The sequence below is a fragment of the Rhipicephalus microplus genome, chromosome 3 (genome assembly GCF_043290135.1).
Source record: "Rhipicephalus microplus isolate Deutch F79 chromosome 3, USDA_Rmic, whole genome shotgun sequence".
Classification (NCBI taxonomy): Eukaryota; Metazoa; Arthropoda; class Arachnida; order Ixodida; family Ixodidae; genus Rhipicephalus; species Rhipicephalus microplus.
Window position 1 is genome coordinate 129,071,641 of NC_134702.1, and position 72,089 is coordinate 129,143,729.

Sequence of the window (72,089 nt, forward strand, 5' to 3'; positions counted from 1 at the left end):
CTCATATTACTCGTTGACGTCCTTGTTGTTTATGTTTACCAGATAAATGGGTGCGCTACATGACGACGTACACCAACAACACTTACGGGAGACAGAGTGTGATTTTCATCCAACAAAACGTGTTCAACCTATTAAAGCAACTGTTCAAGGCAAAACCAGTGGGTGAAGAAGGGCTTCGATACCTGGTTGCCTGGGGTGTGTTCAAGACACTGTTGAAATACACGTTGCCACGTCTGATACTTAGCAGTCACCACCCAGGTGAAGTTTGCTACAAGCACGTGGAAAAAGCGATGCCATTCGCTATAAAGAGCGTGTACTTTCAGACAGGTGCGTTCATCAGTTCTTTGTTTTTTTTTGTAAACTGCAGTGTCACTGTGAAGAAAATTGTCACTGTGCTAAACTCCATAAAATATTCTTCAGTTTAACTCCCTTCATGCTGTTGGCTAGTCGGTTCATGGTTCGCACTAAAAACGTGTCTCTGAGTCTAAGTGATTCTAGTATACAACCTTTCGGTGTCTGGAAATTGAGTAAGCCCTAAACACAAAACGCTCTTGAGGGGAGCCTGAATGAACTCCACCCTGTTTGCCGAACTCTGCCCCTATCCAATCAGCTTCGATATAATAACTACCTTAGGTTAGTTCACGTTTATATACCCATTTCCTCACAGATATTTTGATACGCTAGCATCAATCTTCACTTCGATAATTATTCATCAGAGGCTGAAATTAGGTTTATACGGAGGCCCCTGAGAATACCTTAACACAACGCAGTCTTGGTGAAATACCTTAACATCCGCCGCGGCTGTGGGAGGCAGAGACTTGTGGCCGCGAGGCACCTACTGATTAATCATGTTCAATCACGCTTCCGGCCTTGTGCTTAGCGAAACGAAGTTCATAGTTGTGTGGGAGGGCACCTACCCTGTGGAAAACAGATGGCATGGGACCGCCAGCCCCACAATTCGGGCCATACTGTTCTCTTTTATGAAGGAAAACGGGTGGGGGAGTTGCCTTGATTGCTTTTCCAAAACTTGTCACGAGAAGTTCTATATCAAAATGTCTCGTGTCAGAAATCGTTTGCAAAAATATTGTCCCTATTGAATTCGAAACAATGGCAACTTGTACTGGAAGATACAAGATCAACAGGTGTCAAGTAGAGCAGCGACACTGCCAGATATTGGTGTTAACGAGCATTGACACTTTGATATGAAAAGCTAGTTATATAGAAAGGACTTCTGAGTCCACTCATTGATACTCACTCAAATCTTGCCATGAGCCTGAGTCTGAGTGAGTTCGAGTGAGCACAATTTCGCGAGCCCGAGGGAGTTTCGCTGAGAAAAATTTCATTGGGCTCAAGTGCAAGTCAGGATAATTGAGAAAAATATTTGGAGGTCCTGGGGTCTACTCAGTCTCAAGAACAAAGCGCATTTGATAGGTCCCTCTGAGTGGTCTGCACATTTTTGGCTAACTTTTTAGAAAGAGCACGAGTGACATTGCCAAAATGACGTCTATTTGTAGCTTTTGTGTCATGTTATATTTATTTAGAAAATTCAATATTACCGATTTTACTGCAGTGGGATTTTACGTGACGCTTGACAGTATTCTGATTACAGCTTTTTCTTTCTAGTTCTCATTTTGTGATGCCTAATGTTTAGGGCAGCAACAGCCTTCGTCAGGCTTTTTGATCAGCATTCCAGCGTGGTGTCAGTCGTTAATATGAACCTAAATTTATGTAGTGGTATAAAGAGCACCAATGGTAAAGCGTTCTTCCAATCATTCTGTACTAAGACATCGCTCTACCGCGGACTTGATATGGCCAGCATAAAATGGTGTCATCTCTTGCTAATCCCTATTTACGAAATACAAGCCCTGCCTACTAATAATCTTTTATCTTTGTCATTCTTTCCTAAAAACCTATGAATAATCACTAATTGGCTACTAATTCAAAATGATTACTTTCGTTCCAGAGAAAATGGGCTAAAATATTTTTAGTCATTCCACTGACACTGCCTTTATTCTTTTAATATTTGACATCCTACAGGGACAATAATATTAACAGCACATTCTATAAAAGAGAACCTAAAGTGCAAGGATAAATTAGTTTTGTGGCTAAAACTTTCATCTGATTAGTTTCATTAGCAAGGTTTATTGATACAGGAGCGAAGTTGTACTTAAAAGCTCCTGAATTAAAACAGGAGCTTTCAAACATCCCACTGAGACTTCCGATTGCGACTTGACGGTTATTCAGAACTTTTTACATATCTGGCCACACTGTGTGAAGAAAATTTTCTGCAACTTCATGTATTGGTTTATGGCTTCCTTAAAAAATATTGCACTTGGTTTGCCACTTTGGAACTGCGCAGACCCCAGTAGATGCCGTCAAGATTTCAGGCGTCATGGTGACTGGGGTGAGAACTTCAAGGTGGCATCATCACCCACAATCTATTTTGTGCTTTCGCACTCCCCATTATTCTTACCGTTGCAAGCGTGGTGCTTTTGCTGGCGTGGACGAGCAATTCACCGATACAAAAGAAATATGTTTTATTTACTTGGTGTGGCTAAGTCATTGGCAATTACTAAAGAAAATTGTGATATAGGGTGCTGCCTCCGTGTATATTTCCTGATTTCAATACCTAAAAAGAGCAAAGTAAGCCATTTAGAACACAACTAAATAAGAAAAGCAAATTCTTTGCGTGTGAAACATTTGTAGCTGCAAATTTGTATTAAAAGGCGCCCTGATTTCGCTATTGCATGATTTTGTTATTTGCAGTGGTTCGACCGTTTGAGGTGGAAGCGGCGCAGAAAATTGTGTCTAATGTCCGCAAGGCCTTACGAGAGACATTCAGGTCATCAAGTTGGGTCACCGGAAGAGATAGACAAATTTCTGTTCGAAAGCTGGACAAGCTGACGGCTGTAGTAGGAATGCCAGGGCGTTATCTTGACGTCGACTTTTTGGAAGCCCTTTACAGTGAGTACCTATTATTTATTTACAATTTAAATCGAGCAATTCTAGAGCAATAACGTTTGTAAAAAAATGCGCGTGACATGGACAGAAAGACAAAGAAGAAGGCTAGTGGATCGTAGGCTTGACGATGAATTTCAGGCTGTTCTACTGTACACCTTGTTTAGACAATATCACGCAGCGCGCCAAGAAATGCTGCAGAGAGATTTCTCACAACGTTACTCGAAGGAGGGGTTTGTTAATGTTGCAATTTTCGGTAGTACTCATTCATACAATCAGTAGCTCTAACTCGGCAAACACGTTTTATGGATAGAAATTGAGTGTAGCCATGCCAACCTATCTGTCAAGTCCGTATATTTCTTTCCCTATGTTGCTTAAAGGGGCCCTGAAACACTTATTTAGGTAACCATGACATTATTTCACTGGAAAAGCGCATTTCCTCACAAATTTAATGACGCCAAAAGTTTAGGAATCCGTCCAGTACTAGCGGAGTCGCAGAGACTTGTCACACGCTGCAATCTCTTTCTCTCTTCTCTCATCCCGACGAAAACGCTGAAAGCTAAACAGGGAGCGATGGGAGGGGCCAAACAAAAACCTCAAGCGCGCCTCATGACCTTGAGCACCTTTTCCTTTTTTTTCTTCGAATACGCGGCTTTTTAAATGCATTGCGCGCACACGCGTGAAGAAATGGCGGCCTCTCGCGGTGATCTTTATAACGACTGAGCGCGTCATGCTCAACCCAGCCAATGGCCGATAGATAAGCATTCTAAGTGCGATTTTCGAGCATCTTCCGTCATTTGTTGAGGAAAGAGAAAGCAATTTTCAGCTGACTTTTATAATTTAGTTTAAACTTCAGGACACTTGCTGCGCTATAAAATTTGGCTCGCGTGTTTTCGGTAGCCTCTACTATCGATCAGCAGCCTTTCCTGACCACGCACAAGAAGTGTTGCAGGGCCCCTTTAAGTGTGCATACGTCTAGTGATCTAGTGTCCGGAGGTATGCAATACGAAACTTCTTTAACTCTTTCAAGCGCAGAAGTACACTTTTCTTCAAATATTGAACTTCAATGCCAAATTAATTGCTAAAGCTCTGAAACGACACATTACGCACACGAAAAAAACTTACGCCTTTAAGGTGCACTCCGGCGTTCTTTTTATATTCGTCAATTTCAATAAAACTTTAAACAAGTGTTTTTGTCGGTGCCTTGGTGATATGTACCAAAACATACAACCGTAAGTCATTTACATATTTTTAAAAAACAAGTTTTAAAAGTTGTAGCTGACTTCGGAATCACACTTGTAAACGCGAGCCACCCTGTGTATATGTCGTCAGGGCCTACACTTTTTCATAAATCCATCCTTTCCCAGCGGACGCATGCAGTGCGCGCTTTCTTCTACGTGGCGATTACAACGCGAGCACAGTTCAGTTTTGTAAGCTGCGTAAAGCGCGTTAGTCGTCGTTGACGTCGGGTCTTATAATTTTGATCAACGAGGAAATTGATTCGAGGCGTGTCAGATTCTTCACGCACAGGTGAATCGGAATAAAAAAGTGGTGCATCCGCGCTCATATAGCAGCTGCAATAATCGTTAAACTTGTCACTAAAAAAGCTCAGACGAGCTATCACAGCTTCATTCCGGGTCGGATGACATCGCCAACTTGCTTTCCGCGCTATGTTTACACTCTAGCCAGCCATGGTGGGGGGCAGCAGATCTCATGACGTCATTGGCGATGAATCTCGTGACGTCACTCGTTACCCACCATGGACGATGGAGCAGCTCCCGATTTCAGTTTTCGTTTTGATTCACCATTTATCGCCTCATTAAAACTTATGACGAGTGCCTGGGCGAAATTAACCATCCTAGCTTTTACAGGACTTTCAATACTATTTTGAACCAGTGTGATCTCAATATGGTCGAAAATGCACCGGACTTCCCCTTTAACCAAGTTCCCAGAAGGTGGTAACCACTGATGAACCCCGTGCCGGAAGTGTCTATGCAGCACACATATGTGACTGGTCGTTCCCAAAGTTGCAGCGTACTTTGTGCTTTGCACAGAGAGAATCGCTGGCTTTAGAATTCTGAACAACAGTTTTTTTCTTTCCGAAGGCAAAGTGAGATATCGCATGTTTGACATATTGTAACGATTCAAAATGGGTTTGTCTCTGTGCCGTAGTTTGTGCACCCCTTCTTTTAACACTTCGATGGCTCATGCTCTGATGCTGTTGTACGCAACACGAAGGCCACAAAGGCTTTGAAAATGTTTGGTTTGGCCCCTGCACAACACAAGGCTTGCGTTTCCCTCCAGTGTCTCTTTGAGCTTTGCTTCTCTTCGACTAAACTTCTGAAGTTTTTTTATGGTCATCCTTTTTGAACCAGCATGCTCTCGAAAATTGCTGCATGCGTTCACAACGCCGCAGTCAAAAAAGTAAAGCAAATAACTCTTTTTCTTTCTTCTCATGCAAACCAACACCCTCCTCATGTAGCCCTTTTTTGCACAGTGGTCAGAGTAGGCAAACACCCTCAATAGGTCACTGTACAGAATGAAGGTGATCGGCCGCGCATTTTTACTAGAACTGTCAATACGAAATGCTTTTATGTTTCATGTTGCGCCATCAAAATTTCCGTACAAGCTGGAATGTGTTTGCGCCCGAACAATTTTTCAGGGTTAAGTGCGGGAAAGGGCATGCATGGTACAAACGTTTTGCTTGGCTGGAACAGTTTTGAATAACTAGCGCCATATTGCAGTAGTTGTAAATAGTAAAAGGGAAAAGCAAACACCTGTTTGATCGCTCGACCTCTAGTTGTCACTGCTGGAAAATTTTGCAGTTGTTGACGCTAATGGTGATCACTATGGCGAAAAGAGTTAGGAACAGTAGTCTTTATTTGGATATTTCAACGCCAAAAGTCTGGTCTTTCTGTCTGTATCTTTTGGTTTGTTTGTTCAACGATTCAGGCAAAGGCCTTAGTTCAAGCCCTTGCTCAACGCCAATCCATTTTGACCTTGTGGCTGCGTTCATAGCTATCAACATTGCCGAATAATAAGCAAATATTATGCATACTTAGGTGCTATGTCAGTACATAGGTATCAGGTGGTCAGTTCAATTATTCAGAAAATGCATGGATACGTATTTCTACATACAGCACTGTTCATTCCACTGCGCTGACAATGTGACACTATTAAAGAAAAAAAATGGTATTTCCTGCGCTTTACTAAAGCGATACAGTAGTGCCAACTGCTAGTGTTTCTGCAATCTAAAACTTTTAATTCATCACATCACTGCCAGACGGCGCCATGTCCCACAGAGCTCATTGATGCAGTGTAAAAAAGAACACAGGCCCCTGCGGCTGTCATTTTTGGATATCAAGAAAATTTACGATAGTGTGATTCAAGAAGACTTGTGGGGAATACTGGGCACATAAGATGTAGAAGATGGAAAAACTAATCTTTTAAAGGATATCCCTAAAAGTAACAAGGTAGTTATCAAATGAAAAAAAAAACAGGTATTTGAACCTATAAATATACAACGCGGGCACCGAGAGGGATGTCCCTTTTTTACCTTTGCTATTTAGGCTTTATTTACAGGGAGTTGAAGCCAAATTAGAGGGAAGTTTACTAGGCTTCAGCCTCTCCTTTGCCAAGCAAGGAAAGCACTTTTTGTAGTCATTACCTGCATTTATGTATGCAGATGATTTAGTAACAATAGCCGACAACAAGTAGGATCTGAAGGAATTTATAGACATCTGTGGCAATAAGGGAGGTATTTTAAGTTTGAAGTTGAGCGAGAACAAACAGGGAATAATGATTTTTAATGATAGCAAAGGCAGTGAGCATAGAATACAGAAAGTCAAGCTAAAGTTAGTGAAAAAATACAAATACTTGGGCGTGTGTATAAATAACGGAGATAAGTATCTAAGCGAGCACAAAAGATACGTAATCACTAAGTGCACAAGGAATACAGGTGTAATAAATAATAGGGCACATGAAACTACAATAGGCGTGACGTTGTGAGAGGGATTTGGAAAGGTGTCATGGTTCCGGGTTTGACGTTCGGCGATGTGGTCTTGTACATTAAATCAGAAGTTCAAGCAAAATTCAAAAATAAACAACGTGGCAAAAGTAAACTTGCTTTGGAAGCACACGGGAATACCGCAAATCAGGGGGTACAGTGTGACGTGACATGGACATCGTTTGAGCGCAGCGAAGCTAGCAGCAAGATAGAATTTGAAGAGCGATTGAGAAAAATGGAAGAGGAGCGTTGGGCTGCAAAAGTTTTGAGGTACATGTACATGAAGAATGTTGATACTAAAAGGGGAAATCGAACTGGAAAGTTGTCAAGCAGAATACGAAGTCAAAGAAACCATCGGCTAAGAAGAAGGTGATGGAAACAGAGAGAAACATGTGGAAGATGAGAATGCTTACAAAATCTTCACTGGAGACCTACCGAACCTTTAAGCAGTAAACAACAAGGGGAAACATCTACGATGATTCTCGGGGTAGTTCTCTGCTCTTCGAGGCTAGAATGAGAGTATTGTGGACGAAGACATACCGAGCCAAATACGAAGGCACAGACATAGTATGTAGTGCGTGTGGAGAGGAGAAGGAAACGGCTTGAGATTTGATAATGTTCTGTGAAAAGCTCCGCCTTATAGTTGAAGATATTGACGCCGAATTTTTCAATGCATTGGGGATGAGGAATAGTGAAGGCAAAATAGTTTTCAAACGAGTAGGAATAACGAGGAGGAGGCTGATTGGTGGGTACGAACGAGGCGCGAGTGAAATTCAGTCCTTAAACACAGAGTTAGCTGTCTGCTTTTCTCTGTGGCAGCTGTGTTATCACGATGTCGTAATTTGCTGCCTACTATAGTCTAATTACTCGTCTACAATGCCTTGTTTCATGCCCAATCCAATTATTGCACTTCATAGCGTAACTACTATAGCTAACATACGTACAGTTCTGATGCTACAGAAGAAGAATATTCGCTATATTGGCAACACAGACTTTTATACCAGCACTGCAGAAGCGTTTCCTAAATATTATGTTATTTAAATCGACGACATTCAACCTTTCTGTTTATTACATACTGCGCGTTATCCCTCTGAATATCTCAAGAATTACATAAAACATTTGGCCTCTTTAGCACAGCGTACAATGAAAATGAAGGCTGGGAACCCTGAAACACAATTGCTTCGCTATTTCAGGACGCCCTATAAACACCAGTCATTGGCATATACTCTGCAATTTATTTTAATATATATGAAGAAATTCACATGATTAATAAAAAAGACGTGTTTATATTTCGTTCGCATGTAATGTCACAAAATTTGACATTCTGCTCAATTGAATAGTGTGTAAATGATGTCATTTTGAAACGATGGTATTATGCTTACATGAATTTCTTGTGGCGTTATGCGTTATTTGCCCAATGTTTATGTTGTGTTCTAAGCTGGTAATGCTATTGTATATGTTAATATTTTGTATTGTTACAATTTTTGTTTATTGCTTATGGCTATATAATATTTTATTGTAACATTTTTTTTTCACTTCTTACGCTCCTGTATGTATTTCATTTTGCTTTTTGTGCAGTTGTCGTAGTAAAATTATGTTTACCCTATGTATAGGTAATTATGATATTCTATTAAAAATGTTCGACTTATTGGTTTGCTCGCCAATGCATGAAACTGCTTGTCATTACTGCCCTGTATAACTTCGTTTAGTCTGGTGGTGGTTGGGTATCGTCAAGCTACTTATGTAGCTTTTAACCAAGCGGAATCATACAGCATGTATAAACCGGAAAAAATAGAAAAAAAATTGAATTCACTTGAAAAGTGATATTACATAACCTTATGACTAGGTGGCGTGAGCCAACGCCATATCCAAAGAGCGCAGTCAGATCCATCCATCCATCCATCCATCCATCCATCCATCCATCTACCATCTATCCATCCATCCATCCATATCCATTCATCCATCCATCCATCCATCCATACATACATTCATCCACCCACCCACCCACCCACCCACCCACTTACCCATCCATCCATCCATCCATCCATCCATCCATCCATCCATCCATCCATCCATCCATCCATCCATCCATCCATCCATCCATCCATCCATCCATCCATCCATCCATCCATCTATCCATCCGTTCGTCCGTCCGTCCATCCATCCATCCATCCATCCATCCATCCATCCATCCATTCATCCATCCATCCATCCATTCATCCATCCATCCATCTATTCATCCATCCATTCAGCCATCCATCCATCCAACCATCCATCTGTCTATACGTCCGTCCATCATTCCATCCGTCCAACCATCCGCCCATCCATGCGTTCATTCGGCCGTCCAAACACCCATCCACCTCAGGAGAGAAGATTATCGTCTATTGACGTCCTTTGCCGTGATGAATGCAGATACATGACTAATGTTACCACAGCGTTGTTGGGCTTTCCAAAATTTTTTAACACTGCAGTTGTTTATGCCAGCCGCTGTCTAAAGTTCGCGAACAAAAACTATTTTTAGTCTCACAGAGCACGCATCATATCCGTTATCTTGTCCCTTTTTAGTTACCTAATCTGCTGCTTTGCTCTCAGCTCACATACGCAGAGTTGTACTTCATCCGACAAAAATTCGCACCACATCCACGGAATGAACGATTATAAGTGGGCGACGCTCAGGAGACGTACATCAGAAATAAATCGTAATTCTCTCGTAAAATGGTAGCCTATTACATCACTAGAAAGGCGTAAGACTGTGCATATAATATACAAATCAACGTTTTTTTTTTCTTGTTCATTTCTCGTTTTGTTTCTTCGTTCGTTCTTTCGATTTGTTCGTTGTCATCACGACTGGATTGTGATGTCCCTTATGCCCAGTCTGTGAAATGAAGCGAGAGAGGTTCATGAACTGGCTGCAGTGGAAAATTCGAAAACACCAAGTGTATGCACGTCCTTCTGTTCGTAGTAGGTTGCATATAGATACATCTGAGTGCGTATGTCGAAAGCATGTGCTGCACGATGCAGTCATTGGCAATGAAGTCCACGCGTTCATGCCTACGTGCGCCTGCCTATCTGTCTGTCTGTCTGTCTGTCTGTCTGTCTGTCTGTCTGTCTGTCTGTCTGTCTGTCTGTCTGTCTGTCTGTCTGTCTGTCTGTCTGTCTGTCTGTCTGTCTGCCACACTAGCTATATACCTACCGGTTGAGGTTACAAACCAGTCTCAAAAACATGCATAGACACACCTAATGTTTGAGGAGCTTCACCTCTAAAATATATCTGATGGGTGAGAGAACGACTAGAAAGACAGAAAAAATGGAAGAGGTATAAAAAACAATACGAAAGAAATTGTTGGTGAAGGCTTTTTATGGCGATGTGGGATTCAATTGTGCGCACCCATCAATATAGAGTGATTATCGTAATCACTTGGCTTTTAGAGCACGATTCCACAGCATGACATGCATAGCCTTGCGAGATTAGGCATAGAGAAATGAAGTTAAGGGGGTGAGATGTAAGCAGAGAGAGCGAATGAAGGAGGAGGCTAGGCAGGTAAACATTGCATGAAAAGACAGAATCATCTAGAAATAGAGACACAAAGCAATAAAAAGACACAAGGATAGATACAGCGAGAAATGAGAAAAAACATGTCTGATCCCTCTTTCATTGGAATGACTAAGGCGGGAAAGTTCACAGTGCCTTCAGAGATATGGTTCAAGATTCATTGTTTATTGTTTCGCGACAGACGCGCAGTGACTAATGCTACGGCAAAAAATTAAAGTTTCACAATGGCAAGCAGCTTGAATATTTTAGTGTGGTCTGCAAGTCGGAAGTACGCGAGAAAGGATCATACACCGGACGAACGCGAGCGAACAGCTGCGAAGGCTCGTCATTTGAGGCATGCTGCTCAATCGAAAATCGTACGAATTGAACGCCGAAGTATACACAAGATGAGCAGTAACTAAGAAGGTTACACGTCCTGGAACCACGTTATGATTAGGACAGATGCAGCAGAGGAGGGCTTCGTAAATTCACACCAACTGAGTTTTGTACCATGCTCGTGAATCTGAGTGCAACGCGGGCGCCGACTGCCACAGTTGTTACTTCATCGCGTTTGAGCTGCGCACTTCTTTCGCAAACGCGGCTGCTGCAGTGAGCCAAGTGATAAGGCTGCTGGATACAAAAACAAGGTGGCCTTCGTGCCCTGTGCTAGTTGATAAGAGGTGAAAGTACAAGACGTGCAAGCCACTGCTACCACAAATTAAGCACGCGTGCCCGAGAAAACGCGTCCTATCGAGGCGTGCGCGCGCTTTGCAATACATGGGTAACGAACTATTTCTGCCGAGCATGTTATCTTGCCATCCCGCTAGTGATGACAAAAACACTCTGAAGTTACTGAGCTCCTAACATCACCAACCGTAAATGGTGTACACAAGTAGCCTGCCGTTAGCACGCTGCAGAATGTCCGGTGTGTGCGTGGTTTCGCACAGCGCGATGAGAAGTGAGAGGTTGTATATTCGAATCCTAGAGACAGAATGTTTTCTTTCTTGTTCCTCAGTTGGTTGGAGTATGTTTTACAATATCATAATGATGGCGCAAGTTCGTCAGTGGAGCTGTGGCGGACTGCAGCATAACGCACTTCCGTGGCGGATAATATCGCTGTTTTGCAAAATACGGTGGCCTTATTACAACGCAGCTAGAAAAGAACGCTGTTCTCTCAAATACAGAAAAAGTGGACTCTGCCAAAAGAGGCGCTTCTTCTTCTTTTGTTTTTCGTGATGCGCCTCTGTTGCGGATCAGTCGTCGTCGTCATCGACACCAGCGCATAGTTGGGCACAAAGAAGGACGCGGCATTACTCTCCCTTCTGAAAAAGCATCGCCTTGATGCTCACAAAGTAGCTGCTGATGTGCACTTAGCTGGTATATATCCACATCAGACTGAAAGATACGGCCTCATGTGCACCGCGTGTACAGTCTCAGGCGAACGCCGACGGCGTCTTAAGCAAAATGAATCATTAGCAACAACCTCGTATAGGACGGCGCTGAGATGACGCAGTACATAATACGGTCTGAAGTATCGGCGTAGAAGTTCCTCCTACAGGCCTCGCCGTTGCATACATGACGAAACCCAGACTCTTTCCCTCGATGTATCAGCTACCAATCAATGGCTGAGATTGCAACGATGGGCGTCCTGTTTTTGTATGGTGGATATTCTTACCCGGACAACCTTCCTCGTTTTTTATGCGCGATCAGTTAATTCTGTGGTATCTTTCTCCGAATCATTGGAACCATGGGACAGCATACCATCTAGCACTGTAGTCACTTCTTGGTCATACATAGGTCCCAACCGAATCATTCTCGTTGTTTCCTGGCAGCCCGTATTATTCGACAAAGGTACCAGTGGCAAACGTTTGTCTCAATTTTTGTGCTCCACATCGATGTACCTTCAAAGCACATCTGGTAAAATCTTTTTAGGCGTTCAGTGAGCCCATTTATTTGTGGGTTATAAGCTGTCGCTTTGCTATGCGCTGTACCACTGAGATGAGAGTAAGCACCGAGTGCAGAGGCACAGCAGTGAGCGCAATTCCTTTGTTATGACGACTGCGGGAGAGCAGTGTCTCAGGACAATGTTCCCGATAAAAAATTATGCTACTTCAGGTGCAGTGTTGCTCGGAATCACCTTGGTTTCAGCATATCTGGTGAGGAAGTCAGTCGCGACCATGATCTCCTTGTTCTCATTATCCGATTTCAGGAAGGGGCCTAAGGAGTTCATGGCAATCTGTGCAAACGCAGCAGGTTTATCTGATGGAAACTTCTTTGTCGGACAGTCAATACAAGTTCTAACGTAATGCTTCACCTACAGTGGATCTATTGGTCAGTAGTAGCTTTCTCTTTCTTGTGGCAATGTTCGCGTATAACCGAGGTGACCAGAGGTGGCTTAACCAGGGCAGGTTTGCAAGATTTCCTTGCGGAGATTTTCGGGAACTACCAGTGTATAATTCTTTTCTGTTGAAGAGAAATTCTTTTTGCAGTGTATTCAGTTGCGCAAGCAGACTGACCGCAAATATTTCGAAAACACTCTTGGTGCATTTGTGGCTTGTCCTTTCAACACCTCGATAAATGAGTTGAGCCCCCATCACCTTGCTGTTGCCGAGATAGGACACTCACATCAACAATTCCTAAACACCCAACGCCTTCTTCGTCTTGTGTGATCGCATACCACTTGAAAAGCGTGGCCGTATAACTAATGGAGAGACTTTGTGAATGCAAAAATGACCCCCAGATATTCCCTTTTTTTGGTTGAGTAATTGACTCAGCTCGTGAAGTGTCTTGGCTAGCGTAGGCTCACTCGGCACTTGCACGGTACCGTCTTTTCTCTGGACCAAAACAGCATCTAGGCGCACACTGCTGGCTAACACGTACGTACATAACACCACCACGTTACAAATAGTCAAACCCAACACACCACCTACACGCTCGCTTTGCATTATTACCTATAGGGATTTTGAAGACCTGCTTTGGCTGTGCACTACCCACAGCGCAGCACAACTAAACACCCACGAGGCTTCGAAAGAAGTCTTCTAGAGCAACAACTACAGGCATTACCTACAGGTGGTCGACAGGGCCGGGACATCTCTACAAGCCTTCGGCTGCTAGCGCCATCCAGGGTGAAGCTTCCAGGCTGACTTCAGGGTCGAAATAGCCTCTACTTAGCCTCATCAGATTATTTTCAATAATGTCAATCTCACTCACTCTTGTTGGCGTCCGTGTTTGTGGCTGTTGGTACATACTGAACGAAGAGAGCGAGCACCTGCAGAGTCCTTAGACGCTGCCGTAACTCGCTAAATGACGCCTCCTGCTCCTCGGCAATATAAACAGAACATCTTCCAGTTGACGTGCGCAGTCTGCTATTAATCGCTGATAGTAGGAACAGATACGCAGAAAACGTCTGACTCTCTTCCTATGTGTGTGCTTTTAAACTTTGCCACCGCAGCAGTTTTTTCCGGGTCAGGTCTTACACCTTTGAAACTGACTACATGTCCCAAGAACTGCAGCTCCAGAAATCTAAAGTGGCATTTTCAGGTTTTGATGTGAGTCCTGCCGACCATATGGCTTGAAGAACCGATCGCCGCCGTTTTAGGTGTTCTTCAAACGTGGCAGAAAAAAACCAGTCACGTCGTCGATGCATACAAGACACGTTTACCAGTTGAAACCGTGCAGAACAGTATCCACAGGTTTTTATACGTGCCTCGGGCGGAGTATAAACCGAAATCGAGGACTTCGAATTCTCGAAGCCCATCAGGCGTCATGAAAGTGGTCTTCTCACTGTCACGTTCATAAACATCTATTTGCCAGTATTTACTTTTAAGATCTGTAGCTGAATAGTTAGGAGGATGCTGTAGCATGTCTAGAAAGTCATCGATTCCTCGCAATGCATTAACAACTTTTTTAGTAACATGGTTGAGCATACAATAATCGATGCAGAAACGCAAGCTACTTTTTTTGTTGGCAAGCACCACAGGTGACACCCAAGGGCTCTTTGATTGGTGCGTTCTATCATTCTCCAGCATCTTCTTAACCTGCTTCTGTATTACCCCACGTGCTTACTGAGAAACGCGGTATGGGTTCTTTAGATGGGTCTAGCTGTTTTTCCCGTGATCATGTAAAGTTTGGACAGCGTCTCCTGACGAACTCTTGAAGTGGAAGAGAAGCAGTCCCTAAGCATGTCAAGCAGCTTCATAAGATGACATATCTCAGTCGGTGTTAAACATTGTCCGATGTCAACAGTAGGTCCATGCGGTGGTGTAGATATTGTTGCGTCTCCTTGCATAGCAAGACAGTCATAACGGTTGTCGAGATCCCACAGGCGTGCCACAGCAGCACCTTTACGAATGTGTCGGCATTCTTTCGTGAAGTTTGTCAGTAGCATTTTTGCATGCGCACCGACTAAGGTGACGATACTACGAGCGAAGGCGACGCCTTGACGGAAAAGAAACACGATTGAACGCTCGGCTAGTGTTTCTTTCTAATAATGCGCACCGCAGCTGCCTTAAACATGACTCAATTATCGCTGCGGTATAGAGACGTCCTCGTCAACCACACGTAAGACCTTGCTTCCTTGTTGTCCGTCGAGATTGGTGTCTCTACCACCTGAAAATGTTATTACGCTTTCTCATAAGTTGACAACGGCACCGTACTTTCTTTAGAAGTCTATTCCAACTATTAGAGATTCGCTGCACTTTGGTAGAATCCTGAGTGCGGCAACAAAAGCCATGTTAGCGATGGCAAGTTTTTCAGTGCATTTGCCTATAGGGCTCATCAGCCGGTCTCCAGTATCCCAATATAAGGGTCCGTTCATTTCATCCTGACTTTCTTCAGTTTGTTTGCCAGTAGTTCAATCATAATAGAAAAGTCATGGCAAGTGTCAACCAAGGCCGTCACTTTTTGCAAATCAACCGTCACAGGGAGGTCGGCTGTCACAATGTTCTTCGAATAATTTTCAAATGTGAGAAAATTCTTAGCAAACTTCAGCGACATTGAGCGTATTCACTGTTTGGCCGCTTACGTTTGGGCGTTCCTCGTGGTTATCTCCTTGACTTGTCGGGAATTGAAATTAGCATGTGATGGTAAGATGATTTGACAAACACGACGCACTGGTCAAGCCATGAATAATGTCAACTTCCCGTCGCAGCCGTCATAAAACACTTCCCGCCAGCCAGTAGCACAAAACCACGAGTGGGTATGGGCCGCCGGTATGCGGGTATGTGCCACAGGAGATTGACACTTAGTATCTACCCAGGAATGACGAGAACACGCATGGGTGATTTTAACGTTTGAGTGTTAAGAAATACCCAACATCGGAAGTGTCGACATGACGATTGCAAAGAATAAATTCTATGGTTCTAGCCAGAATCAAATGCAAGCATACTTCGTGGCAATGAAACGTGCTACCTCAGCCAGGTCTCGGAACTAATTTTCAAATAGATGCTAATCTTCCTAAACGTCAATTGGCCTTCCAATTTTATAAATATTACATATATACTCCTTTGATACAGCCATCACGTTCGGGTTAACGTCAATTGTGGTTAGTTGCAATGCACTGTGGTTGATTTATGCAGAGATGTACAAGGCCAGCATCCGCACGAGCAGCAGCACTTCATATCAGCTTCTGGTGTTGCTAATACGCATGTTCCAGTTACCATAGTTGCGCAAGTGCAAACAACTGGTTATATAAACACCTGCAACTCTATAACATATGTATGTGCGCGTAACATTTGTACATATATTTCGCCTCATTTCATGATGTGTCGCTCAATAAAAAGAAATTGCAACATGGTAGCCTTCCCTCCACTTCCTTCGCATCACGTAACACCAAAGTTGCTTTATGTGAAGCTAGCGAAACGGCCTAGACGGCGCTATGAGCGTAGCAGGTAGAGATGTTTTATATTACACGCATATCATGATGATCATGTTCATTGTATCGTTTACATTTGCCATCTATTCACATCACGTTATACCAAATTTGGTATACCTGAAGCTAGCGAAACAACCGAGTTCACATCATGACCTTGGTACATAGTCATGTTCTTACATGGTACGCATGTGATGATTATATAGTTTGCACCAGTCATATATCTTCGCCATCAATTCACCTCACGTAACGCCAGATTTGGTATATGTGAACCTAGCGAAACGACCGCGAGCGCCCAATGAGCGTAAGGTGTCGTCATGACTTACATGACTTGAATGTCGTGATTTCCACGTTAGGGCCTGTCAGTTGTGTATGACATCCAGTCTCGCCATGCTAGTTTTGAAATAAGGCATAAACGCTCAACTACCTCCGAAAAAACATGTTTCACCTTCGTGCGATAACCATTCTGATACGGGGGTATCACACACTTTATTATGTTGGCATCATCGTCAGAAAACGGGGACTTGTGACGATATTGTCTAACAACAAGTCTATGCAAGTGCCGATTCAGAAATTATGAGACCTACGCCACCGTCAATATACCTCATTTATTAACAAAAAAACACTTCCTAGAAGCATTTCTCAGCACAACAGTAAAGTGTCTACGCATCACACTTTGTTGCATAAACCTGTCATCGATCATAGAATACACGTAATTTTGCCGAGAACATTCACTAGTGTGCCGTCATTTTCTTCATGCAGTCGCTCTCCTACCAGATTTGAATAGCGTATTCAGAAGTGCGGTACTGTAAACGCTTGCTTCTAGGCTCACTGCCTGTAGTCATGCGTGCTAACTGCATGTAATTTTTCAGTCGAGAGCGCCCGGGCCGCATTATCTGGGTTTGGGCACATCATTGCATGAACACCTATCAAAGCTTCGCTACCACGCATTTATTTACATCGACCAGTGCGCCCGTATTCACCTCAAGTTCTCCCGCTATGATAGCCTTACCATTGGATTGAATAAGGTAAAATAAACATCCACGCATCATTATGAAGTAGGTAATGACTAGTGGATAAAGCAAGGCTTTAGGGTTCACAATGTATAAGTTGAAGTGACCGTATGTAGTATGAAGCACAAACAGGTAGACGGACGTATGGTTGAACAGATGAAAGGACGCACCGACAGAAGGACAGACGGACGGATGGATAGATCCGCAGAGGGATGCATCAACGAATGGACAGCGACTGACGGCGCATGAACTCACGGACGAGCAGACATGTGGCGCATGTGATCATGAGTTGCACGAATGGACAAACAGATGTACGGCGCAGGCGATCATGCATTGGACTGTCATATACATGATTAATGTAGGCATAAAGTGGGTTGCTTGCACAAATGTTTTCTACTGTATTGTGCTGGTGTTCAGTCTCGGTTTCGGTTTTATGAAATGTGTCGGAAGTGGACAACAACACCACGTCGCCTCTAATAGTATTCTGAAGTTCTTATGAGAACATTGAATAGTGTGTTCTCTCCTGCCTTTTAAATTTTACCTTAGCACAGCCCTGCGACAACCACACTCATTGAGGCTTCTAGTTACTCGTCCAACTGTGTCCTTTTATAAAGATGACAACCATACCTTAAGTGTGGCCGGCCATTTTCTAGATCCGGAGAAGTAGTTTATGCTTCGCCACCAGCGCATTCCTCTCTCTGTTTTTGCTTTTCTTCTCCTTCTCCCACTACAGTTATAGGTGTGGCACTGAGTGATTTGCGTTGCAATACTCGCAATGCCTTCAGCCTATAGGTGGCGTGCCGCCACATTGAAGATGGCTGCGGAAGGATGATCAACCCGTGAACTCGCATAAGAAAATATAGGATGCACAGACGTACTCTCCGCGCTGCTTTCACCGGACGACCTTTTGATCTACCAATGATTGTATATCGAACCAAAGTACTTTCGCAAGCGATAGGAGCTGCTGAACGTTTGCTACCTCATTTCTTGCTGGATTGCAAAAGGTGGTGATGTCAGCTAATCAATTGTGTATCAACGATGCCTTGCCTAATCCTGTGCATGATACAGCAAACTGCATGAACTATGAAATTCGCGTATAAACTGAACAGCACAGACCATTGCCGAGGCTGTCTGGTGAATTTGCCGCAGTGGTAGGCCACTAGCGAGTAGCACGCCGTCGCGGCTGCACAGGACCGAATGTTTATGTAGCGATGGTTTGGAAATTTAGTTCACCGTCGTGAATAGTTGCGCTGTAAGTATCACGCAGCTGCTTCTTCAACGAAACACCAGCATTTACCTTTTCAATAAGTATTGCTTGTGTCACGGCCATGATCAGTTAGTTCCTAACATTGTGCTATTCCCTGCACTCAGATGTTGCAGGTTTCATCAGCACGACCAAGACACGAATATAGAAAGACTACATTCGTATGCTTTTCACAACGTCCAAAATGAGTGACGACGATCACTCATCGTCGTCGTCACTCTCAGCGCGTTGACAACCATCTACGTCCATTAACAAATCTTTGACGCCAAGACTGTTTCTTTGGGCATCACTGCTGAAAGTAATCTGGGGAATTCTCTCCGCCAAACGACTTCGACGGCATCAACAACGCGTCATTTACCACGGAACACACCCACACGGCGTCATTCGCCACATTAATCTGAGGATGCGGAGATCATTTCGCTTCGATACCCGGCAACCTTCCTTCCTCCGTGCCCGACAAAAAAGAAATCGCTTTCAGTGTGCTGCGATCTATCAACGAACGTAGAAATTAAGCAGCACAACCTAGGCCAAGGCTTAGAAACGCAAATCGCGGGCCTGTGCTACTTTCCCCGTACAATGAATATTAAGGTAGACATGCACTACAAAAGCACTCACGAATGCTATACGCATGTAAAACAAGGCCAGTATGAACTGGAATGGTCAGACGATAACATTTACCTATCCAAAGAGGTGGCATAGAAACTCGCGAAGCTGATATGTGTACTCTATGGGCTGCAATCTTAAGTGCGAGTTGCCACGTATTTTCACAAAAACTTCGCGTTTTGCAGGAACGAATCAGATTTATCATGTCACGGGCGATCTGTATGTTCAGTAATGCACAAACGTGCAAAGTGGTTCAGGTTCATTTCTTTCGAACACGATAACACTCCGGCTAGCACCGCCGAACAAGGGAGCATTGGGAACGTCTGCCTACTGATCCCCTTTCAGAGGACGCTCCTGAATTGTGGCGCGACAGTCTATGAACAATGCGAATATAACCGGTGACCGTCCAAACAACGCATTTCATCAAAAGAAAACACAGGTCATAGGATTCATAGGATGCATAGGAGTCATAGGATTCATAGGATTCAGGAGTACTTTATTCATAGGATGCCGCGCTTTGAGTGTCGATCATAGATCGACACTCAAAGCGCGGCATCCTATGAATAAAGTACTCCTGAATTCTTTTTTCTCCGTAATGAATTTCGGCTTTTTTAAAATTCGAAGCATTTCTTAGAGAACTTTGGTGACTTTGAGTGCATCTATCTATCTATCTATCTATCTATCTATCTATCTTATCTATCTATCTATCTATCTATTTATCTATCTATCTATCTAGCCCCTACGCCTGACCATTTTGATAACGGTAGCCATACCAAACCTTGTAAGGTATCACATGACTGTAATACGAGGAGAAGTGACTGGTCATCATATAAAAATCATGACAATTCAAGTATTGCATGAGTGTAATGATTTACATTTCATAGTATTGCTGCCCTTGTGGTGGTTTCGTTCACCTGACATATTGTAAAACTGGTATGGTGTGTCGTAACTGCATGGCGAACACAATCAAGAAACCGTAACGTGGAAATAATGACAAGCATGTATGCAACTAATGAGTCATGACTACACGTCACGCTCATGGTGCGCTTGAGGTCGTTTCACTAGCACGTCCAACGAATTTCGTATTACGCGGTGTTAGTGAATGACGAAAGTATGCAACTGGTGCAAAAATGATAATCACGAGATTCTTGTCATCCAGGAGCAAGAATACGTGCCACGCTCATGATACACTCGCTAGCTTCACAAATACCAAATTTGATATTACCTGATGCCAACAGACAACGAAGGTAAATGACACGTCAAAACATGATGATCATGACAGGCATGTGATGGAAAAGATCACTACACGGTATGTCCTGAATGTGCTCGTGTTCATTTCGCTAGCTTCACATGCACTAAATTTGGCGTTACGTGGCGTGAATGGATTACGAAGGTATATGACTAGTGCAAACATAATAGTCATGACATGCGTGCCATGCAAGAACATGACTACATGCCGCGCTCACGATGAGTTCACGGCCGTTTCGTAGGCTTCACATATACCAAATTTATGTAGTACGTGACGTGAATAAACGACGAAGGTAAAATGCGCTTTCAAGCATGATAGTCATGACCTTCGTGTCATGTAGAACATGACTACAATTTACGCTCATAGCGCGCTCTTGGCAGTTTTGCTGGCTTTATATATACAAAATTTGGTATCACGTGACGTTATTCAACGACGAAAGTGAATGACAAGTCCAAACGTGAAAAGCATGATATCCGTGATATGTAAAACTTGACACTCTACGCTAGTAGCTCGCTTGCTGCCAGGCCGTTTCGCTCACTTAACATATACCAAATATGGTTTCATGGAACGTGAATAGACGACAAAGGTAAATGACACGTCGAAACATGATAGTGATAACATTGGCGTTATGTAGAACATGATTACATGCTATTCTCATAGCGGTCTCGCGGCTGTGTTACTAGCTCTACATATACCGAATTTGGTATCACGTGGCGTGGATATACGGATGCAAATGACATGTTCAAACATGATAAATATTATATGAAGGTCATGTACGGCATAATTTACGTCTCCCTCGTAACGATGTGCTGATTCTATGCTAAAGTGACATATCAGCCTTCCTCATTCGTGCTTCGCATATCATCGATTACCACTGTACGTTGGATCTGCCAATTTTTTCGCTCAAGTACCCGTGTCATACGCTTCGTGCCAGAATTACCACAACTTGAATTGTGAGCTCTGTTTGAGTGTCTGGTGTATCCTAACCTTATTAGTAATCTTTTGAGGCAGTGGCTACTCAATGAATGTCTCACGATTTTTTTTGAGCAGTACGAAACTATATTCGAGGCAATGATGGTCTACAGAGTGTAAATTTTGTATTTACTATTTCTGTGAGTTTGCCTGGTATCAATTTGTATTTCTGTTTTATTCGACAGGACCACTTCCTGATGTATCTCACTACCGTCTTTTTACATCATGGATCAAAGCCTTATCAATTTCTACTCATCAAAAATGGGCTGACCAGACAACGCACATCTATGATGAAAGGAACTCGACCGCCTTTTACTTTCCTGACATGAATGCAATGGTGATACCAACCGCTACTATTCAACGCCCTTTTTATTATCATGATGCTCCGGAAGCCCTCAATTATGGCACCTTCGGATCGGTAAGTGTTCTGGTAATATATCACAAGGTTCTTCAGAAGCGTTACCTAAATGATAACGAAAACAGAACTGTTAAATAACCTAGGATACTCGGAATATGAAGTTCTTTCGACTAAAGAGTGTTCCACGCTGTCCCTTTGCCAGCTATATTTTGTGCAATCGTTGCGGTATCTCCTTAATACAGCTGCATAAACTGAAAGATGTATGAATAATCTGATTCTTAGATACTGTTCAGGTGCTATGAGTCACAATTCAATATTTATTAGGGTTTTATAGAGCAGTTTTTCAAGCGAACCTTGTTATGACCGACCGATTGCGGTAGCAGCGTCGTAGGCGAAAGCACGGGGGAGGCTAGAGTGCAGATATGCCACCATAAAAGCTTCGCTGGTCATACGCGCACTTGCATGCGCCGTTTTCCAATAACTCGAATCATGACCTAGAAGCGGCTAGGGTGCTCGGCTGCTCACCTGAAGGTCCGGAGTTCATTTCGGGCTGTATATCGATGGAGGCGAAAGGGCAGAAGCACGTGTACTGTGCGATGTGAATAGACGTTAAAGAACAGCAGATGGTTAAAATTTTAGAGCCCTCCCCTACGGCGCTTCTTATAATCATTTCCAGGTTTGGGACCGTAAACCCCACGTAATATTAGTAATAACTGACGATACCTCAATTTTAGCATTATAAGGTATCAACTGTTTCTCATTGAAGTAACAGCGTAAATAACTGGGCAATTTGGTTCAACATTATGGTTCAAAACAGAGCGCAAAATGTTGATACACAAGAAGGAGAAGACTTGAAAAGTGCTGAACTAGTAATTGATGTCGTCTAAACACAAAGAGCGGAAATGACTGTATTTGAGTAAGATGGAAAACTGAGCGAATCGTTGAGACTTTAGCTAACACCCTGATGAAAACAATAATGTACTTTTATAAGCAGACTAATTTCGTTCGACATCACAATCATTAAATTGTCTAATGTCGGTCTAATGCGCTTTTTAATGCGTACCTAATGCGAGTCTTGTAGTAATTGGCCATCGCTAGTCTATAGAATCGTGACGTTAGAGTTTCTGATGACCTTTGTCTAGCGTAAGTCTATAGAGGCCCGACATGTGAGTTTCTGATGACCAATGCCTAGCGTTAGTCTATAGAGTCCTGACGTATGAGTTTCCGATGGCCGTTGTCTAGTGAAGTGCAATCAAGTGCATGCGTTAAGTTGACATCGAACGTCATATTGTAGATATAGGCCCGATGTCAGTTACAGCACATTTACTGCACGCAGATCAATAAATTACTTCATTATTAATATGAAAGCATGCACACATTACAGTATTCTAAAGCAAATACCAGCAGACCATTTGGACCGATGAACAGATTAAGAATTTTTACATGTTAGCATCTTGCAAGGCCAGTAAATAATGCTGGAAGTATATAATGCCTACATTTGGAAACAGGCATTACATTTCATGTGCCTTGTCGCAAAGGAGCACAGATAATGTCGACTAAAGATGTGGGTTTTCGGAATGCCAACATGCGCATTCACACCCTCCTCAGATTGATGTAGCACATAAAATAATAGACAAGACTTGGTAGCATCCTTGAAAATCAGAGGCTGTTTAACCAATGTGCTTGGTTTATTCTATGCATGGTAACGTTGCGTTTGAAATTCTGGTACACTCACTTTGACCATCGACAAAACTTCTACGCTTGCAGACGGCGGGCCATGAATTCATGCATGCATTTGACGTCAATGGCTTAAAGATAGACGACAGGAAAAGAGCCCGTGCATGGCCATCACGGTCGTACATTCGTGAATATACGAAGAGGACACTCTGTCTACGGGCCTCCCATCGAGATGCCGTAAGTATACGCACCTTCAAAATATTTTTAGCATCGGTGGCTACAGAAACTGAAGCTCAATTTACGCCCCCTGACAATGGCACGGAGATCGGGCCATTAGCGCTACGTGCGAAGGTATTTTCTCTCAGGGTACGCAATATTGAAAAGGTGAAAATTACTGATGGAGAGTTGGTTACGATCATAAAGAGCTCTCCCGGGAAGCCCCGGCAAGATTGCAGCGCGAATTCATTGAACATCGCTTCTCGTATTAGTGCAGCGTGTGTGATACTAAACGGTTCACACTAAATTTTCCAACTCTTTCGGCATGCGTCAATCACTGCAGCATGTGTGTGCGGTGATTCCGACTACACCGACCGACCGACCGACCGACCGACCGCTGTCGCGCTTGTCATTGGCGATGTAGTCGGAAAGTGCAAAGCATTGACCAAGTAATCAGGATGTTAGGTTCAAAAACTGTTTATTGATCAAGCTGATGCCTGCCGACGTATGTTTCTTCCATGACAAACGTATCAAACAGGAGCACCAGGGCCTTCGGGTGAATTTTCTTCTCGCATTTTTTCACTGGAGGACACGCCCGCCAGTTGTAGCGCCACATGCGGTGGTTGCAGGCGTCATCATCTGGAAACACCTAGTTGTTTGAGAGCACAATGACGGGTGTCCTGTAGATGCCTGCACTCGGAGGGGAGATGCCTGCACTCTGAGGGGTGTACTGGAGTTTCTGCCTGCACTCGGCGGGGACACGAATTCCATGCAATTTTGGGGGGGACCGCCTTCTCAACCAGGCTGTACAAGTTGTTTACAAAGGCCGATACTTCCTCGTGGACGGCGTGAAACTGAAAGTTTAAAAGTGCCATCATGGCATCAAACGACGCGGGTACATCCAAGTAATAGGCAGCGAGGTCGCCCTGTGGGGCGTCAAAGAGTGGCTGCGTGTTCTTGAACATTTCAATGAAGTCGAGGGTGGACTACGAACACATCTCATCATTAAACACTTGGATGGCTCGTTGAAGGCGCTTGTCGTTCAGGCGAATAAACCGAAAGACCGGGTCCGCCAGCCACTTGGGGGTGCGCACAATGTTGCTCCACGGCGATGCGGGGTTTTTACGTAGCCAGTCGTAGATGGATTCTTCCGACCCTCCATTTGCACGTTTTCGGCACTTTGTACCCTTTCTAGCGCATACTTTGTCAGCGTCTCCACCGCTCGTCTGACCTCCATGGGCGTACTCACATGCAACTGAATGCGGAAGTTTCGGGTGCAGTATTTCCCAAAACTCGGCCAGGCTCGTGTCCAAGACCTTGGAATTGTCCCAAAATTTGATTTCTAATGTCGCGACTCCAATCGCTTCCTCCCACTTTAAGGTATTCCAATAGTCGGGGCTGACTATTGAGATACTGGACGAGATTGTAGAGGTCCCATGTGCTGGCGTTTGTAGACCAAATTGACGAGCGATTTGGTCGTCTGACGAAGCCAGCGAAAATAACGCATCGGCATGTGCCGTTGCTCCAGCTGCAGTCGTGTAGGACGTGGACGTGTGGTAGAGTGGTTCCTCCTGTGTGGAGTGCGACGGCTGCGATTCCGTACTGGGTGGGTCCTTGTTCGAATCCTCTGACAATGTCATTACAAATTGTCTGAGCTCCTCCGTCGTCTCGAGCGGGAAACACATCGTGCACAAGCTTTCTTCGTTTTAGAACTGAGTGTAACTGCAATGCCCAGCGTGGAGGGGATTGCAAACTTTTTCCATCTCCTCTAGACCCTGGTTCGGGCACGTTTGAATTTGGTACTTCTTCCACGCCTCGATCAGGTTCCGCAAGTGTCGCCAGGGTTTCATTATTGTCATAGGCACAGTTCTCGTGGCTCGAACCAATAAACTCTGTAGTTTGTCCCTGCGAATATAGACGGCGTCACCAAAAAGCACTTCCAATTGGTTATGTAGCAATACCTAGTCTTCTTGTTCATCATGCTGATGTTTACGTGGTTCGGCCATGGTCTCTATTCAAAGAGCAAAAAAGCAACAATTCAGAGTATAGTGTAATTAAGTAAAAAAAGGGGTCTTACCGAAGGCGTACGTCTTTAGTGTCCACTTGAGGTCCTCCCGAGTGGACAGCCGGTTGGCGACTGCGATTTTTGAGCTACTAGATCCCCTTTATATACCTCTCGTGGTGGCCTTGGAAACCACCGCGCTTGCAGGAAAGTCTTGCGCAACTACTAGTTAATATGCAATGCCCTTGCGAGACGATTATGCAAAGCAGCAAGGCGTTGGTTTAATTAATATTCCGCGAGTCCTTGCAGCCCTATGCAAAGCAGGTGCTCAGTACATATTTTTTCTTGTATGTCGTCGTCGTTGTAGCTCCACTCAGAGAAAGTATATATATATATATATATATATATATATATATATATATATATATATATATATATATATATATATATATATATATATATATATATATATATATATATATATGTGTGTGTGTGTGTGTGTGTGTGTGTGTGTGCGTGTGTGTGTATATATCATCATCATCATCATCATCATCAGCCTTACTACGTCCACTGCAGGACACAGGCCTCTCCCATGTTCCGCTAGTTAACCTGGTCCTGTGCTTGCTGCTGCCAATTTATACCCGCAAACTCCTTAATCTCCTCTGCCCACCTAACCTTCTGTCTCCCCCTAACCCGCTTCCCTTCTCTGGGAATAAAGTCAGTTACCCTTAATGACCAGCGGTTATCCTGTCTACGCGCTACATGCCCTGCCCATGTCCATTTCTTCTTCTTGATTTCAGCTATGATATCCTTAACCCCCGTTTGTTCCCTAATCTACTCTGCTCTCTTCTTGTCTCTTAAGGTTACACCTACCATTTTTCTTTCCATTGCTCGCTGCGTCGTCCTCAGTTTAATCTGAACCCTCTTTGTAAGTCTCCAGGTTTCTGCTCCGTAGCTAAGTACCGGCAAGATACAGCTGTTATATACCTTCCTCTCGAGGGATAGTGGCAATCTACCCGTCATCATTTGAGAGTGCTTGCCGAATGTGCTCCACCCCATTCTTATTCTTTAGTTACTTCAATCTTGTGGTTCGGCTCTGCGGTTATTACCTGCCCTAAGTAGGCATTGTCTTTTACAACTTCAATTGCACTATTACCTATCTTGAAGCGCTGCTCCTTGCCGAGGTTGTTGTACATTACTTTCGTTTTCTGCAGATTAATTTTAAGACCCACCTTTCTGCTCTCCTTGTCTAACTCCGTAATCATGAGTTGCAATTCGTCCCCCGAGTTACTCAGCAATGCAATGTCATCGGCGAAGCGCAGGTTACTAAGGTATTCTCCATTGACTCTTATCCCTAACTGTTCCCATTCTAGGCTTCTGAAAACCTCCTGTAAGCACGCGGTAAATAGCATTGGGGAAATTGTGTCCCCCTGCCTTCCACCCTTCTTGATTGGTATTCTGTTGCTTTCTTTATGAAGCACTATGGTAGCAGTTGATCCCCTGTAGATTTCTTCCAGAATGTTTATATATACTTCATCTACGCCCTGATTCCGCAGTGTTTGCATGACGGCTCTTATTTCTACTGAATCAAACGCCTTCTCGTAAGCTATGAAGGCTATGTATAGTGGTTGGTTATACTCTGAGCATTTCTCTATTACCTGATTGATAGTATGAATGTGGTCAATTGTTGAGTAGGCTGTTCGAAATCCTGCTTGTTCCTTTGGTTGATTGAATTCTAATGTTTTCTTTACTCTGTTAGCAACTACCTTTGTAAATAGCTTGTATACTACAGAGAGCAAGCTGATCGGCCTGTAATTCTTCAAGTCCTTGTCATCTCCTTTCTTATGTATTAGGATGATGTTAGCGTTCTTCCAAGACTCTGGTACTCTTCCCGTCAGGAGACACCTCGTAAACAGGGTGGCTAGTTTTTCTAACACAATCTGTCCTCGATCTTTCAGCAGATCTGATGTTACCTGATCCTCACCAGCAGCTTTGCCCCTTTGCATGCTCTCCAAAGCTTTTCTGACTTCTTATATCATTACTGGTGGGGTGTAATCTGGGTTACTGCTAGTTCTTATAGTATTAAGGTCGTGGTTGTCTCGGCTACTGTACAGATCTCTGTAAAACTCCTCCGCTATTTTAACTATCCTATCCATATTGGTAGTTATTTTGCCTTCTTTGTCCCTTAGTGCATACATTCGACTTTTGCCTATCCCAAGTTTCCTCTTTAATGCTTTGACACTTCCCCCGTTTTTCAGAGCGTGTTCGATTCTCTCCATGTTATACCTTCTTACATCGCATACCTTACGCCTATTAATCAACTTCGAAAGCTCTGCCAGTTCTATTTTGTCTGTTGTACTTGACACTTTCATGATTTGACGCTTCTTAATTAGGTTCTTCGTTTCCTGGGAAAGCTTGCCAGTGTCCTGTCTAACTACCCTGCCTCCAACTTCCACTGCACACTCCGCAGTGATACTCGTCAGATTATCATTCATTGTATCGACGCTAAGGTTGGTTTCCTCACTAAGAGCCGTGTACCTGTTCTGCAGTGACACTCTGAATTCCTGTACTTTCCCTCTCAGTGCTAGCTGATTGATTGGCTTCTTGCGTATCAGTTTCTGTCGTTCCTTCTTCAAGTCTAGGTGAATTCGAGACCTTACCATTCTATGGTCACTGCATAATACCTTGCCAATCACTTCCACATCCTGCACGATTCCAGGGTGTGCACTCATTATAAAGTCTATTTCGTTCTTATTTTCGCCATTAGGGCTCCTCCATGTCCACTTGCGGTTTTCTCGTTTTCGGTAGAAGGTATTCAAAATCTGTAAATTATTGCGTGCTGCGAATTCTACTAGTAGCTCTCCTCTGGCGTTTCTAGTACCGATGCCATAATCTCCTACTGCCTGGTCTCCAGCCTGCTTCTTCCCTACCTTTGCATTAAAGTCGCCCATCACTATAGTATATATATGTATGTATGTATGTATATATATATATATATATATATATATATATATATATATATATATATATATATATATATATTTAAACATATCTTTTCTTAGTCTTCGACGACAACGACCAACGACAGCGACGCTCCAGTAATAAAAAGTCAAACAGAAAGCTTTCTTTCATCTTGCTTTTATTGTGGAAGAAAAGGCACCGAGCTTCTTGAGACCAAGGAATGCTCCTGCGCTGCCGCCAGTTTTTGGAGCTCTGCCTTGTGGTCGGTGACCTCGGTCTCCATGCGAGCAAGGTTTACTAGACGCCCGTGACGTGTGAGGCTGTTGTAACTTGCTTTGATGTTTTCGTTGGTGTGACGCGAGTATGGCCTCGCGCTTGACGGCAGAGTCAGGCTGTCGGCTACTATGGTGTCCACATCAGAATGAACCATCAATTCTGTGTCAATTTGAAAAAAAAGCGGCAATATCTTAGAAAGTCGTGGTACTGCCGGGATCGTCCTTGTTCGACTTGTTTGCCGCCGACACACCGAAACTCAAACTCGGCTGAATATTGGAGTGTATCATCGGTTTTAAACCACGGGTAAAGTAAGTATTTTCCATAGAGTCTAAATATTTCACGTGGAACGTGTGCATATTGTCAGGCCGAAGACGCATGGTGACGTTCAAATCTGGCTTTTGCTCGTACGACTCGTAGTTTGACAGGTTGCTAGTAGTGTAGGATACAACGTCAGTGGGCAGGCCTAGGTGTGTTCGAGTTAGCACCTCATTCCCCGCGTTGTAAGTGGGGCCCATCTTCAGCCACGCGTCACCTCCAAACTGATACTCATTGTTGACGATGGGTGTGCCCACGTGGCCTTTGAAGGGAAACTGGTTGACAAACTTGGTCAAGCGGGGACTAGCCTTGTCAATGTGAATAAAGTCATAGGCAAAGTTCTGTCGCGGCACACCCATGCACGCAGGTATGCTCTTTTCGTAGTCGCCATTTTGCTCCTCGTTTCCCAGTGTGATTTTAGGACCCCAGCAGCTCTTAGCCAGATCGGCGTGGTCCTTCTCCTGAAACGGAGTCTAAGACTGCGGTTTCATCGGGTTGTTTTTCTCGCCTTTCTTAACGCGGCGCATGCCTGTATCCAAGGAGTGGTTTAATCCGACGGAGCTAAGACCATAAACTAGCATGTCAGAGTTGACAGGTTGGACAACCGAAGAGCCAGTCTTCCAAGGGGTGCGTAGACCATGGGGGGTAACCTTAACAGTGCAACGCACGGCTCTTGTGTGCGACGGTAAGTCAAGGTAGGTGTCTGAGGAATGTAAAGATACGGCCGGTCCACTGGCAAGCGTGAGAGGCTAGTTAAAACTCCTGGAAACGTTTTCTCAGTGTCATACACTAAATTCGTCTTCAGCATTGCATAGGCCCATGTGGTGAATATTTCGCTGTCACGAACACTGTGACCACTCCGTGGTCGCGAGGTACGCGCAAAATCTGGTGAACGAGTTCTGTGGAATTTTCACTGTCACCTCCAATTCCTGCTCCACCTGGACGAACGGGAGTGTCCAATTGCATCTGCGCCGACATTTTGGCGTCGCCGGTGCTTGAGTCAGGCTGGTATGGCTTTGCGTCTGCTGTATCTGATTGGCCGTTATGTGCACGTTTCCGTTTATCTCCTGGCACTCCATAGAGGCTACCTGCAGTGGAACCGATGACAAGGACGTGGAAGACTGGCTCGACGAATACGACCGGGTGAGCGAGCACAACAAGTGGGACGATGCGCACAAGCCTACCGTCGTCCAATTTTATTTGACCGACGTCGCCAACCTGTGGTACCGTAATCACGAGAGGGGCCTTCCCACCTGGTTGGCCTTCCTAACGGCGTTCGCGCACTTGTTTGGCTGTCCAGCACTTCGAAAACTACGGGCTGAACTGCGCTTGCATACTAGGACTCAGCAGAATGATGCAAAAACACCAGTTATATCGAAGATGTGGTTGATTTTGCCGGTGTGTCAACTCAGCCATGACAGAAGTCGAGAAGATCAAACACATCTTGATACGCTTGACTAACGATGCATTTCAGATGCTTGTCACCCAGAGTCCGCAAACGCTGAAGGAATTCATCCAACTTTGTCAGAGCTATGACGAGCTCTGGAATAAGCGTGACGGCACTCATCGTGCTTGCGCGCCATGTGCAACGATCTCCGCTTTAACGTCGGCTGGCATTGCTGTAGACCACACTATTTTGCTTCTCGAGATCAAGCAATTCGCACGAGAAGAGATCACTCGTCTGTTGTCCCTCATGCTTCCAATTTTCCAAACTACGGAATGCTGCTGTCGCTTTAACCTAAATATATTTCCTTCCTCTGCTGACGTCGTGTCCATATTTTTGCATCTTGTTCTGTGGTTTCTGCAGCCAGCGTCAGTAACTCCGTCTCCTATAGAGTTAATTCTTTTTTCGGCACAACTGCTTTTGCTAATTCTTTGACTTTACTCCACAATATTTGGTCTCGTCACAACTTGACCCTATGCCCCACCATAGTGGTCTAATGGCTAAGGTACTCGGCTGCTGACCCGCAGGTTGCGGGATAAAATCCCGGCTGTGGCGGCCGCATTTCTGATGGAGGCGAAAATGTGGTAGGCCCACGTACTCAGATTTGAGTGCACGTTAAAGGACCCCAGGTGGTCAAAATTTCCGAAGCGCTCCACTACGGCGTCTTTCATAATCAAATGGTGGTTTGGGGGCGTTAAACCTCACGAATAAGTCAATCAACCTGTTCCCCATTGTGCGAAAATTGCAGTTTTGGGCTTGCTTCCATATTTATACAATGAATGTATAAACCAACTCGCCTTCCTGCTGACACCGGTTAAAGAAGCTGAAGCTTCCGGCGATTTCATGCGGAGTGGGATCAAAATAGTTTTTCAGCTCGCTCACAACTTGCTCATACTTTGTCTTGCTCGGCTTCTCTGGCACAAGTCTTCCAAACAAAATATCGACTATTTTCGATCCAAGTGCGGCTACTAGCAGTCTTGTTAAAATCATCAGTAATTCCACTCGCTTCGTAATAAGCATCAGCTTTGATAAGGTAGGACGACCACTTATCTTTTTCTTCGTTCAACTCCAGTAGCGCTTGACTCATGGTGCTTCGTGGGTCCTTTTTGTCGTCCTGGACGTCCCTGAGAGTAGTTCTCATCACCACTTTTGAAAACGCAAGTGGCTAGATCGTTCTGCAATGAACGGACAGGCATCGACTAGCAAAAAGATGTGCGTTTGTTCGAAGCACGTTAACTTAAAGAAAACGAGGTGGGGAAGAAGGAAGAAGAAATGTACAGGGAATGCGAAGCGTTCGACTGCGCATCAGCAAATGGTGGCTTGCAGGTAGCAGCAAAAACTAGGAGCCGCAGTTCCAATTGTAATGCATGTCGTGTGTTATTTCATATACACTCACTCGCAAGCATGATGCTGCACAATCATCCAGTGTAACACTTCGCTTAAGAAGCATTTGCTGTAATTCTGTTCTTTTTGCTTTATACGTTTTAACTTTCAATTGCTCTAGCTATTGTGTAATGCTTGTAACTATTGCTTCTATGCCCTGTTGTTTCTATTTTTATATGCACGTTGTTTTTTGTCCTATCATCCCTCTTAGGCCACGAAATACAATATTGTAACGCGTCCGGTTCGTTTTGCTGTCTGCCAGACTCTGCCACTCAAGCCACCAATTGGCTTTGACAGGCCTGGTCACTTGTACTGTTTTATTTGTAGAAATAGAAAGTATTATTATTATTATTATTATTATTATTATTATTATTATTATTATTATTATTATTATTATTATTATTATTATTATTATCAACATTCGAAGCTTGTCATGTAACAACAAGACTACATGGTAACCTCATGATGTGCTCGCGGCCGTTTAACTGGCTTCTGATGTACCAAACTCGGTATTACGCAACGCGAATGGACGACATAGGTGAGTGAGACATCCAAACATGATAATCACGACATGCGTGTCATGTGAAAACATGAGTACATGCCACAGTCAAGGCGCCAGTACAGTTCGGCGTGACGTGGTGCGCATGCTCACCGGCGTTCATTTCGTCGCGTCGCGGTGGCGTTGCCACGCCAGGCGCCGGTCCTGCTATATACTCGCCGGGGCGCGCCATGCTGCCTTGCTTTGACGCATGCGCGTTTCGGCACGTCTGGCATCCCTCCATAACGCATGCAGCATGTTGAATTTCGCGCCAGTAACTCTCGAGCCGCGGTGACGGACGCTGGTCGCGCCTAGTGTCAGACTATAGAGTACTCGCGTTTTGCAAACCTTGCGTCGCTGTGCCCAGCGTGCGCGCGCGTCAACGCTACATTGGAGTATATCGGGCCCTTAATTATGTGCTCGCGGCTGTTTTGCTAGCTCCACATATACCAAATTCGGTGTTACGTGACGTCAATAGATGACGAAATATATGACTGGTACAAACATGATAATCCTGACATGCACGTCATTAAAGAACATGACATTATACCAAGCTTATAACATGCTCGTGGCCATTTCGCTAGCTCCATATATGCTAAATTTGGTATCACGTGACTTGAATGAATGGCGAAGGTAAACTACACATCCAAACATGATAATCATGACACGGAAGTCACGTAAGGCATCATTTATTTCACTCTCGTACCGTTGTGCTGAGTTTAAAATGTCATAACAACCTTTCTCATTCGTTCTTCGCATATCAGCGATTCTCACTGTACGTGGGAGCTGCAATTTTTTTTATTTTCATACACCGTGCAGCCAATAGCGTTGTTTGCCGCAAATCGAGTTTTTCAGTCGCGACAAACGCGGTGTTCGCGGTTTCAGATCTAGTACCTAGCGAGTGGTAATCGTTTATATGCGAAGCACGAATGAGGAAGGTTGATATGTCCTATTAAAATCAGCCCTACGTTAAGCTGTACTTGTATGCCATGCCATACCTTTCATGTTTGTATGTGTCATTTAGCTTCGTCCTCACTTCACGTGATGTGACACCAAATTCACTATCCCGTCAAGTGATAAATGGAGCTAGTCAATCGGCTGCGAGGGCACTGTGCGTGAAACGTTTAGTCATGTTTACCTAACACGCATGTCATGATTTGAGCGTTTCTGTTTCTGTTTGAGCGTGTCATTCACTTTCGTTGTTCATTCACGTCCCATCATACGAAATTTGGTATATGTGGAGCTGGCAAAAGGGCCGCGAGCACGCTATCAACGTAGCTTGTATTCAAGTTTCACATCACACGCATAACACGATTATCATGTTTAAATGTGTCATTCACTTTCGTTTATTCACGTCGCGAGATATCGAATTTGCTATATGTAGAGCTAGGGAAACGGCTTCGAGCGTGCTATAAGCCCAGCATATAGTGATGTTTTACATAACACACATGTCATGAATATTATGTTTGAACGTGTCATTTGCCTTCGTCTTTCATTCACACCGGGTAATACGAAATATGGTATATAAGAAGCTGGTGAAAAGACCGTGAGCACGCCATGAGCGTGGAATGTTGTTATGTTCCGACATCACACTCATGTCAAGGTTATCATGTTGCACCAGTCATGTGCCTTCGTCATTCATTGACGTCACGTAACACCGAATTTGGTATATGTGAAGCTTGCGAAGCGGACACGAGCGCATCATGAGCGTTGTATGTAGCCATGTTCTAACAAAACACGCATGTCATGATTATCATGTTTCCACAAGTCATGTACCTTTGTCATCCGTTCACGTCTCGTAACACCAAATCTCGTATATGTGAAGCTAGCGAAATGACCGCGAGCGCTCGACGAGCGTTGCGTGTAGTCATGACAAGTCATATCATGAAAATCATGACACGGATGTCATGATTTTCACGTTAGATTTGGTTGGCCATGCAGTCATGTCATACCATACAAGTTCAGCAAAAAGTCATGTGAAAGAAGCCACCGCAAGAGCAGCAAGTACTCCAAAATATTATGGCAATAATGAAATTGATGTCATGACCTTCACGTTACGACTTGTGAATTGAGCTCGTCAAACAGTCATGTTGTGCCATACTGATTTTGGTACCGATACAATTAATGAGACGACCAGGAGAGCTACAAGTCAAAGGCGCCCAGACAGACAGACAGACAGACAGACAGACAGACAGACAGACAGACAGACAGACAGACAGACAGACAGACAGGCAGGCAGGCAGGGCAGGCAGGGCAGATAGATAGATAGATAGATAGATAGATAGATAGATAGATAGATAGATAGATAGATAGATAGATAGATAGATAGATAGATAGATAGATAGATAGATAGATAGATAGATAGATAGATAGATAGATAGATAGATAGATAGACATACAGACAGACAGACAGACAGACAGACAGACAGACAGACAGACAGACAGACAGGCAGACAGACAGACAGACAGACAGATAGATAGATAGATAGATAGATAGATAGATAGATAGATAGATAGATAGATAGATAGATAGATAGATAGATAGATAGATAGATAGATAGATAGATAGGTAGATAGATAGATAGATAGATAGATAGATAGATAGATAGATAGATAGATAGATAGATAGATAGATAGATAGATAGATAGATAGATAGATAGATAGATAGATAGATAGATAGATAGATAGATAGATAGATAGATAGATAGATGCAATCAACTTCGCCGAAGGTCGCTAAAAAATGCTTCGCATTTATTGTTTTTATTTATGTATTTATTTCTGCTGACTTGCTTTGCATGCCATAAGCAGGAGTGGGTTATACAAAAAGCTAAAATAGACAAAAGTAACGAACTGTGAAAACACATTGTGGGAAAAGGCAAAATTGTTAAGAGATCTGTCTTGAACGGCATATACAGCGTGTGAAATACTGGAAACAGTATAATAAATAAAAAACGCAAAATATTGCCGGTGAAAATGCCGGCAAGCAAATGCATGAATAAAAAACAACAGAACAAAAGAAACAAACCGTAGCTAAAGGAAGTAAAGACAGAGGAAAGAATAAAAAAGTTAAAGAACGTGACGAGAATGCGCCAAACAGCACTTGATTACTGTGCGCTCAACTCAGCAACAGAATATGTTTGTGTTGAAACACCTTGTGTCATAGATTAGTAAGAGCATGGAGAAAAGTCGATATGGTTGGGCTGTGCAGTACATATTCAAGCAATGCATTCCATTCATGAATGGCACGCGACAAAAAAAAAAAGGCTGTTTGAAGATGTTGGTTCGACAGAAATATTCAGTTAATTTGAGCGAATGAGATTACTATTAGGGCGCCGGCCACACGGTTTGATGACCAAATCCTTTCTATTTTAACGTGTCGGTGGTGAATAAGGTATAACATTTTAACTCTTTCTCAATGGCACCGTGTCTCTGGAGGTTCAAGGTTCGCGTCTTGTAGTAAAGCACTTACGGATGTGTGACGATGGTAGGAATTGAAAATGAATGTGACTGATTTGGGTTGTATGCTGTCGATTTCACTTGTGGGTGTCTGGTTGCAGGAACCCCAGACAGGAGCAGCATATTCTAACAGTGGTCTTATGTATGTTTTGTATGGCAACAATTTTATGTCACTTGTGCATTCATACAAGATTCTCCTGAGATATCCAAGCTTTTTCATGGCTTTATTTTTAATGTAAGCTATGTGACTATTTCACCTAAAGCCCCACGTGATCAATAGGCCAAGTTATTTATATTCAGTAACAAACGATAAGTTATAACCGCTGATGCTGTATACAAAAGGTAATGGATTTTTTTGTGTGTTATTATCACCGAAACTGCTTTTTAGGTGAAGGTTCAACTGCTATTCTAAGCATCAAGTAGCTATTACGGATAAAGATGAATTCAGTGGAGCCTGATCTACTTCGGTGAGAATTTTTCGGTAAAGTATACAGTCGTCTGAAAACAGTCGAATGTTAACATGTATGTTTATTACTATGTCATTAATAAACAGTAGAAAAAATATAGGGTCTAGGACTGATCCTTTGGTGCACCAGACTGCACATCAGAATTGACAGATTTAGCGTCTTCAACAACAACTGTCTGCCGCCTACCAGTGAAATACGCCTCTATCCATCGAAGAAGGCAGTCATTTTTTAGAATAGGTTTTAATTTTGATAACAACTTTTGATGGGATAAACGGTCGAAGGCCTTCTCAAAATCTAAGAATATTATGTCGATCTCACCTTGGTTGGCAGTGTTGCCGCAATTTTGTGCACAGTTTCCGGTAGTTGGGTTACAGTTGATTTTCCGCAGCGGAAGCCGTGGTGCCGGGTGTTACTGAGACTAATATTTTTAATAAAGTCTGAAATGCGCTTAGATATATTGTGTTGCATGAGTTTTGATGACGTGCAAAGTAACGAAATAGGACGGTAAGAGGCAAGCAGTGAATGATCTGTTGATTTAGGGATAGGCATAATCTTCGCATGCTTCCAGTCATGAGGTGTTTCTGCACGTGAAAGAGATTTTTGGAAGGTAATGCAAAGATGTTTGGCGCACTATTTGGCGTATCTCCGGAGGAAGGCATTCGGTATTTTATCGACAACTTGCATTTTTTACATCGATATCAGAAGCATGCACTGCACTCCCGCTTCATTCACATGGAGAGGACCTATGGGTGAAGTCTCATGAGGAATAGCTATGGGTGGTATCTCGCCGCTGTAATTTGTGAATACGGAACAGAAGTACTCATTGAAAGCATCTGCAATTAAAAGATTGTCGTTTAGTAAGGTGCTGTCAACCCGAATATCAGACACGCGGGTGTGTTTTGGCGATAAGTACCACCAGAACTATCAGGGGTTGACAGAAGAAAGTCTTGGAGTAAACAATTTGTTAGTGGTGTTTTGCTTCCAATATGCCAATTTTGAACTGTCGGTGCAAGTTGCTTAGCTTATTAAAGTTGGCCCTCGATGGCAGAGATTTTTTCTTCTTTTTTATTTTTTTTTTCAATTTACGTCCAAGGCGCAACAGGTCTTGTGTCATCCAAGGATTCGTTTCACGTACAACTTTTCGTTTTTTGGGCACAAAATTGTCATTGCACTCGTGTAAATGTTTTTCAAAGAAGGACCATAATCTATCAATGGATGCATCGTGTGATTCAGAAAGGCTTACAAATTAGAAAACTCATTATCTAAAGTGCCACGTATGTCAACGTCACTAGCACGTGAGAAAACAGGAATGAAATGCTGACTTTAAGAAGGTTTTAATCGGAAGTTTATCTCTAGCGTAAGACACACCATTTTGTGATCTGAAATTCCCTCAAATACAAAGAGTCTTGGGCTGCGCTGTAGGAAGTGGTCGTTTGTAAAAAGAAAAAGATGCAACATGTTACTCGCTCAGGTCTGTTGCTTTGCTAATTGCGTCAGCCCATGAAGACAGACGATATCAGTTAATACTTCTGCTGCCGCACAAAGAGCACTTGGAAATTCGGTACACCAGTCGACCAATGGGATGATGAAGTCATCAGTGAGCGAAATGTTTTTGCTATCCTTACGAGCTGTACAAAGAAATTCATTCAAGTTGTCGAAAAACGTGTCATAGTTTGGTGGGGGGTAAAAGACAGCAAATACTGGATGGAAGTCACCCTAAAATACTTTCGCAATGACGCATTCAGGGCCTGCTACATCCGGTAACCTTTGGACATGCAGGAATTCACGACACAGTAAAGCAACTCCACCTCCCCGGGAATTTCGGTCTTTCCTGTATGTTTTGAAACCGGGTGGTGTTATCTCACAGTCTGCAATAGCAGAGTGCAGCCAAGTTCCTGCTATTATTACGACGTGTGGCTCATGTGCCACTACAATGCTTTGCAAGTCGCTAAGCTTGTTTACGATACTGCGAGCAGTTATATCAATGCTGCAGAAGCACTTCTGGGTGACCAAAGCAGTTTACGGCTTTATCCTAGATTTTTTAGGTCCTAAAACGGGAATTCTTTTCATCTTAGCAGCATCCCTTGCGTATGCGTCCCCATTTATGATAACTTTGCCATGTGCGAGCTTCACTTTCAGGTCTTTCTTTCTCTAGTTTTCAGTGCTTTCCCATAAGTGCTTCCTGGTTTGCCTAGTCCCCGGTGAAAAGTTCTCCGCAATAGAGATATCTCTTTCTTTCGGGTTAGCGCAATTTCTAAGCACATTTATTTCTTCACGGTGGTCAATTAACCTTAGTACCACTGGTCTGTTCTTGTTTCGTTTTTTTGTTCCATTCGGTGAATTCTTTCAACTGCTGTGACCTTCACACCAAGCATGTTTCTAAATATTTCACAAACTACTGTATTCGTTAGCGATTGGAATGTTTCATCAGGGTGTTCTGATAAACCAAACACGAGAAGGCCTCTGCTTCTATCTGCTAGGTATATTAACTTCTTTTGCATGGTCTGAATTGTAGCCTCAAAGCTAGAAATTTCGCCTGTGAGTTCTGTGAACGCTGCTGTCGAATTTTCGAGTTTGGACTAAATGGTGCCATGCCTAGCTTGCTTGGTTTTTTAGCCTTCACGGTTTCGACGCAACATTTCCTCTGTGTTTGGTCCTAGGTTAGATTCCACGTCACCACACTGTATCTGTAACGAGCATACAACATCATGAACAAAAAAAAAACACAATTTTGATACACATGTGGGGCACCTCCGCTCAATGAAACAACAGCTACTAGTTTTGATAGCACAGTAATTACTACAAACCTGCATGAATTACAGGAACGGGTCCATCATTCTCGTCGGACAGCAGTGACGTGCCCACTGAAGAAGTAGCAGTTCGGCCCGTCTTTTATATACGTTCGCATGGAAGACGTCGAAATCGGGGGTGGGTACATTTTGCTACAATCGCTGCCGAAGTAACACAGAAGCCCATCTGCGCAGGCACATTCAGCGATGTCAGTCTATGCGATGACGTACTTTTCCACATCTTCAGATTCACTGATCCATCCAGTCGAGCAGAAGAGGGCAATCTGCATGAAATACAGGAACAGGTTCACCATTCTCGTCGGGGAGCAGCCGATGTGTACTATAGAGCGAACAAAACAAAGAGCGTGCTAGGCTCGGCGCAGGCGTTTCACAGGGCGTCTCAAGCACACATTTCCTGACATTCTTGAGAGGAGTCCAGCCAGCGAACGTTCGAGTCTGAAGCTGGAGCGAACGAGCAAGTGTTGCGCAGGGAGGAGGGAGAGTGAACGGTGAGAGAAAGAGCGGCGAAGCACTGCATATGTCATTGTAGCTGTAATTACATTATCACAAACGCTAAATAAACGCTGGTAGCACAAACGCTACAAACGCGCACTGAATTGAGGCTGTTGCACGTCACGTTCAAGTCAAGGAGGTGGGGGCTGCGGTAGCTAGGGGCAAGGTTAAGCGTGCGCGCCCACAGCTGTTGCTGACAGGGGTCGACGCCGAAACGTGACATGGGGGTGGAGGGGAGGGGCCTCGGTTGTTAGGATATGCACGCTCCAGCTGTTGCTGTGGGAAAGGGGCGTTCGACGGATCCCGAAGGACGCCTGACAGCCTTACCAAGAAATGCATTTGCATTTAAAAATCCACAGAGTGGATAATGATGACTAGGGCAATGCTTCGAAGGGCTTTATCGGCAAACCGTGGATCATCCGCTGATCGCGTCTATTCGTCCCTTCGATCATTCGTCCATTCGTCTGTGTGTGTGTGTGTGTGTGTGTGTGTGTGTGTGTGTGTGTGTGTGTGTGTGTGTGTGTGTGTGTGTGTGTGTGTGTGTGTGTCTGTCTGTCTGTCTGTCTGTCTGTCTGTCTTTATGTATGTATGTATGTATGTATGTATGTATGTATGTATGTATGTATGTATGTATGTATGTATGTATGTATGTATGTATGTATGTATGTATGTCTTTGCCTGCTATATGTTTATGGTCCGGGCCGATGATTTGTTTTTTACCTCACAATAAAGACTATCTGTCTGTGTGTACGTCTGTCTGTCTGTATGTCTTTCCGCCCATCCATCTGTCCATTCGTTAACCTTCATCATTTATTCTTGGATTGATGCATGCTTAGAGCGTCCGCTTTATAACGGGTGGTGACGTGTGTGCCCCCAGCCTCGCCGAAAAAAGAAAACTATTTTTTATGTTGGCCTAATTTCTTATCTACTTCAATAAAGCTATCTCTTTTAAACAAAAAGTATATGTATGTTCTATCTCTGCCTCTTCAGGCAGAATGACGTCATTTTCACACTATTTCAAATCTAAATCAAAAACCTTTATTTGTCGCAAAAAATATACACGCATTGGGGTTAGTATATACAATAGGAGGTCCCATAGCACAAGGCTGGAAGGTGACCTCCTGATTTATGTTCTTTATCTCTACATTTTGGCCACCAATAGTCTAAATGTCTCTTATTTGCTTCTATTACGGGCGTGTTTAGCTTTCCATGAATGTCCCTAAAACCCAAAGCCTCATAAGTGCTGGTCCCCTCATGTATACATTTGTGGATACCGGCGCATTCAGTCAGACCATGTTCCATCATTCCCTTAGCTCCTCCAAAGGATATACACTGTCCTTTATTGAATCTCGCTTTATAACTACGTGTTGTAAGGAAACCCGACCTCAATTCGAACAGTAAGCTGTTTCCCCTTGAATTATCATAAACCCTCTCCCGCCTTACTTCGTTCTTGTTCTTTCGGTAGATACTGATAGCCGGCTTTTTTTCCATTGATGTCTTTCAATAAATCCTCTTTGCGTCTCTCACTTTTCGCGTAATGCTCTTTTTTGCCATATCGCCCACACTACCTGCCGTAACTTACTGGAGAGACTCCTAGTTTTTTTCCCTCCAATTTGGGCTCATGCTCTTCCCATACAAATGCCTGTACACTTTCTCAGCCTATCTACTCTCCTTCATTTTACTAAGCCTCTCTTGACTCTGAGCTTCCCTTACTTCAAAGCCTGTTCATCCCCTAACACCCTTTACAGCCTCATTCGTCGTCTTCCCTTGAGCGTCCAATGCGAGGCGTCCCGCACTCGTTTGATTTGCCTACATCCCTGATCGCCCCATTGAGTTCATGCACGCCTATGAGTTCCCGAATGTAAGCCCTAGATTCATTACGCCTTTCCACAGACCTCTAAGGACTTCATTCCTCTTGTATCCCCTTAACACTTTGTGCTTCATTATTGCAGCATTCCTCCTTGCCTTTGCTTCCGATTTTAGGGGCGAAGCTCTTTATGGCGTGGCTTGTGCATCCCTCATAGTAGGTAACCACCAGTGGCACATACCCGAAATAGCGGTCCTTACGATTTTGACCTCCAAGGTGGTTCCGGTGAGAGATTTCTTCTGTGCATTGTTGAACAATAAAAGATAGTGCTCAATGCACATGTTAATGGCTGCTAAGGGGGAATGAGAGACAGGAGCATTCGGCCTTTAGGTAACGCGCACGCTGCGATCCCCATTAGCAGCTATTGGCATGTACATTGAGCAAGATCTGACAAGAAAGGGTTGCTACGTTATACTCGCTGGGTGTAACCTCCTTGGTTTTAGAAAGGTTTAGCGAGCATTGGGCCGCATAGCCATGAATACAGTGAACTAGTATATACCATGAACACGAGGTGGTTAAAGGTGGGAAGTAAACCCGAAGCGCAACCGTAAGAAAGTGTGCACGTGCCACCTCCTGTTTAGTCCTTGAAATGTCCGCTGGATGGCGGTGCTTCTATATTAAGAATATATGATGAAAAGGTGCGAGATAGTGGTACTTGGAGTGCTGAATAGATGGACGAACAAACAAACAGACAGATGCATGGATGGACGCATGAACGGACGCAGGCGTGGATGCATGGACGAACGCAGGGACGGACGCACGAACAGACGCACGCATGGACGGTTACACAGACGTACGCAGGAACGGATGGAAGCAAGAACGAATGGGCAGACGAATGCTTCGCCCCGCTCCCCATCATTCACTCCGTGGACATGCTGCCATTTTTTTTCTCCTTCACCTCCATAAATCTATCTTCCTCATTGATCCATACTCCGAGGTACCTGTACTCACTTGCACTCGGAATTTCTTGGCCCTGTATTGCAACCGCCTGGTCTTCGTGATCATTGCCCACCATCTATTCACATTTCGTAGCACTAAAATCTTGTCCTAGAGCCTCACCTTCCCTTCTTCATATATGTGCAAGCTGCTGTATATCATTTTGACTGTCCTCAAATAGGACAATATCATATGCATAGTATAGGCCTGCAAGCTTCTGCTCAACCATCACGCCAGGCCGCTTGGGTGGCAGAATAAATCCAGTGTAGGAACCTTTTAGCGCTTTTGCCATCTTCAGCATGTACAGCATGTGTAACAGCGGAGACAAGGAACATTTCTGTCTCAGCAACTTGTTAATTTCAACGCTGTCGATGCTTTTTATTCCTTCCCATTCCATGCAAATTGTGTTTCCTCGGTACACTTCTCTCTAAAGCTGTACACAGTCGCCATCTATGCCCACTTCATTACGTATATCCCCCAAAAATTTCTCATTAACATTGTCTTACGCCCCAGTTATGTCCAGTTAAGCTACGTATAAGGGCCTGCTTTATATTTTAGATATTTTTATCCACTTAACAACATCAGGTTATAGTATAACCGCCTGCCAATTTGGAATCCAGTATGAGGCTCTACCAAATTATCATTTTGCTCTGCCCGCGTTTCTGTTTTACTTTTACTGTGTGCGATGCCAGCCTGTGTCGCACAGGTGTAATGATTAGCGGTCTTTACGAGTGAGCGTTAGCATTTAATCCTTTGCCTTTATAGATTTGGTTCAATCCACTTTTCCTCCCACGTGTGTGGTATTTCTTTCTTCTGTAAGCACTTTTCTATTGATTACAGCATTGCTTCCGCAATGCTGTTTTCTAGTTATTAAACGAGGTGGACGGAAACCCCGTCCAAATACAGAGTAGTGTGCTTAGGAATTTTTCTTTAATCTCCTTCCATTTTAAATCCTCAAGTACTATCACTTTCGTATTTGCATTTTTTCATACTTTTACTCACCGGGGAAGTCCCCTGGGCAACCTTTTAAGCAAATATGATGTTACCTTTTGGATATAACCTAATGCTTCGTTCCCTTCCAATTTCTTTCCTCCTTCACCTACCATATGCTGTTTCATCGTGAGAGCCTCTCTGCCTAGCGCTTTTGGGTGGCTCCAAAATATTCTAAGCTTGGCCTTCTTATTTTCACTAATCTCGGTCATCAACCGTTCACTTTCACCTTTAATTTGACCTCGAACAATTTCTGCATAGTGTTTTTTTTTCTATATATATTTCCAATATTTGGTTAACGTCCTTCCGTGGCCACTTCTCTCTTTTTGCCTGTCTGTGTTAACACTTATGACTCACTTCGCTTCTCGATCGCATCCCGGATTTCTCTGTTCCACCGACTTTTAGGCTCTCTTCTTCGTTGCCAGGAAGTCGTAATATTCTATTTTTAAAACTTCCTCACCGTTACTTTCAACAGCTCACTATACTTCCAGTGTTTTCTCGGTAGTTTTCCTACTTCATTCTCGAGTCTTGCGGCCATATTTGTTCTTTTTTCTTCATTTAAACACGAGCTTCAAAACATTGACTGTATGTTCTTATTTTCAGTTTATATCACCGAATGCAATACGTTTATTATCACTACCCAAGCTGTTATAGCCTTCATCGTCTTTTAAGATGTCTCTAAGTTTGCCATAGACTCTCTCTGTCACAAAACACTAATAAATGCTGGATCGCCAGTCTCTGACTTCCCACGTAATCTGTCACCCACATTTGGGCCCCCTTTAACTATCTCAATACTATGTTGCTCCCACAGATCTAGCAATAACGTGCCATGGGTGTCTGAATATCCGTCAAAATCCTCTACGTAAGCATCCATGTCCCCTAGAAGGATTAGTTTGGCTCCCTGTCCCAATTCTCTGATATCGGTGCATTTTCAATTTACTGTCTCCAAATTCTTTGTCTCGCAGTTATTCCCCATCCGCACGTAAGCTACACCTAGCCGCGCTTTCTTTCCCCACACTGTGAGCGAAACAAAGAGATACTTTGAACACGTTGCTTCACTCTATCCTATTTTGCTTTGCAATGAATCGGTACTACAACGCTCCTATCTTATCGTTGAAGTATGATCCTACTGCATCCTTCCCAAATATAACTCGGAATCTGTGGTGGCTCTTCTAAGTCTCTAAGGTGTGTTTCTGTAACTGCATTCACACCTATATGTTCCTTGTTTAACTGTTCCTCAATCTCTATTTTCCCTTTTTCTGCCACCCTGCATCTTAATGTAACCAATTGCAACACGTACCTTTTCCCTTCTTTCACAGTTTGTAGGTTTTCCCCCATACAACCTGTCAAAGAGTCGCTCTGGTTGTTTTCTTCGTTACGAGCTACCCTGCACACCGAAGGGCCCGCGTGCCCCCTCCCCCCAAAAAAAAGCTACTGCACGTCCTGCAAAACGCCTACCCACCTCCTGACCTAGCCTTATATGGAAGTGAATTCTGTCTCGTTGAAGAACACCCCCCAATATGCACCTCTCTGTTTATTTTTGCTACCTAAATTCTCTCGACTCATCTGCCATACCTTTTTGTTTGCGTTGACAAATACTTTTTGCAGGTTGCCGTCACGCACTGGTACCTTCAGTATCGTGTATATCACTACCTGCACCCGGGTGAAATAGCGCGCATGTCATCACCCCTTCGACCAATGTGGTCGCTAATAATGACAATTCTTTATACAAGACATCATTTAAACCACTCACAATTATGACAACGTTTCGTGCATTAGCTTTAGTAATGAGTTCTGCGCTTGCTTGCCTCATCATTGCTTCCAGCTCTTCACTACTTCCATCACTGCTTCTAGCTCATCATATACAAGTACCGCTATCAAGAGACATTCCAAGGACTAAAACGAGGGAGGCTACTATACACAGCAGGCGAACGACCCATGCCTTATGAGGTTTCGCTGCTGAAATAGGCGAATCAGTATCTTGAGGTCATAGGGTATATTGAGCTTTATTCACAGGGCCTGTGGGCTAGCCGAATGTGAAAGCTGAAATGTGTTTTAGTGTTTAAAACACTGAGTGGTATGAAAAATGACTAAAACGTAGGAAGAAACCGTTCCAATTAAGTAGGGCACTCGAATAGCATCGAGCGAATACTCTCGTTCAATACCTCACTGATTATTGCGCCTCGCCGTGAGTGGTCAATGGTCGCCAAAGGGCTCCCGAAGTCTCGTTCTGAGCTGCACGACTCACTCGAACGAGCGTATATTTCGTGTTAAAACATTCTAAAATTGAATGGAAGAGTTGTGTGAGAAGCTAGAAGAGCTCTCGCTTGAATTTCGGAAGAGACTCGCTTTTGTCGTGAACACAATAACTGGCAATGAACGAGCCATAGAACAATCGTGCCAGAAGCTTGCTACCGACACATTTTCGTTCTAATTACTCCTACATGAAACAATTTCATGTACACATAGCAATGTTGTGCAGCATTCTGACGTGAAAATCATGCCAAAATATATGTACCAATAGATGCACCACATGGAGAAGTGTTTCATTCAGAGTAGACGCGCGTTTTTTTTAAGAACAACAAACTTCATTCTAACAAGAGCTGCTGTAGCAATGCTGTTTACCATGAATAATTACGTTCCTCTTCTCTTTTTCTTGCGGCAAACGGTACGCTGTTGCTTCCATAGTTACACTGTAACGCTAACATGAGGATGTACTATGCTTACAATTTGCAGTTACGACGAAGACCCCGTCAGGCACACATCGATAGTGCTATCGACTCCGAAAACTTGGCGGACTTCGCTGGCGTTCTTGCAACCTACAAGGCATTCTCTTCCTTGCCCGATAATCAGCGGAGTCTGACGTTGGCCGGCCTCAACATATCGGCTGACGGCCTCTTTTTCATTGGATACTGCATCTCTTTTTGCGCGCATCTTAGCCGATCGGGGCCTCGGTATGCACCCTTCCGCTACAGATGTAACGTGCCCTTGATGAATATGCCGGAGTTCTCACATGCCTTTGGATGTTCTGCAGACAAATTCATGAACCCCACCAACAAGTGCACCTTCTGGGAATAAATCGATCCTCCACAATCACATTGTGTGTCTGTTTCTCAGCACGCATGGTAGTGTACACAATCAGCGGAGTGGCTATACACAGCGGCTATTCATGTAAAAGGGCGCTCGCTCCCCAGTACAGTGCCCTACAAATTCCTTGTGTAATTAACTGGCGAGTGATAAGTGTAGTTTAACGTCCCGAAATCTTGTTGAAATAATGTTGTGAACCGACAAATACATGGATCATATCCATAGACATGAACTTAAACTGAATTTCTGCTCACTAGCGCGACGACCTTGCTGTCCCCTACAGCCGGATGTCGCAGTGAATATTGGTTTGGTATTACAGCTCACCGGGGGAGCCTAATTATTATTAAGCTTTGTTGGGGCTTATCGTCCCCAAAACACGTTATGTTTACAAAAGACGATTTATTGGAGGGCTTCAAAAATTTCCACCGCATGTGGTTCTTTAACTTGCTGCTCAATCTATTCACAGAAGTCTTAATTATTTTAGCCTCCATAAAAAATTTGGCCGTCGTAGCCGAGTTACATAGCTGCTAGACTACCCGTTTACGCTTTCTTGTAAATCAGTGCAAGGAGATAGCGCACAAAAGGACCGAAATGGATATAGATATGGCTGCACTAAAAACTAGTTTAGTTCGCAGAAGAACATGGTTAATATACAACATGATTCTGCATCACGTGTGACAATGATGTTGACGTTACGAAAGTTGTAACTTGAACACAGGTACGCAGAAGTGAAAAGCAAATGTAACCAACTCAACCAACGTTCTACGTTTAATGACCACCGTGGCTGGTCAGTAAAGAGGGCACCTGTATAACAGAAAGCGAAATCAATAAATGTGCTGTAAACAGACGATGCTGCCTTGTCCTTACCGACCATGGAGCATGCTGCAGTTCGTAAGTGAAGTACATGCTGCCTTTCTTCAGGGACGAAGTACTTTTGGATTTGACGGCGTGTCATCTAGTCGTCGCCGTCCACCATACACGGGTACGTCCCACAAATATTCGGTCAATCCAACAACTCGCCACAGGTGCATACTACGAGTTTTATGAGCTAAAGGTGCGTCATTACTGTCTGTACCATAATGCGTGGCTTAGCAGCGGTGCCAGAATCTCCAACAAAGTGCACCGAATGCGCCAATGTTTCCTATCTAAAACCAGAGACACAAATGTGCATCTCTACAGTAATATCATCTATTTGACACAGCACTGCTTGCAATACATATTCTAAAGAATGGTGCGTTAGGGGATTAGCAAAGCAGTTAAAAGTAAATATTTTGCACTGGTGCACAGAGGTTGCACGTTAGCACGACTGCAGCATTCCTCCCTATGGGCCCAATCGCCATATTTTACAGCTAAAGTTGTTAGCAGATCGATACTCGGGTCAGGCGCAGTGCCATAGTTGTCCGCCACGGCAGCCGCCACCGGTGTCACAGGAATAGAAAAAACACCTAATACCAAGCGTACACAGGACCTCTAACCTGGATCCGCTGGATGCCAGCCCAATAATCCACCCCTAAGCTACGCCGGTGCTTGGGATTGGTGGCAACTTGCTTTAGGTAGGCTAAATGTCGGGAACGCGCTCGCGTTATTATGACTTATAAAGCATTTTAAAACTGCGAAAAAAACAACCAGTTGTCGCACAATGCTGTTGTTGTTGTTGTTCGCCTATTTATCGTGGCGCATACCCGCACTGGGGGATTGGCCAAGAATCTAGTGGTTTTAAATATTACTGAGCAGATTTGGAATAATGAAAGTATAATAGAGAGATTACCGATTGCCTATGAAATTGTGGTGCTTAATGTATTGCATACAATCATTTACCTAAACGAATTTATTCTTGGAATTGAGCAATTTTCTAATTTTTATACGTATATAGTTTTGTGGACATGTTAGGATAAAGAAACAGGTTTATTAGCCAACCTATTGGTTTCATCAATATAGTCCCGGACGGCCGCACATACGGTCACAACAGAGAACCCAGAAATGGAAGCTTCAAAACATAAAATGACAGACACATATGAGTCCATACCGATACCACGTAAAGGTATTTCTAAAAGGGTTTTTCGCAATGTGTAAAACCGCCTAGAGGTCAAAAAGTAATGATCTATTGTTTTAGTTCATCACAGAACGCGCTCAGTGGCGAAGGTGCCTGAGCATACCTGTTTTTATAGAAATTCAAATTTGGTACCCGGCAGCGTAGCCTTGTGATAGCTACTTTTTGTTTACGAGTGCGGCTAAAGTCTCTTCGTCAGGGACATAATAAATGGTGATATTCTGTAGAGTTTGTTAGTGCTGTACCTCTAAAGACTTCCATAAATGTACGTCTGTGGAATCGAGCAGCAGTCACATACGCGGATGATGGACAGTGCGGTAAAATCGGTTCGCTAATTAACGGCTTAGCTAAGGAATCGGCTATTTAATTTAGAAACAAACCTTTATGCCCAGGCACCCAAACTAGTCGTACTTTTCTCAAATGCGCAGGTACTAGGGTACGGAACGCCTTTGTTACTTGATTATCAGCACCAACAGGAAGTGCCGCACAGAGAGGTAGGGAATCTTTTATCATGACAGCTGATGTGATTGCTCTATGTAACTTGCGTAAGGCGAACGCTACTGCCAGAAATTCAGCCACAAAAACGGGTATGAAATCGGGTAGTCGAAGGGAATAAATCCAATCTGAAGTCGGGCTGAAAATACCAACCCCTGACTTTTCGTCATATTGCGATGCGTCTGTAGCAATAATAACGTTTGTTGTAATACGGCGCAGGTAATCTTGTAGTGAACCGTCCAAAATATTGTGGTGAAGTAATTTGGCATTATTAGGAAAAATGTCAAATTGAATTTCCGCAGGGTATGAATTATCACGATTCGGCATGATGTCGCATACACGTACGTTTGTAGGCTCCAGTAATTTTTCCACAAATATAATTTGTGGGGTGTGAAATTTGGGCCATCTAGCAGCAAAAAATGATTCCGGGATAAAAATGAAGGCTGTTTCTGATTGTCGTAAGGGTGATTCATAAACTCTTAAGAATATTTGAACAGTCAAAAGACGAATTCTACAAGAAAGCGGAAGGACCCTCGATTCGGGACAACAAATTGTTAGCAACTGTTGTGGGCAGGCCAAGGCATAACCGCAAAGCTTCTCTTTCCAGAAGAATTAGAGGCCGCAACTTGTAAGCTGGAACTCCAGAGAAAAGTACCGAACCAAATTCCAAAATGGGACGAACGTACATGCGATATATCAATACTAATGTGTCACCTCTCGTACCTATGTGGTAGTTGCTTAGCCTACGTAATAAGCCAATGGCCCACACACCTTTTCCGGCGATATATTCAATATGAGGTCGCCAGTTAAGCGATGTGTGATAAATTACTCCGAGGTATTTAACAGATTCCACCTGTGGTATATCCTCATGATGGTAAGACAAACAGATGTGCACAGGGTATTGCAGCGTGAAAACAAGGAGGGTACATTTACTCGGATTAAGTAGAAAGCAGTTGTCATCGAGCCAGCTCTCCAATATATTAAGGTAAGTTTGCAGCCGTTCATATAAGGTCTGAATGTTGTCTGCCATGGCAAAAAACGCTATATCATGTGCATAAACATAAGTTGTTATATTCTGTTTGCGTGGAATGGTGCTCATTAGTAAATAAATAGCACCGGGGAAAGCACTGAGCCTTGTGGTACTCCCTTCATTTCTGTATGAGTAGACGATGATAACCCATCTTTAAAACAATAAAATTTCCTGTCTGCAAGAAAATTGTGAACCCACACTACAATGTATGATGAAAAATTGAGGCATTCTAATCCATCTATCAAAATACAGTGCTCCACGGTATCATGTGCTTTAGCAATGTCTAAGGTAAATAAAGCTGCATATATTTTATGTAGTCGAGCTAGTTGAAGCCGACTTTCTAAATCAATGTGGGCATCTCAAATTGAACAACCAGCCCTGAACCCAATTTGACAAGGGCTTAGAATTGACCTCACGGTAATAAGTTCATTAGTTCGTATATTGATGATTCTCTCAACCAATTTCACTAAGTTTGATGTCAGTGCGAATGGCCTTATGTTATCCAACATGCATGCTTCATTTTCATTTTTGAGCAACGATATAATTTCGGCAAGTTTCTATTCTGGAGGTAACCATGTGTTCCTTAAGGAATAATTCACTAGGTCTAGCAAAAAATAGATGATTTCTGAAGTAAACATTTTAACATCGAGTTCGTAATTCCATCTGGTTCGGGAGCTGTTCTCGGTAAGCATACTACTGTCTGACTTAATTCAGCTAAATAAACTTCTGGAAATTCATGCTAGTTTACCAGCATGGGCCGAAAAGCCGAAAAGTTAGCAGTGAAGCGTCATTCTAAACCTTGCGCTATGTCTTCTAGAGAAATGTTCATTGCTTGCGGCGTCAAGACACATGACTGCAGCGTTAAAGGTGCTGGCAGTACTTTTCTTGTCCGAAGACAAGCGAACAAAGCCCGCTTATTTCTTTATTTAGTAAGATAATGGAAATGTCTGCTGTCGTATTCTTCTTTTGCGCGGTTCACTGTACGCTAGAATGCACCAGCAAGGAATTGATAGTCCTTTCTGTTTGTTGGACTTTGATTCTAAAGACGTTTTTTTTTTTTTTTCGAGCGACTTTTCGTCTTCTATAATCACGCGTACACTCATTGTTCCACCAACAAGAGGAGGATCGTTTATTCAATGGAATGGACTAGACCCTTCAGCGCTGAACCAATCTCAGATGCAATCGCCTTAGTACTGGCATTTCCAAGCTTGGAAATGGCAGAACGGAGGCAGGCTTGAAATTTGCAATGGTTGATGTATGTGTGTTTCGGTTTATCAAAAGTTATTGTTGGACAAGTCATATCAAACACTACAGAAAGATGGTCGATGTTAGTTGCCGAATCCAAAAAAGCCTATGACAAAACCTTAATTGCATTGGAGCTAAATGTTAAAGCCAATACTGAGCAAGCCTGACCTTGGACAAATGTTACATGATCTTTATTCAGACACGAGAGGTTGTAATCAGTAGTCCATTCTCACAGTCGCCTACCACAAGAATCTGTCCTCATACCCCAAGACAAATGATGTGAATTAAAGTCTCCTGTGAGTACAATTTCCTTTCTACGTGCTACCAAAACACAGTCAAGATATTGCGTACTTTGCACACCGAAGGGAAAGCAACAATTTATAATATAAAAAGTTTGGTATCCTGGGAGACAAAAATCTAATGCTAATATGTCACAATCCGAGTCTAACAATCTAAAAGAAATTTTCGCCCTATGGCATAATTTACTCGATATAAGGATTATCAAACCACCACCACGTGATGGGCGATCTAATCAAACAGAACGAAAACCTGCAAGATCTAAATTTTTATCTGGTGTGCGCCAAGTTTCTTGAAGAATTATATTATCAAGATTAAAATTATACCAAAAGTAGTGTAAGTTGGTTGAGGCTGAGAATACAGAACGGCAGTTCCACTGTAGTACCCTAAACTGACCTATGGTGTTGGGCGCACCGCAGAGGCGCAAGTCGCGCCCTTGTTAGCATCTTCTCGCGAAATAGCTGATTCATTCCGTTTAGATTTGGACATGAAATCGGCGACGATAGGGGATCTAGTACGTTCATTAGCTCGTATATCGAGTTCCACATCTGTTACAGCATTTGTGCTCGGCTGAGGCGTATGTCGGTCCAAGTGCGACTGCGTTCCTGACAGCTTAGCCTTGCCTGCAAATGCCATAAGTTCCTCCAGCACTACATTGCGTAGCTGAGTGGCGTCGCTGGTTATGTCCTATACTGCAGGTTCTGTACTAGTTTGTACTCTTTGCCCAATCTGACTTGAAAGAATTTGCACTAGACAGTCGGAAAGGTTAGATATGAGTTTATCTATTGCCTTACTCACTGCCTTTTCCGCAGCAGTTTCAATACCCTGCGATAGATTTGAGTCTATACTGGAAGTGTAGCACGCTGTAATGCCAGAGTATCCAAAAGCCCTGTCTCTAACTATGTTAATGGCTTCTCTTCAAGAAAATGGCGGCGGCCAAGAACTTCTAGGATTTGAACCTCCTGGGCACGAGCGGAACAGTCAGAGTTGTCGGTGCAGTGACTCCCCCCACATAGACAACACTTTTTCGCTGTTGCAGTAAACTTGCTTGAAGGATGGCTCTCTCCGCGCGCAGGCGCTTCAACGAACGTTAGAATTACATCCTCCCGCACTGTGGCAGAATCTCCAGCAGCAGCAGCAGCACTGAATCGGACGAGAAGCGAGGGGTTCTAATCAAAAGATCAATGGCCATAATTTTATTTCTGACAGGTATTTTGTGTCCACAAATGTCGCGATGACAGATTCGGTTGGCACCCTCTCTTTCTCAGCTATGCGATTACAAAGGTAAATCGAAATAACGCCTGCTCCAGAGAGCCTGCCTAGGGTCTCAGCTGGACTCACCTAGAAGTCGACTCCCCGTACAAGGCCTTTGGTACGGGGTCATGCATGGTGAGGCGGACTAAAAGCACTCACCGGGGTAGCAGCAAACGAGGAGCATTTGAGAAGATCCTGTGCGCAGTTCTGATCCGGCGACCTACACACAATACTTCCTCGCCCAGATAGGTGCACATCTGTGATGGTCTGGAAATGGTTTGAAGTTTTTTTAAGTTTCTTTTGGAACCACCTGAGAATTTGTAAACCAACCGCCTTTTACAAACGGCCTGAGGGTTTGTAAGTCTGATGAAGCCTCCATTTGTAGGTACCAGTGCCACGGGAAGGCTGTCGATACCACTGCGGGAAAAGGATTCTAGCGGCTATTCATTGGACGGCAGGGACGCTACCCAGGTGGATGACGTCTGGCCAGGAGAAGTAGCCGACATGAGCATCAGAGAAAAGGCTAAACTCGGAATAGATACACTAGAGCATCTATGACAGCAAAGTTGAAACCACTCAATCCTCAGCGAATAACACCCCAGCAGGTTTCGAACGGGCAAGCTTGAAGGCGTGGTCTAGAACGGCCTTGCGAAGGGTCTTGCGAAACGGCGGAATGATCTCGGTGGTCTCTTCTGCTGTACCTCGAGGTGTACCCATTCTCTTTCTATTCGCACAATGGGAATAGTCTAACGAGTGGGTCGTCCAACCCTACAACCCATTACAAAAGCTTGTTCTAGTTCAGCTAATAACTGCGGCGCATACCCACTTCAGGCATAACTCCTCAATTTCATCAGCCTCAGCATTAACAATTGGATAAAAAATCCTCGGAAGTGTTTCGCGGATACCATGCTTCTCAGAAGAATGACGAAAAATAACATAGCAGATGCCGGCCTACAATACCCAAAATGTTTATTAATATTTCCGTGGTGGGCATCAAGCAAGTGCGCTTGTAGCAGTTACTTAATGAGTGTGTAGAAAAGGCTCTGAAAGGCCGCTCTTCTAGCTTTCGCTTTGACTATGCTGCGCCTTCTGCTGAGGCCTGGTAAACTTTAAATGCTAAGCATTTCTAAGCGGACTTCGGCGACTTTGCGCGTATCTATCTATCTATCTATCTATCTATCTATTTATCTATCTACCTATCTATTTAGCCACCTACGAGTTTTAGCTCTCCTGGCCGTTTCGATATTGTTATAGTCCCCAAACTTAGTATGGCCTAAATTGACAGTACCACAAGTATAATTGACTATTCATAACATAAAAATCAAGACATGTATGTCATGAATGATATAATTTACATTTCATGGTCTTGCTTCTCTTACGGTGGTTTCGATCACATGACATGTGGCAAAACTGGTATGGTAGCACATGACCGCAAGCGACAGAACCTAACATGAAAATCATGACATGCGTCTCACGCAACAACATGACTACATGCCATTCTCATGATGCGCTCGAGGCTGTTTCGATAGCTTTCCATATACTATATTTGGTATTACGGAAGGTGAAATGATGTTGAAGACATCTGATTGGTGAAAATTGATAATCATGAGATGCGTTTCATGTAAAAACTTGACTACATGCCATGCTCATAAATGCGTTCGTGGCCGTTTCGCTGGCTTCACATATACCAAATTTGGTATTACGGGACGTGAACAGATGGCGAAGGTATGTGACGGGTGCAAACAAGATAATCACGAGGTGCGTGTCATGTAACCACATGACTACATGCTACGCTCGTGATGCCCTCGTGGCCATTTCGCGAGCTTCACATATACGAAGTTAATATCACAAGATAATTACGAGATATGTGTCATGTAAGAACATGACTACATGCCATGCTAATGATGCCTTCGTGGCCGTTTCGCTAGCTTCTCATATACGAAGTTTATATTACGGGACGTGAAGGGATGACGAAGGTTCCCTCGCCTCGGTGGTTTAGTGGCTAAGGTACTCGGCGGCTGACCCACAGGTCGTTTGATCGAAAACCAGCTGCGGTGACTGCGTTTTCGATGGAGGCGAAAATTCTGAGGCCTATGTACTCAGACTTGGGTACACTTTGAAGAACCCCAGATGGTCGAAATTTCTGGAGCCCTCGACTACAGCGTATCTTATAATATGGCGGTTTCGGGATTATAAACCCCACGTATCAGTCAGTGATGACGAAGGTATGTGACTGGTACAAACGTGATAATCATGAGATCCGTGTCGTGTAACAACATGACTACATGCCACGCTCATGAAGCGCTCACAGCCGTTTCGCTAACCTGACATGCCACAATTGGTGTTACGTCACGTGATTACATGACGAAGGTATGTCACTGGTGCAAACATGATAATCATGAAATGCATGTCACGTAAGAACATAACTACATGCTACAATCAAGGTGCCAATACACTTTGACGTGACGTGGTGCGCGTGCGTGCTGGTGGTCGTTTCTTTGCGTCACGCCTGCGATGCCATGCCAGGCACCGACATGCATGTCATGTACTCGCAGGCGCGCGCCGTGCTGCGTTGCCTCGACGCATGCGCTTTGAGGATGCCCGGCGTCCCTCCGTCACGAAGGGAGGCAGACGCAGTGCTGTCCGGGTAACGTCGTGGGCATCGCGCAGGTTGCCGCTGGGCCGCGCTGACGGACGCTGGTAGCGTCTGGCGTTAGCTTATAGAGTGCTCGCGTTTTGCTAGCGTAGCGTCACTACGCCCATGCGTGCGCGCACATCAACGTAACGTCGGAGTATATCGGGCATTTTATGATACGCTTGCTGCCGTTTCGCTAGCTTCACATATACCAAATTTTGTATCTCGAGACGTAAATGAACGACAAAAATATGTGACTGGTGCAAAAATCACTATTGCAAAAACTACTGCCACTGGGCACCAGCGTTGAGCGCTATGCCTGATTATAGGCGCGGTATGGCGCTGGTACCAGCGCCTCCCAGCGCAGCTACTGGGACGCTGGTGCGGGAGCGTCCCAGTACTCTGCGCAAAATGGCTCCACAGGGTTAAAACGGGGGTGTTCATTCGCCATAAATAAAGAAATATACAAGTATAATAACGCGCATTCACACGGAAAATCTAAAAATAAAACTAAAATAAAACGGCTTTTGACGAGATTCGAACTCGCAACTTCCTGATTTTGAACTGAGTACACCACCCACTACGCCACGGCTTCTTTTTTTTTCTTTATTGCCTGTCTTTGGCCCACGTAAACAATACACATAATAACAGATAATTACACAACGCAATACAAAACATTCTAAAAACCGTGGCTCAAATGATGTGGCCACGCATCTGCTAAAATGTTTTTATCGTCGATAGTAATTCGACACGCGGCTACCATTCTGGGGTGAATTCCTGCAACTTTTGTTCATCCACAAAATTTCTTATATATTCTTTGAAGTACTGGGTGGGCGCTCGTGCATCTACATCAAAGTGCATGGCTGCCATCCTGGATTTCCAAATGCTATGAAGAGCCATAAGCATTATCATATGATATGGGGTACCGTCGTCACTTTGTATTTGCAAATAGCGGATGCCGTGTGCATCAATGGGAAAATCTTTTTTGACCGTGCGCTGGAGCACGCCCCAAAGAAAGACAGCATCCCAGCAGTCAAGGAATACATGCTCAATTGTCTCCTCCTTCCTGCATATTATGCAATGCGTGCCCCAAGGAACGTACAACCCCTTTGCAGCCATCCAGGTTTTGACGGTAAGCGTACCGGTATGTAATTTAAAAAAGAAATTTTTAGCACTTGGCGGTATTTTCATCACCTCGACGCGCTTTAGTGCGATGTGGCCATGGCATACATTGTAAAGGGACCGATACAAAGGCACTGGTAAAAACACATCACATAGGTCCTTGTACAACTTTTTTAGTCGAACTTAACTCAAGTATTCAAATAAAAACCGCACTAACAGAAACCTACAAGAAAGCACAACTTCGCGGACAAAGCCATAAACGCCACCGGGTACGCTGCAGGTTGAGACAACCATGTTAGGCAAGTGTTGCCCCAGGCGAAGTTGACAGAGAGTGCGAAGGAATGGGTTGTTGACGTCTTTAAGGAAACAAAATCGATTGACTACCTGTCTGAAAAACAAATGCGATAAGCCCAGTCCTCCATTTCGCACTCGAAGGAATAAATTGGTCCAACTCGATCTTTCCCAAGACGATTCCCACACAAAGACAGCTAACACACGGTGAAATTTTTGGATGTTTACCCTTGAACAATGTAAGACTTGTAAGATATACTAAATTTTAATCACTAAGAATATGTTGCAAATTGTAGCTTTAGAAAACATAGATAAATAATTCCAGCCATTCCACCCCCACTACGCCATGGCGGCACATAGTTGTGGGGGGTTGTATGACTATTTATCCGAAGAACGCGCCGTTCAACTTCTTGTTTACAAGTCGCACCGTCAAGACTGACACGATATTCCTTTCGAAATAACTATTGCGTCTTGATTCGGCAGTGACGAACGACGTCCGGGGACCAAATGACGTGTGGATATTAACAAGAGCGCAATTTTTTTTTGCAGCATCCACATCTTAACTCTGAAAAATCTCAGATTGACTGGAGGAGCAGCCACAGATTGTCAGCTGTTGCTGCCAATAGTTATTTTTTTTTTATAGTCGGTTCTCACACTTGGTACTGGTCAACATGTACCGATAATTTAAATGTCTTATTCGGCAGATATTCACGCACACGAGTGAATATTGAATATTTTTTGACGCAAACGGTGACGTAGCAGTACACCTTCGGTGTGCCAGATTACATATCTGCAGTTATATTGATACTTGCGACTAAGAAACTGCCGAAGAAATGACTAATGCGATCCGCTGAAAAATTATGCTAGTATGCTCACTATTGCGTACCGAATTAATAACTCCAAATTGCGCGTTCCTACATACGAGTCTACGGCTCCTGCCCTCAGAAATAAGCTTTCGGTGACAGCCTACACTGGTGAAAGCACGACACATCGATCGTCACCGCTCAAGTGGATAAATGGTCCATTTAGGCTCAAAGATTTCCAAACTGTTACAGTCATTCTTACACTTTAGAATTGTACCTGATTAAAGTAAAAAGCACTGGCAGCATGTACACTGACGCGGCCGGCACGATAGGCCTCGCTGGACGAGGCACTGGGTAAGGCTGCTCTCGAAGCAGCTGAGTTGCGATGCTTGAAGTTTCTGCATTTGAGCTTTGCAACATTTCAAACTGTTACCTAAACTGTTACTGAAGTAAGTGGAAAGTCAATCAATGCCAGAAACGCATTTACGGAGTGGCGAAGCCGAGCGACAGCTGTTTTTCTGGCTTCCGCTGGCAGTGTACAGCGGGCGTGCCAGTGTACAGATATAATGCAGTTATATCAATACCAACAATTAAAAAAGGCACCCATGGAAATACCAATGCAATCGGCTGACAATGTGTGCCAGGGAGTCAGTTCATGAAGGCGTACTCAATTACCAACTGAAAATTGCTTGTTGTTACGTATCAGTTCGAGAAGTACCGGACAAGTGCGGCCAGCAGCTTTCCGTGACAGCTTGCGTAGCTTGAAGTGCGACGTTCGATCGTCAGCGCTCCTTGTGCGAACATCGGCGCCACACAAAATGGTTTATTTACGTTCATGGATGTCTAAGCTATTTTTTACAGTTATCCTCACACTTTATAGTTGCGTGTACGGGAAGCAAGAAGCGCCGGTAACATATGTACCAACGCGGCCGGCACGACAAGTTTCTGCATTTGAGCTTTGCAACATTTCTAACTGTTACCTAAACTGTGCCTGAAGTAAGGGGAAGGTCAATCAGTGCCAGAAACGCATTTGCGGAGTGGCGAATCCGAGGGACAGCTGTTTTTGTGGCCTCCGCTGGCAGTATACAGCGGGCGTTCCAGTGTACGGATATAATGCAGCTATATCAATCTTAATGCTCACTGGGCCGGGCACTGGGTAAGACCACTCTCGACGCGGTGAGTTGGGATTGTTGGAAATTCTGCATTTAAGCTTCGGAACATTTCTAACTCTTACCGGAAGTAAGTAGAAGGATAAGCATGGCCAGACATTTATTTATGTGGTGAGGCAGAATCGAATGACAGCTTGTTTTGTAGCCTCCACTGGGAAATCTAGCGAAGCGATTAGGAGAGCTCATCTACGTTGCGTCAATTTTGCGGCAAAAACAATTTCCTGTTTCTGTCAGAAGCGGCGTGCAGCTCCAGGTTTACAAACACTGCAACTTGAAATCGTTACAGCAATACACGGATGATGCGAATATGGCCAGTATACGCGAGGGCATATGCGGAAAAGGTGCATTATAATTGCTGCGATACGTACATGCGCCGCAAAATTGGTATGCTTGGTATCTGTTAGGGTAGCATCTCTCCGTTGAATCAAGCATTTATATTCAACGACCGCGAAACATACCACGGCACACGCTACAATAACGTGCACGCTGCGCTGGTAGAAACAGTGCGTGCTCCAGAATTCACCAGCGCTTGCCAGTGAAAATTCCAGCACTTCCAGCGCTTCGCAGTTCGCACCAGCATCACAGCGGTTGAGCCAGCGCCCCTACCAGTGCGACACAGCTTTTTCTCAGTGAACCCAGCGAAGTGCCAGGAATTACAAGTGTGTAGCAGTGTTTCCAGTGTGTGCCAGTGCCGAAAAACGCACTGGCATCACGCTGTTTTTGCAGTAGGTACAATAAATATGAAATGCGTGTAATGTAACAACATAAGAACATGAACAACTAATGATGTGTTCGCGGTTGTTTGACTGGCTCGACACATAGAAAATTTGATTTTACGAGACGTTATTGAATGAGCAGAGTATAAGGCTTGTGCAAACATGATAATCATGATATGCGTGTTATGTAACAGATGACATTCTACGCTCGTAGCACACAGGCGGCCGTTTTGCTAGCTCAACATATACCAAATTAAGTGTTACATGACTTGAATAGACGACGCAGATAAATGATTCACTCAAACATGCTAATCACGGCATGGGTGTCATGTACGACATAATTTACCTCCACCCCGTAACTTTGTGCTGACTTTAAAGGGACGTATCAACCTCTCTCACTCGTGCTTCGCATATCATCGATTACAACCGTACGTAGGATCTACAATTTTTTCGGTTGTTGTTTACTACTGCTAAATTACGGAAGGTGCGGAAAGAGAAGGAATAGTAAATTCAGTTACTAATCAATAGGAGTAACTGTTATGTTGTGTGTCGAACGCTACGCACGGAGCATCAAAGTGGCCCGGTGCCTGGAGCGCGTACCGCGAAGAAGGAGAGAGCAGGAGCCGAGGCCTAGCTTACATTCACGAATACACGTTTATTCTCAAGGCGCCACAATAAATACAGCTACACAGCGCCCTCTAACATATGTATTGAAAGCAAAAACGAAAACCGCTATGCAACATCATCCCCCCTTTCAGGGGCGAAGCTCCGTATAGCGGTACCCATTCGTTCCTCGTAGCCGTTGTAGTGTGTAACAAGTATAACATTTTGACCTCCAAGGTGGTGCCGGTGATAGATTTTTTCTGTGCGTTGTTGAACAATAAAAAATAGTGCCCAATGTACATGTCAATGGCTGCTAATGGGGAATGAGAGACAGGAGCATTCGGCTTTCAGTTAAAGCGCACGCTGCGATCCCCATTAGCAGCCATTGGCATGTACATTGAGCTCTATCTGACAAGAAAGGGTTGCTACGTTATACTCGCTGGGTGTAACCTCCTTAGATTCAGAATGCTTTAGCGAGCGTTGAGCCGCAGTACCATGAATACAATGAACTAGTAGGAACTCGAGGTAATTAAAAGTGGCAAGTAGATACGAAGCGCAAGCCGTAAGAAAGTAAAAGCCGAATTCTCCTGTCTCTCATTTCCCATCAGCAGCCATTGGCATGTACATTGAGAACTATCTGACATGAAAAGGTTGCTGCGTTATACTCTCTGGGCGTAACCTCCTTGGTTTTAGAAAGATTTAGCAAGCATTGGGCCGCAGTGCGATGAATACAGTGAACTAGTATATAACATTAACTCGAGGTGGTTAAAGATGGGAAGTAGACCCGAAGCGCAAGCCGTAAGAAAGTGTGCGTGTGCCACCTCTCGTTTAGTTTTTGGAATGTGCGCTGAATGGCGGTGCTTCTATATGGGGAATGTATGATGAAAAGATGCGAGATAGTGGTACTTGGAGTGTTCATTCATTGAATAGAAGGACGAACGGAGACACAGACAGATGCATAGATGGACGCATGAATGGATGCAGGGGCGGATGCGTGGACAAACGCAGAGACAGGCACGAATAGACGCACGCACGGGCAGGCGGATGGACGCATGCGCGGTCGCACAAACGGAGGCATGGACGGACGGAAGCAAGAACAAATAGACGGACGAATGCTTCTCCCTGCTCTTCATCATTCACTCCGTGGATATGCTGCCAATTTTTTAAAAGGGATTTCCTATATAGAAATGACTGAAAACAGTATACAAAATAAATGCATGCAGGCAATTGGAATTCCGCAACGCAACGTATCCAGTCGCTAATGTTTACAGAAATTATAAAGAATATCTTTATACACTGCCTATGAACCTGCACCATTCAGACCATGCGGGTATGTCTTGTCGCTCTCCGGGAGGAATGTTGCCTCGCCGGTATGACATCACAATAAAATTACATAATGCATTGCATACCTGAACATTGTTGTAGAACGGTCGCAATATCCATAATTCATAATATAATGACCTTCGAATGGTACCAATGACCTTGGAATGACCTTCGACTCGTGCACTCGACGAGCATCTGGTTGAACCGCAGTATAGGTCAGTCTCTCCAATAATCACCAGCTGAAGCACCTGAATGGTATCAAGTCCCAGAAGCAACGTGCCCTTCTCAGTGACAAAAAGCTTCACTGGCACAGACTTCCCTTGATTTTGCACAGACGCTTGAAAGAAGCCCAAGTTGCCAACCACCTGTTAAGAATGATTGTGGATGGTGAAGTGTGGTTTCAGCAACTTGATCTGCGAAAAGTTCTTGCGGTAGTCCTGGATGCTGAGCAGTGACACGACGGTTCCAGTGTCGACAAGCAATTTGGTCAGGACGCCTTTCATAAGTACGGGAACGCGCAATAACTGAACGCCGTTGACGGCTCTCTACACGCTGAGGATGGTGATCGCGTTCGTCACAGTACGGCTTTGGCTTTTTTCACCATCCGGTGCAGACGTTGAATCAGTGCCCTTGCTTGCCGCAATTTTCGCAAGTCCGACGTCACGCAGAACAGCCCAGAAAATTCGCCCAGTCACGAGACGAGCCACAGCGGAAGCAGACACTCGGCTGGAGTGGTGATGATGTAGGGGAAGAAGCATGCTTCTGTAGAGCCGGATCTTGCATGGAAGACGGTTGCCGAGGACTAACGCCGTGGCGTCCGTGCTTGCATCGCTTATCTTGCGTGGTCAGTTGCTGCATGGTACGCCTGACGCGTTCCTCTTTCTTGGCCTGCTTCAACACTTTCTGTACTGTAAACGCGTCTTCCATCCTGATGAAAGACTGTACCAAGTTGGGGTCTTGCAGCCTTTGAAGTATCTGATCTTGGATCATCGTCGGAGCTGCTGTGCCAAAACTTCAGGCGTCAGCCAAACGAATCAGCTCCTGTGTGAACTGGACAGCAGTCTCGTCCGTTTCCTGCACCCTGCGCCGGAACTGGGCATGGACGCAGACAGCGTCTTTAGGCAGCGCGAAGCATGCGTCGAGAATGGCTAGCGCCTCGTGACACGCGTAGCGAACCGCACCATCTCCAGTAGGCTGTACACCGTCGAGCTTCGTCTGCTCGTTAGCAGCCTTGTAATATAAGTCCAGTCATTCCAGCCGAAGCGCATTGAGCAAGAATGCTTTCTTCCTCTCCGGCTTTGCTTCCGGGGCCGCCGCGTTGATGTAAACTTGCAAGACGCGGCGCCATTTCAGCCAAGGGATTGGAAAAACGGGATGGAAATAAATTTATATGTCCTGTGCCGGGGGTAGCCACCTGCCTGGCTAATCCCACGTTGGGACTGGGAGGTCAAGTCTTCTAGCTCTGTCATGGGCGTACCGGACAGCAAAGGCTTGAGGGATATCGTCGTGAGACTTTATAATTCCTGTAAACCGTTCCTGGCAAATTCCACGGCCAAGTGACCCACATTCACAGAGCACATGTTCAAGCGTGCATACTTCTTTCCTAATGCTTTGCAAACAACATTCATATCTTTTATATCGTACGATTCTTTTACCTATGTTGGTGAGTAATAATACTGTGTCTCTAATTGTCTGTGTGACCACTTGTGCTCTGTTTAGTCTATTGTGAGGGGGTGCAAACTCTCTCCTCCACAGGTAGTAATGTTTAGTCATATGTCATGGGCGTATCCCATTGTGGAGTTTTGAATCCAGCAAAATCAAAGCCTTCCGTAAAAACATCCTGGTCGTAAGTTCGCGGGCAACGCTGTTGGCCGATTTATTTGGAATCATGGGAATGTCATCGAGTGAGCCAAAGTGCGCTGGGAACCAATGCAATGTGTATCAATGGCCTGTTTACTATTAATAATTCGAATTGTTTGTGGTGTGATCCTGCCCCTGCTGAAGGCTCTTATGGCTGGTTTTGAGTCACCGTATATCTCGGTGTACCGATCATCCGACAGGGCCGACGTGATAGCAATTGGAAGAATGCCGGGGCACTGAAGAAAAACAGGGGGTGGAATGGCGGCGTTCATGTGGCTCGTGAGACAGAGCGACGAGAGATGAGCAGCAGCCGCAGCAGGCGTCGTAAGGTATGTACACTCTTAAAAAATGGAGTGACGTTCTCGTTGTGTTCTGGGTTGTCGGTATAGGTTTCGGAATAACATGTGAGCATGCCAGGGGGCGCCGCTCTGGCATCCAGGATTTCAAGGCGACTCTAAAATAAAGGGAGTAAGCGTTGGGTAACCGTGGAGAGCGGTTATTGTTCTTCTTTTCGGGCGCTTCGCGCCAACCCGCGTGTTCGGGCTGGTCGGCGTTCCCGCCGGCCGCGTTCGTCTCCGTCGGCCGTCTTCTTCTGCTGCTTCGTCGGGACCAGCCAGCCTCAACACAGCAATGGCGACGAAGACGTGTAAGAACCCATTTCGTTCTCCGTGTTCGTCTTTTTCTTGCTTCTAACGGATCTACCCTGCTAACCCTAGACGCTCTTTGTTCCCAGCAAGGTGGCTGCTGCGTGCTGCGTCGCTTCATTTCTTATTCATTCAGCTACGCCACCTCTGTCGTCTTTTTCAAACAGTGTACTGGCGTCATTTTCTTCTCGTCTGCACCTCTTCATTCTTCTTGCTTGAACTGGCGTCTCCTATTCCACCTCCCCTATATGTTCAATCGCTCGGAGACCCGCCACTTACGTGGGCGGACTCGAAATTGGTGTTTCAGGCCTGCGCAGACGCGGCCGGGGAGGACGCCAGCAAGCCCGAGCGTCGCAAGGCCCTGCTGCTCAACGCGTTCGGCCCTGCCTGGTTAAAGCTCTTCTATACTTTGGACGCCACCAACGCGTCACCGACGCCAGCACTTAAGGTCATCAGTTTTCTATCCCCAATCAAATGGGCAAATCGAGCGCTTTATTCGCGTTCTGAAGGAACATATCCAGATTGCCCAATTAGAGCACCGTCCCCTCAAGCAAGTCTTGACTGAATGTTTAGCTACGTACAGGTTCACACCACAAGGCACCATTGGAGTGTCTCCTGCTCAACTTCTCCACGGTAGGCAACCACGAGTTGCTCTGGACATAGTCTCTTTGCCTCGTGACATAGCAGTGTCTTATGATCAAATCCGTACCAGGGTTTTTTTCTTATCAACAAGCAATGAAAAAGAATGTCGACACCCGTCGAGGTGCAAAGCAGTTCAAAGTTCGCACTGGCGATCTAGTCAAAGTTCGTGTGCCAGGCAAGTGCACCAAGTATCGGGGTCCTTACAAACTCTTGGGCCAGGTTAGCCCCACTTCTTTTCGCTTAAATGATGGCAACATCTGGAATGCTTCGCGCCTTGTTATTTTTCATACGGATTCGCCTTCAACACCTAAAGGTCTTCCCCATCACGTTCCGTCCGAGCCTTTCAACTATGCATCAGACTGTTACATGTGGCCTCCATGTACAGGCATTTATTCTTCAAGGGGGGAGGAGTTACCAGTCGCTGTCGCTGGTTCAAGTACACCAAGTCTTAAGGTTCACTTCGAACCTTCAAATACGGCTGAGACCGTTGAACCAGACTCCGGTCCACAAAGTTCTTTCGAAGCTCATGCTGCGAGCTCTGATGAGACCGCGAATTTTAACGCTCGTTCAGAGCCTTCACAATCTTCTACTGCTCTAGATGTGTCACATCAGAGCACTAGTGACGAAGGTGCCGAGACACCTGATTCTACACCGAAAAGGGCCCGCCCTAAGCGGAAACGGCAGAAGCCGCGTCGGTTCGAAGACTACGTGATGTAGAACTCTTGTTCATTACTGTTTGTGAACATTATTGTTCTGTGCAAAGGTCCATTGCATCCAAATCAATATTGTACTGAGTTGTGTACATTTTTTTCAGTGCATTTTCAGGACTTCCATTGTACATTTTTTCAGTGCATTTTCAGGACTCATAATGTGTGAGTTCGGTGTGCTGTGCTCTGAATTTTCATGTGTTCTAACGTACATACCTTGTATAATACGTTGGTACCGATCATGTATAAATACAAACAGTGTACAGGTGAACTTTTTTCGAGGAGGGGATGATTGTTGCGTTCTGCGTTGTCGGTTTCGGTTTCGGAATAACATGTGAGGATGCCAAGGGGCGCCGCTCTGGTATCCAGCATTTCCTGGATGCCAGAGCAGGATTCTTGGATTTCCTGGATTTCCTGATCCAGGATTTCCTGGATTTCCTGGATGCGCCGCTCTGGCATCTAGGTAACCGTGGAGTGCGGTTGTTGTTCTTCTTTTCGGGCGCTTCGCGCCAACCCGCGTGTTCAGGCTGGTCGGCGTCCCCACCGGCCGCGTTCGTCTCCATCGGCCGTCTTCTTCTTCTGCTTCGTCGGGACCAGCCAGCTCCAACACAGCAGTTCTCTCCATTTAGGGAGGAACGGCGATGTCCCTAATGTTCGTCTTTAAATAGAAAAACGTTGCTCCCTCATCCACGGAGAAGCACGTTCCTCCTTATGAAAATCAACATGGCTGCCCCCCGGCGAAGTGAGTAGGCTTAGCAAATGCAACGCTTCTCGACTGATAAGAAGTACACGGCACTGAAAGTTACAAAAAACGGTCCCGCTGAGCTTGATATTGAACGAAATGATTATAAAAACAAGCAGACGAACCTGTGGCGGTGAACACATCGCGAAAGAGAACGACGGAGCAAGTACGTTTCGTTCGGTCAGCGAAGCCACGTTCACTCCGAGAGACACGGATACTGCAGAGCCCTCACCTGAAGAGTGCATGCTAGGCTTCCTGTATTTATTTCTCGCAGATTCATATAGTGTAGCGAGGTTATCCATGCGTTTACGGGTCCGCAGGTCACGAGATGTGCCTCCAAACTGTACACTCGATCGCAGCAAAACCATTCCGAATCCATAGTGCAGCTTTGATAGATAGATCTTCAACGTTATTTAAGTAGCTGGAGGTGTGAGAGCGTCATAGCAATGAAGTAGGTGGTGGCTGGCGCCATCTGGAGGGACTTGATGAAGTTTCGTGCCGCGACGTACGTTGTCATACCCACTACGGCTCCCTTGCAGATTATTTACGCCTCAGCCCATTCAGGATTACTCACGGACACCGGAAGCCTAATATGTGCTGATGCAATCTATATAGCTACACATGGTCACATAGTACACATATAGTTCGCAACAAGTACACTATCATATACGCTAACAAGTACGCAACAAGAGCACAATCAACCATTCGCAGCAACGGCCCACACCTCGACGTGTTTACTCATACCCTACTATGAAAGCGCAGCAGCTTATATAGCGATTAATTTCGACTGATCATTGTGGCACAGGTTACAAGTAGGTTTTCTTACACTTTTTTACGTTCTGTATCAATACCACAACATGCTCACACGTAAATATATTTTATCTTATGCTTAGACAAACGTATGTTTATAAATGGTTGCACAATAACGAACGGAAAAATTTCTAGAGCTTATCAGGTTTTCACGAAGGCGGATACCCCCAAGCCATGCATAGAATGCCCACGGCATTCCGAACGCTGCGCCATCTGTGGACCACTGCCACAGTTACTTTTTTTTCTTGACGCCTCCGAGAGTGCAAACACATGCCGCGCGTTAGACATTTCGGAGGTCACGTTTTTTTTCTTCTTGTTACTTGGAGAGGGCGCAGCATGCAGACCTATCTTTGTCTCCGTCGTGGTAGGTGTTCTGTGGTCACGTCGACCTCGTTTAGTTGTTTCGTCTTAAGGTTTACTTATATTCTCTTTACGTGCGTACCACAAGTGTGACCGTTAGACATGAATACAGTACACCACTAGCCCTTCAATGACAATGTTTTTGATGCAGTAACGACCGTCCTAGCAGTGTATACGTACGTTACAACGCGGGTCTTGCGAGAGAAATAAGCGATGACCTCGAATCCGACGGTATTTTTTCGTGAGCTATGACAGTGGCTGGTGGCGTCGCGGCAGCTCTAATACTTGAGTGGAGGAACTATCGCTGCCGTGCGCAAGTTTACTACAACTTTATAGAATGTTGTGCCTGCATACTTTTTTTGCTTCAGATGCCTCTCTCAATTCGCCTCGCGTGTCAACTTGCAATCATAGTGCGTGCCACAATTTTGTTGTTAGCGCGGTGGCTGTGGTGGTTATTACTCTGGATTCGGAATACTCTTTTCACAAAGGTAAGTGAGCGTTTGTACTTACTTGCTGTGCACAGCTGTTACTAGAAGTGCATTTTGTGTTGAGTCTCTCACGAGAAAGGAGACTCATGGACGAGAAAGGCATACTGCTCGCGTGCATAATTCCTTCCTACTTCTCAGTGCTGGCATGGGCAATTCAAAACGAATGCGATTGAGAATTTGGTTTACCCTACAGAAGTCATCGGTTCACTTTTCACCAAAGTTTAGTTATGATGATGTTAAAAAGTTTCTGATGGTTGTAATCTAGTCTGGCGAATAAACGCTCGGTGAAACTTCGCAGCCTGTTTCCCTTTGTGCTTTCACCTGCCGTGGTAGCATAGCCTTATTGGGTGTCGTGCGACTATGCTGGAGGACGCAGGTTCGACTTCCGGCCACGGCGGCCGTATTCGAATGGGGGTAAACTGCAAAGAACATCCATATGCCCGCAGTGGCACGTATAACTCTATATATTGTATATGATCGTACTTTCACGCATGGACTGTAGAGTGGTATCAGGTTTCCCAGAGTGTTGAAAAATTAAGTGTGATGGTTTTTTACGCGGCTCGTTGAATTCATGAGTGCTGTTGGTGCCGTGCGAAACTAAAAATGCGTGGGCTTACCAAGTATGTCGACACCGAAACAGTTCATTATTTTTTTACACTCTAAGGTAATCGATGAAGCGAGATTGCTTGGGAAGCAGAGCTCCTTGTATTCGTGACAAATTGGTGGTATGAATCAACACGAGACACACATGGAAGTGTGCGGAGCATCGTGCGAGTGCCTGACGATAAAAAAAGAGAGACTTTTACTCTACACTAATAAAACAAAAGAAAACGTCCCTCCTGCATTGCTTACAACAAACTTAGGTAAAAGCAATCGCTCGCGTCTGGCCGCAGGCGGCTATAGGCTTGGCGTGCGCATGCGCGCGAGCAAGACCCCCATGATTGAGGAGAAACTTTCATGCTGAAAGAGAAACGTTGCTCCTTTGGTCCTTGCCACGAGAGGGCGCGACGGGTAAAGCGCCCGAAAGGGAGGAAGTCGCTGTGCCGAAGGAGGAACGGAGCCCGTTTCTCCGTTCTCGCTCCCACTTTTTTTTTTAGAGTGTAGCGTCCGAAACAGCACATTGACTTGTAGTCAACTTGTTGAGTAGCCGAAACACCCAAATCCTAGGGTAAAGTTTGTGTGAGCGGCACAGAAGAAGTAGTCGGCAGGCAGGATGCTCACACTGTTCCTTGGTGTCTGTGGATCCACAGAAGTCATCATCAAAATGTTATGTCATGCGTTGGACGCTTCTAACGGAGCGTCAAAGGGGCCCTGTGCCCAAAGTGCGCACCGCGAAGGAAAGAGCAGGAGCCGAGACCCGGCTGACACTCACGAAACCACGTTTATTCACAAGGCGCTACAATATATACAGCAGGACAGTGCCCCCTAACATAAGTATTCAAACCAAAACTACTTTATAACAGTAACAAAGGGAAGAGTTTCACAGAATTATAACAAAATTGGAGGAATCTTAACCTTAGTCTTTATAAGTTTAACGCAATAGCGATAATTTGTTGCTAGCGCGTACTTCAAACAAATGGTGTACGAAATATTTTCAAACTTGCCATGCACCCATACGTGGCCTTAAGGGTGCAGTAGCGTGCGTGCCTTTCGTAGTGGCTGACTGGCTTTAAACTGTGCAGTTGTTATGGTAATACCATGTTCGAATAGCCTAAGGCAGTATGCATCTTTACCACAAAATATTACGACACCATTTCATGTTGTATTGTGAAGCTTGCATACAGGACCCGTGTGTTTGTATAGCATGCAAGGTACTATCACTGCGTTCGCAAGCAGAAGAAAATATTTCACTGCATTAACAAGCAGAGACGTGACTGCGTGGTAGAAGACCCGCTTAACACCCAAACGACCTGAATCGAACCACTAAGACCCAGAATTTTTGTCGTGTTTAATTTGCATCTTTCTTGTTTTTTTGGTCCCGCAAAGATGATGATTTTTCGCTCACAGCCAACGACGCCGACCCATTCGCTAATTGCAATGCCAAAATTTCAGTGAAACGAGCTCTTTAAAGCTATCGTGTTAATAAATTCAGCTCTCGGAGGGTAGAGTGAACTGAATATTATCGGGAGGATATCTCCCTCTGCAGTGACCTATGATAGACTACCAATCATCAATGAAGCGGCATTGCTAATTCAGTGTGGGCCGCTGGTGCCTGCTCAAATAATGTCTGTAACACGGTAAAGTAAACGACACCTCTATCACGGCGAATGCTGCAATAACGAACGCAGTTTCATTAAAGTAAAACATTGCGATTTTAGTGCTCTCTTTTAAAACCATCTTCTGTATTACTATGTCCAAGGAAAGCGTGCGTGGTGTTTTAACTTATATGAAGAGTCATTTTTCCTCAAACTATAAAACCTAAACTCAGATCTTGATTTCAAATTTCGTATAAGTGCTACATTGGAAACGTGATTACCTTTCCTAACTTACTCGATACTGTATGATCAGTGTAGAGGAACTTTCATTTTGTTTGAAATTACTCTTTCGTTTATTTCAGCTTTTTCATCGATCCATCATCTATCCTTTCGTTTGTTTTCATTTCTTGATTACTCTCAAATAGTACTCTTTGTTAATTTTCAATCTGTATTTTTTAGTTAGGTACAATAACAAATAACATTAATTAAGCAATGTTATTGACTGATTGCTGAGCTGTTATGCATAAGCGGTGCGGAGTAGTAGAAAATGAAATAAGCATCGTCATATTAAGGACGGTCATTTGTAGTTAAGATAAAACCTATATTGTCTGGTCTGAACAGGAGAAAAACAATTGTTGTGCTATTTTTATTTTACGTACGTTGTTTTTCTCGCTGTCATCAATATTCATGACTAAAAACGCCTCACTCAACCATAATATCGGTTCATGGCCTATATCTCTGCGTGGGTATCGACCATGTTTGAGGTGTCAATATCATCATCACCAAGAAGCATTGCAAAAAGGAGGTTGACGCAGGCCAACGGGCAACAATCGCAAAGCCTACTGTGTCGCAAACAGTCATAACGAGGTTTCCAGAGCTCCTGCAGTACCGTTCATTGAAACTATGGTAATGAGATTATTGTATATCGATTTATCGCGGTAAGTTGGAGGCTATTGTATCACTTTAGTGCGTTGGAGAAATTAGAATGAAATGCGTATTTTTTTCCTTCCCACAATTCTAATATATTGGTGCTCTTCGCAGCTTATCACACAGGCGATGCTGTCTCGATATTTTTCTGGAATGCAGAGCTAGTTTTTTTTTTTCGAAATTAGACACGAAAGTCATTGTGTACATGAAGGGGCTATAGCCAGTGTTAGTGGTAAGCTAGCGTGTGATGCCAGAAAGTTACATCGCCTAATAGGGAGGGGGCGCAAAACATTGCCCATACATTGCTAGTTCAAGAGGAGGCGCCGCTAAGAAGTTTCGCCCCCCCCCCCCCAAACACACTCTTTAATAATGCTCATTGCGCTCGCACGCCTGTACGCCTGCGCACAAACTTTTCCATTACTGCAGTTAGGAATAAGGCAGCAGCGGACACACGTCAACCAACCCGAGAATTTGTACTCTACGTCACCGCAGAGTGAAAGTGGGCGCCAGCAACGTGTGCGGTACCGTTGTAGGTAGTGTACAAAAAAATCAATTCGCAGCCACCACATCTCATCATCATAATTGGTACATATTCATTGCATTCGAAAGGATTTTCATCAACATCTTCGCTTGTTTGCAAGAATATTCACGATTGTTATTATTCGGGAACGATTGTTATTATTCGGGAAACCCATATCATTCAAAAGCTAGTACACTGCGCTCCATTGTCAACGTCTGTTTGAGTATTCTTATTGGTGGTACTTTTGCGAAGAGTTTTTTAACATTAAAAGCCAAGGTTACCTCCAATTGAAAGCGTGCGCACTTTTGTGGCCTTCTTTAAGACTGGTGGCATCAGAGACCTGACTCTTCCTTATACGAATATTACTGTTTATCCGACACAGAGACTCGGGGAACGCATGCGGAGCGAGGAGCTACTAC

General features: G+C 44.3%; 1 protein-coding gene and 1 long non-coding RNA gene across 2 annotated transcripts; one reads left to right on the plus strand and one right to left on the minus strand.

Moving 5' to 3' along the window:
- The first annotated feature begins 2,775 nt into the window (after positions 1-2,775).
- LOC142803350 (neprilysin-1-like) lies at positions 2,776-46,753 on the plus strand. The gene is made up of 4 exons (XM_075888465.1): positions 2,776-2,964; positions 21,652-21,884; positions 23,592-23,738; positions 46,392-46,753. Exons 1-4 carry the CDS (start codon positions 2,919-2,921, stop codon positions 46,731-46,733), a joined length of 768 nt encoding a protein of 255 aa, XP_075744580.1. The 5' UTR covers positions 2,776-2,918; the 3' UTR covers positions 46,734-46,753.
- Positions 24,179-25,858, minus strand: LOC142803919 (uncharacterized). Its single transcript, XR_012894367.1, has 3 exons — positions 25,795-25,858; positions 25,679-25,728; positions 24,179-25,622 (listed from the first exon to the last, which is right to left on the minus strand). It is a non-coding gene; the product is annotated as an uncharacterized LOC142803919 (long non-coding RNA).
- Positions 46,754-72,089: the final 25,336 nt, after the last annotated feature.

Excerpts from the sequence above, each read along its gene's own strand:
- LOC142803350 (XM_075888465.1), top strand. The coding sequence starts at position 2,919 with ATGCCAGGGCGTTATCTTGACGTCGACTTTTTGGAAGCCCTTTACA. Across the intron at positions 2,965-21,651 it reads CTTTTTGGAAGCCCTTTACA|GACCACTTCCTGATGTATCT; the intron begins GTGAGTACCTAT and ends TTTATTCGACAG. Across the intron at positions 23,739-46,391 it reads GGGCCTCCCATCGAGATGCC|TTACGACGAAGACCCCGTCA; the intron begins GTAAGTATACGC and ends TACAATTTGCAG.